The sequence below is a fragment of the Carettochelys insculpta genome, chromosome 15 (assembly GCF_033958435.1).
Source record: "Carettochelys insculpta isolate YL-2023 chromosome 15, ASM3395843v1, whole genome shotgun sequence".
Lineage (NCBI taxonomy): Eukaryota > Metazoa > Chordata > Testudines > Carettochelyidae > Carettochelys > Carettochelys insculpta.
Window position 1 is genome coordinate 32,649,393 of NC_134151.1, and position 55,698 is coordinate 32,705,090.

Sequence of the window (55,698 nt, forward strand, 5' to 3'; positions counted from 1 at the left end):
CTGACCTTCCCAGCCCATCACTCACTCCTGTCCTCTGTCCCCCTCTTCCTTTCCTCCTCCTGCCCCATTCCCCTCACACCTCCATCTCCCTCTCCCAATTACCAGGAGAGGAGCTGAATGCCGGCCCGGCTCCTTCCACCTCCCGCAGCTCTCAGTGCTGCAGCTCCATCAGCCCCCAGCTCTGAGCCGCCCACGGGAAGTTGGAGCGTGGCCGTCCCCAACCTGCCAGCGGGCAGCAGCCTCCGACATCATGCCTGCTGCTCAGCGCCATTGCAGGCTGCAGAAGGCAGGTGCTAACACGCTCCACACACATGGCACTGGGGGAGGAGAGCTCCTGTGCCCCACTGCAGCCCCCCCAGCTCCTCTGGCCCTGGTGACTCCCGCTACTGCAGCCCCATCCCCCTCCAGCCTTGGCGGCAGCTCTGGTGAGTCTCCGGCATTTACTGGGGGCCTGGGAGACAGTGTCCTTTATTTCTGAAGTCCGTTATATCAGGGTCCATTAAAATCAAGGGTGTATTGTAGTTTCATACAGTCTAAAAGAGGCTAGGATCAAAAAGCACTAGTCTAGCATGAAGGTGACCTAGCTCTCCTGGTCCTTCTCAGGCTTCCTGTTTGACCTGGGATAAGCCAATTGTGTTCGGTGGAAAAACCAGCCAGCAGCCATGTAGCACTTTAAGGACCAAGAAAATAATTTATCAGGTGATGATCTTTCATGGGACAAACCCACCCTGTCCCACGAAAGCTCACCATCTAAGAAATTATTTTGTTAGTCTTTAAAGTGCTACATGGCTGCTGGCTTGTTTTGTTAGAACACAGATTAACACGACTGTCTCTCTGTTACTATTGATCTTGATTGTCAGTGGGGATCAGGAGCTGAACTAGATTTGTGGGTGGGCCTTTGCCTCTCAGTGCCACAGTTCCCCAAGGAAACAGGGATACCCACACTGCCCTGCCTCCCAGAGGGGTACAGAACGTGACTTATTTACCTACTAGACTAATGGGGTATTTAAGTTACCTACATAAATAATCCCTTGCAGCAGCATTCCCTGTAAGCCGATTGCTTGGGCGGCCACCCAGGAATGATTCAGTTGCTGCCCAGCTGATCAGCAAAGTGCCTGAAGCTTGCAGCAGGTGTTTCTACTGGTGGTGCACCTCTGCCTATGCCTCAGTGCTCATAAAATTTTTTACACACATTAATGGACAAATCAGAGGCAATCCTGCCTTGGAAGTGTCCCTCTTCCAGGATGTGGCCTCCTTGTAGAGGCATTAGCACAGCACAAGCTCTGTTAACTGATCCAGCCCCCTCCAATGGTAAGTTTGTTCTCAGCTGTACATTATCCAGCATCTTAATTGCAAATGTTCCAAGGCATGACGCTGCCAGCACTTTCCCTGGGGAGTCTAGCTCGTAACAGCTCTCTGCAGGATGCCGATCACCATCACTTTTCCCTATTCCCACCCCAGCTCTAAATCATCCGTCCCCCTCCAGCTGTTTCTGCCTTCCCCACGTGTGCCGGCTGGCCTGTGCAAAAAAGAAAGCGCTCTTCTGCTTTGTTTCTGATTCTCTGCTTCAGTGCTAGGAGACGGGCCAGGAATAGATGGCTTTTTTTTTCCCCCTTGGCCTTTCACATGGCCCGGCCTAGTGGAAAATTCCGCTAGGCTTCAAGCGTAAAGCAGGCCTTCTCGCCACAATCAGTCACACTCTTGACCCCTTTGCCAAATGGTAGCAAAACAACTGTGTCCCAGAAGGCTGGGGAGCCCTACGTGTCTGCTCACAAGCCACCGTTCCTGTGACATGAGGTTCTGGCCTGTGTTTCATGTCACCTAGCAAAGCAGACAAGTCTGCACAGCATCAGCTCTTGTGGAAAAAGAAGGGAAGTTTCTCGAGCTGGAGGCTGCGGAAGAAGGCCTGGAAATAACTGGCCTGAGTGCCAGGGAAAAAGAACTCACCTGTAGCCCAAGTGTTTTAAAATGATGGGGTTTGGGCGGGCAGGGTGGGTGGCAGGCGGCAGTAGGGTTGACCACAGAGAGGCAGGAGGATGAATGAGTGTCCCCTACCGGTAAGTGTGTTCCTGTTTCCTCAGAGAACAGTGGGGTCCCCCCTCCCCTTCTGCAGAATTTCAGTCTGTTTTCCCTCCCCGGGCCCTCGCAGAAGTCTGCTTCGGGCCATCTCTCTCCCCAAGGATCCCACTTCCAAGCAGGTCCATTGGCATCCCCATAGTCCTGCCCAGGGGATGTGCTGTGGGCGCAATTGGTGGTTCCTTGCAGCACCCCCAGACTCACTGCTCTGAAGGCAGGAGAAGCCGGGGAGGTGGCAGACTGTTCCCCTCTGGTTGGGTCTCCGGCCTGGCAGCCAGCTCCCGGGCACAAGTATGGTCTTGTGTTTTCAGTTTCCAAAGGCCCAGCAAGGAAATGGCTTGGGAAGCACAGGGCTGCTGGAGGTGCGGGCACAGCCGACCGCGCAGCGGAGGGAGGAGGAGCAGCAGGGATGGAGCAGGTGTGCTGGAGCTCAGAGGGGTGATGGATCTTGCAGGAAGGACCAAAGGCCAGACCCAGGGCTTTGGTTCTCCTCCTGCCTCACTGCACAACTGCCCCCCGCCTGACACTGAGGGGAGCCTTGAAACCGCATACGTGGGAGGCTTTTTCCCTGTGTCTTCACAGCCCCCAGTGTGCCCACAAACCAAGGCTAGGGTCCTAGTGAGCCGGGTAAGGGCCTGTCCTGTTCCTTCCTCCTGTGGGGGGCAGAGCTGCAGCCAGCGGCTTCACCCAAGGGGCCGAGAAACTCAAACAAGCATGAATTTAATAGGGCACAAGCTTCTGTGGGCTTTACGCCCTGAGGGATGTGGGAGTCTTCAGGTGCCACCGGCCTCCTCCGTTTGCAGAACCAAACTAGCACAGTGCCGCTCTGAAACATGCAGGGGTCCCCTGCACGTACCCACACGTGCACACACAGACACACACTCACACATATCTGCCTTGGCCCAAAGACACACACAGACACATGCACATCTGTGCACGCACACGTGGACACCTCTGCACGCAACGCGACACACACAGACGCACACACATCTGCATGCATGGAGACACATGGACACGCCCAGAGAGACACACACACACAGACATGCACGCACAGAGCTCTGCACACTCACACCGGCACACGCACACACACACACACACCTGCACGCACGGAAACACACAGACACGCCCAGAGAGACGCACACACAGACGTGCACGCACAGAGCTCTGCACACTCACACCGGCGCACACAGACATACACACACATCTGCACGCATGGAGACACACAGACAGGCCCAGAGAGACACGCACACACAGACGTGCATGCACAGAGCTCTGCACGCAACACGACACACACAGACACGCACACACATCTGCATGCACAGAGACACACGGACATGCCCGGAGAGACACGCACACACAGACGTGCATGCACAGAGCTCTGCACACTCACACCGGCACACACAGACACACACATCTGCACGCACGGAGACACATGGACACGCCCAGAGGGACACGCACACACAGACGTGCACGCACAGAGCTCTGCACACTCACACCGGCACGCGCGCACACACACATCTGCACGCACGGAGACACACGGACACGACCAGAGAGACACGCACACACAGACGTGCACGCACAGAGCTCTGCACGCTCACACCCCTGCACACACGGAGACACACGGACACACCCAGAGAGACACATGCACGTGCAAGCACAGACCTCTGTACACGCGTGCGCGCGCCTGCACGCTCTCTCTCTCTCTCACACACACACAAGGGCACATCCGCGCGCCGGCACACGCCTTCCCCGGCCGCGGGGCGGAGCGAGAGCCGGATCTCCCTCTCGTGCGCAAGGGAGCCCGCGGCTGGGAAGTTGCCTGCGGGGCAGACTCTCCGCTCCCGGGGTGGCCCCGGCAGCCGGCTCGCGGCACTAGCAGGTAAGCGCCTGCTCCCCCGCGCCCGGCACCGCAGCGGCTCGCTCCAGCGCCGGCCTCGGGGCGCCCCGGGTGTCTGCCACGCTGCCCGGCCCTGCTGGGGGCTGGGCTCCAGGGCAGTCCTGCCGCTACGTGCCCGGGGACCTGCCGCCACGTGCCGGCCTGCTGCTACCGGGCTCCCTCTGCGGTCCCCGCCGGGCCGGTGACTCCCGTCTCCCCTGCAGAGACGCCCCCAGAAGTTGAGAATATCCCAGCTCGTGGTCAGGCAGCAGCTGGGAGCCGCCCGGGCTCGGCCCGCGCTCCCTCGTGCCCCTGGGGCGAGCCCCGAGGCCAGGCTCTTGTCTTCGGCTGGGGCTGGGGCTGGGCTGGGCTCCCGGAGCAGGCGCTGCCCCGGGACTGGCCGCTCTCCGCCGCCCGCACCTTGCTGGGCGGCCCCCGCACTTCGCTCTGCGGGACGGAGCTCGGAGGAGAAACCTGCGGCTGGAATTGCGCCACAGCCCGCAGTAAATCCGGCCCCGCACCCGTCCCGCAGGAAGGGCAGCGCCCGCAGTCTGCACCCCCGCCCCCCTGGGTGGGAGAATCAGACCCGCCGACGGTGTGTGTGTGTGTGTGTGTGTGTGTGTGTGTGGTTGGAGGATATGGTGTAGTTAGTGAGCTGGGGGGTTGCTGTGTGTGGGGGGGGATATGGTGTAGTTAGTGAGCTGGGGGGTTGCTGTGTGTGGGGGGGGATATGGTGTAGTTAGTGAGCTGGGGGGTTGCTGTGTGTGGGGGGGGATATGGTGTAGTTAGTGAGCTGGGGGGTTTCTGTGTGTGGGGGGGGATATGGTGTAGTTAGTGAGCTGGGGGGTTTCTGTGTGTGTGGGGGGATATGGTGTAGTTAGTGAGCTGGGGGGTTGCTCTGTTAGTGTGTGTGTGGTTGGAGGATATGGTGTAGTTAGTGAGTTGGGGGTTGCTCTGTGTGTGGGGGGGATATGGTGTAGTTGGGGGTTGCTCTGTTTGTGTGTGTGTGTGTGGTTGGAGGATATGGTGTAGTTAGTGAGCTGGGGGGTTGCTGTGTGTGGGGGGGGATATGGTGTAGTTAGTGAGCTGGGGGGTTGCTGTGTGTGGGGGGGGATATGGTGTAGTTAGTGAGCTGGGGGGTTTCTGTGTGTGTGGGGGGATATGGTGTAGTTAGTGAGCTGGGGGGTTGCTCTGTTAGTGTGTGTGTGGTTGGAGGATATGGTGTAGTTAGTGAGTTGGGGGTTGCTCTGTGTGTGGGGGGGATATGGTGTAGTTGGGGGTTGCTCTGTTTGTGTGTGTGTGTGTGGTTGGAGGATATGGTGTAGTTAGTGAGCTGGGGGGTTTCTGTGTGTGTGGGGGGATATGGTGTAGTTAGTGAGCTGGGGGGTTTCTGTGTGTGGGGGGGGATATGGTGTAGTTAGTGAGCTGGGGGGTTGCTCTGTGTGTGTGTAGTTGGGGGATATGGTGTAATTAGTAAGCTGGTGGGTGTGTGTGGTGGGCAGGATATGGTGTAGTTACTGAGCTAGGGGTTGCTGTGCAGCTCATCTGGGCTACCAGGCCACCTCCTGGGGGAGGAAGAGTGAAATATTGGGGAATGATTGGAAGGAGGCTGGGGGATAGACATGTGCCCACCTAGGGCTGAGTGGGGAGTGTGATGGTGCAAACAGTAGAACCGAGCAACGCAGAGTCGTGCTACAGAATGGGGAAAGCTGCCCTAAACCGTCTCCCTGCTCTGGCCCCAGACGAAGCAAGAGGAAAGGAGTTCCCACCTGCGGTGGCATCTGCCCCGGTAACGTTGAATGTCTTATAAACTGGGCTGAGGACTAATGCCCATGAGAGTGAAGGTCTGGCAGCGCCAGCTGGAATCCAGCGCTCTCTGCAGGTGCCCCATTCTGGCAATGGACTTTGAGTCTAACCTGCTCTGCCCTTTAGTTATTCCAAACCGTTTCCCTTTGTCGGCTCTGCTTGTGACACTCAGCCCTCAGCTGCAACACCCCTGCTAGTCCAGCGCAGAGCACACAGGGCGGATTGGCTGTGCCCAGTGTTCTTTCAAGTAGTGATGTTGATAAACCCAGTGGGGGGCTAGACTCAGGCTACTGCCAGTCATTGCTTTAACCCACTGCAGGCTAAGAGGACAGCACAGGGATTTATCCTCATTGTCAGAGTTAGGCCCAGCCAGAGGGGAGCCTAATTTGCATGCGCCCTCATCATGTGTGTGCAGAGGACCACAGTAAATTGCACCTACAAATGACTGTCCAGATGTCTGTCCGTCTGCATGCACTGTCCCATTGCTGCATGCATGGCTGCAGGAATGGCCACAGTGGGTGCTCAGCTGAGTCTGCATTTTTGCAACAAGTTCAGCTCTCCAAAGCTGGGGCCTGCTCTGCTAGGGGTTCCGTTAGGCAACCACAAAACTACAGCATAGGTAGATATGAGGCAGACTGGACACACATACAGTGCCGCTGAATCATGATCGCAAGCCCCAAGCAGTGCCAGTGGAGAGGACGAGGTAGCCTTGTGGGCCTCATCCAGCTTTAACCTCTCTGACCGTAAGCAAAGTGCTGTTGGGCTCATCTGTCTTCAGAGCACTGATGAGCATTTGTTTAGCGGAGGGTGAATGTGCTGAATCGCAGCAATTACCAGGCCTGGTGGTTAAATAAACAAGCCTGTGTTTCAAGAAATCCCTTCCAGGCTCTGCTGCAGGGTTCGCTCTTATTTTTTCCCATCCATGTCTGGAACACATTTTGTTATATGCACTGAGGCATGCATGGATGCGCACCACAAGGAGACACGCTGCTGCCAGCTTGGGCGCGGTGGGCGCTCTGCTCTGGATGGCATTTGATCTCTTCTGGGAGACTGCCCAATGCTCAGCTTGCAAGGAATGCTGCCCTGCAGTGGGTGCAGCCTGGCCATTGAATTTGCATGGGCCCTCAAGGCTTGACAGGCTGGTTCTTCCCACCCTGCCTTTGTTGGTAGTGTGCTGACAGGCTTCTGCTTGCAAAACCAGAGAGAGAGCCCCAGAGTGCCGTGCCCTGGAGGGCACCAGCTAGGTTCTGTTGTAGGATTTCTGCCAGCCGGTGCTCGTGCAATATTGGTAATGCTGGGAATGGACAAAACAGTCAGGATCCATTTAGAGCTCGGGTCAAAAATAATTCCATCCGGCTCATTCTCTGGGATTCCCGGAGGTGGACAACATTCCTTGGCACAGGCACCGGAGAGCGAGACTGGCTTGTGCCCTTCATCCAACACCTGAAACTGAACAAGATTTCAGTGCCAACCTAAGGTGACCTTACAGGGAGGAGAATCAGAGCCATGTCTCTGGGCCATCTGAGATCTGCAATAGAAGAAGTCCTTTTTTTTTCTCCATGGCTGATCCCCTGCTTAGAATGGCCACATTGTAACACGTAAGTGCCTCATTGGGTCTATGGACCCTGCAGCCGCTCACAGGAAGGAGGATTGCAGGACCCATTTGTGCCACCCTTGGGGTTACTAAAGCTATGCCAGGACCAAGGTAACTTCCTTCTGCTGCTCCCCGGTTCTTTCCAGAGGTCTGTTTTTGACTCGGCTCCCCTGCGTCTCTCGGTGAGCTGGAGCACAGAGCAGGCGTCTTTGTAGAGCACAGCTGGAAGAGTAGCTAAAGTTGAGACCTACGGGCGAATTCTTGCCCTGAAACACACCTGAACCTGCTGATGATGTAAGCAGACTCCTCCCCTGTCACACGGAAGCACACAGATCTGAATCCCTCTCGTGCCGATTTCTGCCGGTCCTCCCTTCCAACCACCTCCTTCCTAAACAGGTGTGTGACACAGGCTTGGGAAAGGCGCATCTTCCCGGTCCCTCGTTACCCCTGTTCCATGGGGACTCTGTCCCATGACAGAAGACCAGTCTAGCCGGCAGACTAGTCTTAAAACCACCAAACATCACCTCAATCCCTCAGCATTTAATTACTGGCAGCTCTGTTTCTTCCGTCACACCATGATTTTTCCTAAACAGATGGGTCACAGGAGCCAGGGACAGGTCTTTATTATGGTGGGCTCTGTTTAAACGAGGGCTCTCTGGGCCCTACTTTCAGTGTCCTTCCCGCTCCAAGAAAGGAAGAGCTTGTAAGTGCCTAGGCACCAGGAAGTCCACGTTCAATTCTTGGCTTTGCCACAGACTCTTTTTGTGGCCTTGGGTGAGTCATTTAGCTGCTTGTTTCCCATCAGTCCAGGGGAATTTTAGCTCTGCCCCACCTCACAGGGGTGTCTGTGGATCAATGCATTAAACTGTGAGGTGCCCAGGTGTGACATACACTGAGGGGCCAGATGAGGACCTGAGAGACAGAGTGCTTCACTGCACCGTTAATCTCTGGGAACAAGAGAACAGCTGGTTCTGCCTGAAAAAGCCACCCTGCAGAAGGGAGGAGGCAGCAGAGGGGAGTTTGCCCTGCAGGCTAGCGCACCGGAGATGACTGGGGAGGCGTGAAAGAGAAGCAGTGTGGGGTGGATGAAAGACCAGCAAGAGAGAGCACAGCCCCTGGGCCCTATCCGATGGTTTCATTTGATGCTTTTCTGGTAATTAAACTATTGGCTCTGTAACTCAGAAAGCCACAACTAGGGGAAGAGAGGTGCCTTGGGGCAGCAGAAACCGGTGGAAGGTGCCAGAGCATGAATCCCTTAGCCCGATGCTGGCTGAATTCAGCAGAGAAGCAATAAAACTAGATCTAAGAGAGCATTTGTGGGACAGTCCATCCACATTCCTGTAGAATTCCCTAGTGCAGATAGGCAGCCCAGGCCTTGAGTATGCATCTGTGATTTGCAAAAGCACGTAAAGGTGTTAGGTACCAACTTCCATTGAATGTACAGGGGATTTTTGGGCACCTAACTCCCCTATACTCATTTGAAACTCCTGGCCTTAAGACAGTATTTATAAGTTACCCTGATGGGGCAATTAGATGTGAATTTCTCCTTGGCTGGGTTTTGTAGCCTGTATATTGGAGAGACAAGATGGGTAAATGGACCAATTTCTGTTGATGAAAGAGATGAGCTTTTGAGCTACATCATCTTGTCGCTCATTTCAAAGGTCACTGTCTGAGCAGCTGGAAAGACTGGGTTGCTGCTTTCTTCTCCCAGATCAAATACTACTAATAAATAATTAACAGTGATTCTTTTTGCAGTGCCTTTTATCCAAGCATTGCCTGCCCTGGGCCTTCCACAGCAGCTTTGCCAGGGCCACTAAGCAGCTGGTAAACAGCGTACGTATATTAGAGCTCTAGAAAATACAGCCTATGAGAGAAGATGAAAAGGATTTGGTTTGTTTAGTTTGGAAAAGAGAAGGCTGAGAGCGGACATGCTAGCAGGTTTCAAGTGCCTAAAAGGGTATTACAAGGAGAAGGGAGAAAAATTATTCTCCTCGGCCTCTGAAATAGAACAAGAAGCAATGGGCTTAAATTGCAGCAAGGGAGGTTTAGGCTGGACATTAGGAAAAAATTCCTAACTGTCAGGGTGGTTAATTACTGGAATAAATGGCGTAGGGTGCTTGTAGAAATTCCATCACTGGAAACTGTTAAGCAGAGGTTGAGTAAATATCTAACAGAGATGAGCTTGACGGTGCTTGGTTCTGCCATGAGGGCAAGGGACTGGCCGTGATGACTTCAAGAGATTCCTTCCAGTTCTACTATCCTATGATTCTCTTATAAATGTGTATCTATATTGTAGCCAAGGGGCTTAATTGATGCCCCACAGCATGTCAAAGGAAGAGGTGGAAATAGGGCAGCTGGCACCCAATCTCCTCCTTTAAGCATCAAACCAAGCTTCTTTGTTTGAAATGTTAAGATCGTGAGCTCACATTCATGCCCTGGCTTCCTCGCTGCTGGACACCGCTGTCTGCCAAGGAATACAAGATGCCGAGGAGGTGCCTTGGTGCACTAAAGTTTTTAGCAGTTTAAAACTTAAGGAGGGTTTCCAAAAAGATTAGAGCAGTGATTTTCAACCAGTGTGCCCCGCTTCGTCACTTTCCACTTCGCAGAGCCATTGTGAGGAGAAATGCCGACTCCGCAGGGTCCCCTTCATGCTGGGAGGCAGCTGAAATTCTGCTTCCTGCCTGAATGAGCCGGCGGGGAGTCCATCCCCCTCCCCCCGCACCTGCTGTGGCAGTGGGATGGAGGGAGGGAAAGCAGGAGCCCATTGGAGCTGGGATGCAGTTTAAATGCTGCACCTGGGTCCCATCAGGCTGGCAGGGACAGGAGCCTGTTTTCAAGGGTTGCTCTTTTACTCAACATCCCTAGCCTGGCGTTGAGCAGGTTTAAAAGTGCGTCTGTGCTCAGCGTTGATGACGGCAGGTTCTGTGATCAATTTGAAACATTACTGCGTTTGATCCTTGTTTAGCTTGGTGCACGCGTGGCTGTGTTGCAGATCCCTCCAGTAAGACCATAACCGTAGTAAATGCGAGTGTGATGTTCACGAGCAATCGATTCAGCTGAAAAAAGTGGGCGTGCCATGGAATTGTTTTGTCTCATTGAAGTGTGGCGTGTTCTGCGACAGGTTGGGAACCGCGGCATTAAACAGCCGTGCTCCGGGCAGGCCGGGGTAGGCTTGGAAAAGCTGCCCTGGAAGGCTATTCTGCCCGCTTGTGGCCCTGCTCTGCCGCGGTTGCTAATAATGAGAGTGAAGGAGCCAGCTGAGGGCTTAGCGGGAGGGAGCTTGTATTTTTAGCCTCAGTTGGGCAAGGCTGGGCATGAGATGGAAGGGCACAGTGATTCTCTAGTGCAAAGAACTTGGGCTAAAGTCTCTAGCCCTGGCTGTGGGGAGAGGGAATGGGACAGCTACCTGAGCAGAGGGAGGGAGTTAGAGGGGATGGAGGGGAAGTGTGGAGAAGGGGGACAGGGAAGGCATGAGGTGGACGGAGAGGAGGAGCTGGGGGGGCAGGATGGGATTTGTAAGCGTATGGAGTCCCAGGGCGTCCTTGCAGCTCAGCGCCCTGCTTCACCATGACTTCTTTTTGTGGCAGAGAGGAGGAAATGGCCGAGATGGGAATCCTGAGTAGCCCCAGTCCCTCTGCGTCAGCCGTCCCCAAGCACGTCCTGGACATCTGGGTCATCGTGCTGGTCATCCTAGCCACCGTCCTCGTCATGACATCTCTGGTGTTGTGCCCGGCCACGGCGATCATCATCTACAGGGTGCGGACTCACCCCATCCGCAACGGGGTCGTGTGAGAACAGAGCCCTGGGCTGGGGGCCTCACTCAGAGTATGCTGGAGAAAAGACAACGGGCAAAGCGGGCAGCTGACAGCAGTATGAGGCAGCGCTGTGGAGAGGCGGGGACCAGCCTGCTGGCCAGGACATGGCAGGGAGCACTGGGACAGAACTCCCTCTGTGTCCCTCAGTGCCCCCAAGGGAGCTGGCTTAGCCCCTGACTCAGACTGCTCACAAAGCTTCTACTGGAGCATGGAGGAGTTAGACCCCCTCCAGGGGTGCAGCAGCCCAGAATATCCGCATCTGGGCTTCTCCTCCTGCGCGCCAATGAAAATGGCCCCCTCTGCCGTGAAGGAAATGTGCAGCTTCTAAGAGCGAAGCTGTCAAATGGGTTTACAGATGGTGTCGCTTTGAGCCATGAGCTCCTCATGTCCTGCCTCTTGCCCTTGCTGCGGGGGCTGGCTGGTGTCTGCCTCGGAGCCTGGGTCTCCTCTCTGCCTGTCCCACCCTGAATGGAGCTGACACTGGAGAAGACCAGGGAAGTGGGGTTCAGTGAAAATAATCTGTTTGGCCCGAGTGGGAGGGGATTGGATTGGCCTCTGGATTTGCAAGGCCTTGGGACTGTATCGGCATCCTTAGGCAGGGAAAGGACCCCTCGCAGTGCTACTGCACAAAGGAGCCAGGGTCAGTCTTGTGCTGTTGTCGGGCTGCAGAAGATTGTAACAGAAATGCACAAGCGGTTGTTTCAGATGGTGGCCCTTCAGGTAACAGCTCTTGGGAGTGAAACAGCAGCATCCCCGTGCCGCCAGAGGCACCCCCTTCCTGGGCTTGTAACATTGTTTGGCTCACAGCTTGCCTAATGAAAGGCTTAGGCTGGCACCCACCAGAGAGGTCCTGCCTGGTTCAGTCTCAGACTGCAGGGAGCCTCCGCCCTGCTTGAGAGCTGCCCCGATTCCAGAGCTGAGAGGCCTGTTCAATCAGCTCAGCCCTTGGCCTCTCTCCCGAGATTGCCAACATGGAGGCTGTGGCAATAGGCTCATGCGATAGGGCCTGGGGGACTGGGCTGATGGTGCATGGAAACCCACCAGCCGCCAGAGGGCATGAGCCTTCAGTCATGGCAAATCCATATTGGATGTGAACCAACAGTCCCTGTGCACTTAACAGGCCCCAGCTGTGTAGTTCTCCTGCAGCCCCGCTGCTCTGCCTCACCCAGTGATGGGGGGAGGAAATGGTTGACGAAATAGGAGGCAGCCCCACGCTAGCATGCAGACAGAGCTACGGGCGGGGGGAAGGACAAGCGAGCCCCTCACCAACCTGTCTGGATGAGTTACACCCAGCATTGCCTGTAAGCTGAGTGCGTAAGAGGTTACCCATGCGAGATGCAAATGCCACCCAGCTGATTAGCAGAGCGCCCACAGCCAGCAGCTTGTGTTTCTATTGGTAGTGCATGTCTGCACATGCCTTGGTGCACGTAACAAAATTTATTCCTCACCAGGATGGAAAAAATGAGAGGGAACACTGGCTACTCACTCTGGATATCAGCTATAGGCTCAAAGCTAGAAAGCAGCCTAGGGTTTTTACCTTCCCCTGCAAGGGGCAGCTGAGCCTGCGTGGTTGGAATATACTGGAGTGTGAAGGGGACACAGTGATTCAAATGCCGCCTAGCTGGTTAGCAGGGCATCCACAGCCTCCCCCAGCCAGCAGCATGTGTATCTGTTGGTGGTACACGCCTGCACATGTCTTCATGCACATCACAAAATTTATTCTGCCCATGGGTGTTAAAAATGAGAGGGAAAAATTGGTCACAATGCATTTAAAGCACTACTGCAGAGAGTTTGCCGGCATCAGCCTTGTTCTCGAGGGTATTTCTGTGTTGCGGGAAAGCTTTGTGTACTATGGTACAGTTAGCAACCAGTACTCAGGAAAAGGGGGCCAAGTGATTGGGATAGCTCAGTACAGTTCTGTCAAGTGCTCCTATTTGTTGGACCCAGGAATGGGACAGCAGGGGACACTCAGCGGGGTTCGTGGGCTGTCCCCCAGGTGTGTAGTAGCAAGGGAGGCAGAAGGGGATGGGCGCTGTGGGATGGGTCTCGGAAAGCTGGCCAGACGGGTATTGCTCACCAGCCACTGATTTCAGAGACACTAAACCTGAGAACTTAAGCTACCAAGTTTCCACCTTTTGAGGTTCAAGAAAATGTTATGAGGGAGAAAAGTTTGCAATTTACAAAGGAAACGTGTGAAGTAAATGTGCAGATAGGATGCATGTGAACAAAATCACTATGGTGTAAGCTGTGATATTGCACCAATCCATGGAATAAAAGGAATTGATTTCATCTGTGTGGCTGTTGCAATTTTCAGATCCCTAAATCCGTCCTACTGGCAGTGTTGCCTCTTCCCCCTGCTGGTCCTGAGCCAGGGTCCTGGTTCTGTTCCTGTGTAAAATGAGGAGTTCCTTCATCTCCTCGTCCATGCTCTGGCACATATTGTGTCTGCCCACAGCTCACTGTGTTCATAGGCTCCTAGGGCTGGAAGGGACCTCAGGAGGTCATCTAGTCCAATCCCCTGCCCAAAGCAGGATCAACCCCAACTAAGTCATCCCAGCCAGGACTGTGTCAAGCTGGGACTTAAAAACCTCTAGGGATGGAGAATCCACCACCTCTAGGTGTTAGCTAGGTTTGCATGTACAAGAATGATGGATGGGCTTAATGACGTTAATAACGCAGATGGAAAACCAATGGTCAGGATAAATTGCCACTGAATGCTTGACAAAACCCAGACTGCCGCACAGCGTGCCGAGTGCTTGCAGGGGAGCTGCAGCATAAAGTTTTACTATCTTGTGTTCAGGCCAAGCTGTGTAACTCAGTGTTTCTTAAACTGTGTTCTGCCGAGCACTGGTGTTCAATGAACAACTCGCAGGGGCACCACGAGCATTTGGGTGGTATTTTTTGTTAGTAAAACCAGATACAGTGTTACTACTTCTTTGCTATGATACCTGATTAAATTAGCTCATTTTGGTTTTGCTGTAGATGTTGCTGTTTGGAGTTTTTTTTTGGTTTGGTTTGACAATTTTTTTTAAAGAAAAATTTCTGGGCATTCTACAAAACAAAACAAAGCAAACAAACAGAAAAACTCTTCTTTAGAGTTCCATGGTCTCAACTAAGAAGCCCTGAGGCAACTCACTGCAGGCTCCTCTCCCCACACCCCTGGTGAACTCCACAACCCCGCAGTGTGCCGCATTGCATGACTTGTGGGGCAGGGCTTTTGTTTACACCAGTTTTACGTGAGCAGACACCAACCAGGGCTAAGTCATGAGACGTGTCGGGTGGTGGTGTGGGAAGGGTAGAAGCCCAGTGTCTGCGGCTACAGAAAGGCTGTGGGAAGCTGTCACCATCGCCTGCATCCTGTTTCTGTGCTCAGAAGTTCACAGGAAAATAGAAAAACGCTGATAGAAATAGAAAAATGCTGATAATATGGTGATGCAATGGAGAAAGAGATTGCCAATGACATTTCCTGTACACCAGAACAGGACAAAATATGGCCCATGGGCCAAATGTCCACCAACCCAGCAGATCCAGCTTGCAGACACAGCCTGCCCCCCACCCACAGGCCACTCAGAACAGCAGCTTCAGGGCCCTGTTCGCCTTTCAGCAGTTGCAAGCCTGGAAGAAGTGGAGGAGGCTTCATGTGCTGCTGCAGCCCCTAGCACAATCCCATTGGCTGGCTTCTGGCCAATAGGAGCATCCTGTTTGAATTATTTCCTCCTCCCCTCTCTTCCTCCCTGACTCATGGCTACTCACAGCAGGGGTTGGCCTTGATGACCTCCTGAGGTCTCTTCCAACCTGATGAGTCTATGACTGGGCAACTCCTGGCCAGCAGCCCAGCTGCTTTCCCAGGCAGACGCCTTGCCTGCTCTGCAACAGAGCATCAGGGTCTCAGTCACTGATGGAGGCAGGAATCAAACCCAAGTGGCCGGATTCCTCTTTGCTCTGCTCTGTGCACTGAAACTTCTCCTTTCCCATAACTGTGTCAAAGCATATTTGTTTACAAAGTAAAGCGTTAGGCCCAGCCTGCCTAGGGACACTTGCCATGATGCTGGTGTTATCCCAGCGGTGTGTTAGCTGCCGCTTGGACCTGACCAAGAATGAGGAGAGAGGACTTTGGTTTAACCTCTTTGTTTCCCACTACTACTTAATCCCATGGGTCCCTTGATCGGAAATGTCTGAGCTTTCTGCTCCTGGGCGTGACGTGTCTGCTCTCCGTGCGACAAAGGGAGCCAGCTGCACACTGCCATGAGAGTTGTTGGGAAGTGAGAGCTTGGGGCACTGGGCCAGTAGGCAGTGAGCTGTGCTGCAGAAGAGCGGCAGCTGCTTAAAGAAGAGCTCTAACCTCCTGCTTCCCATGCAGGAAACAGATGCTGTCAGAAAAACAAAACCACCTGTGGCACCTCACAGCTTTTAGATGCATCTTCTTTCTGACGAAAGTGGATCTGTGCCCACAAAAGCTTATGCGCCAAAAAAAATCTGTTACGCCTTCAGGTGCCACAAGACTTCTCGTTGTTTTTGTGGCTACAGACTAACCCAGACTGATGCAGAGATGCTGTTGTGACGCTGGGTGTTTACTGAGTAACCCTAGCAATGGTGTGGCATCTCCACTGGAAACAATGTGAAATCCAAACTAATCCCTTGAGGATTTAGATGCAGTAACAGCTTTCTGCTGTGTGCATGGCTTCAGGGTTGGGGTGGGCTGGGGCAGAGAGACAGCAGGACCTATCCTGGCAGAGCTGTAATGAAAAGAAATAAACCTCTTTCCCTGATCCCCAGAGTGCTGATGTTGAGCACAGCCCACAGATCCAGCTGTACTGCCAGTTCAGTGAGCCCCTGGCATGGTCACAAGACACTCGCCCCTGGCACTGCTAGGCACAACAGCCATTGCTCACAGCTCCTGCATCCCCTCACTGCTGAACGCACTCAGCTCTTCCTCCTGCATTCCTGAGTCAGGAATCCACCTCCTGGACAACCTGATGGTTCAACCGGTTCAGCCTGGCTTGGGTTTACATTGGCGATGATGGCAGGTGGAAAGTTCAGCAGTCAAAGGGTTAACAAAATGCAATTGTCTATTCGCCTTTTTCAAGGCTCACCTTGATGCAAACAAAGCTGGGATCTGCAGTGCGTGTGTGTGTGTGTGTGTGTACACCCACATACAGCCTGTCTTTTTGCACTTGCCCATTGGACAGCTCCACAGACATTCAAACAAGAATGTGGCATTAGTGTTCTGTAACAATGACTTTGTCAGGTCAGCAAAATGGGAGCGAAACGTTGACCCTGCAGCAGTTTAATTTCATGCCATTGAAGGACGGAGCCTGCTGTGGTTAATGGCCAAGTTTCCAAAGAAGAGCTGTTGGGCATGGGAGCGTGACAGGTCCGGCTGCAGGGACGGCCCGTATTTTCATGTATTCCTATCTAGGGGGAAGCCACGTGCTGCTCAGGCTCCAAATTATGACTCTGCAAATGGAGCAAAGTTCAAACTTAGAGCTCCAGTTCTCATCAAGGGAGGTATTTGGACAACTGGGCATGATTAGTCCTAAATTCATAGGAAACAATTATTCCCAAGAAAACGGCAGCGGATTCAATTATCGAAAGAACTAATAGAGTTTCTTTGTAAATGACCAATGGGTGCTGTGCAGGGGCGTAGGCGCTCTGCATGTGCAGATGGAGATGGTTTGGATTAGAGCTCCCCGGAGAAACAAGCAGGTGCAGCTCAGGAAATGCGCCTGTCCCTGGAGAGTAGGTGCCTCATACTGCCAGAGTACACAGTGCCCAGGAAATAAGTGTTGACTCCCAGCAAACGTGCAGCTCAGGAAATGCTTCCAGCCCCAGACCGCATGCAGCCCAGGTTGTTAGAGGATGTCCTGCTCTGGAGATGCCTGGCTTCTCTCTAGGGAGCATGATGTCCCTGGCCTTAGAGGACGTGGCTCAGGAGATTACAAGCGTGTTCCACAAAGCCCATAGTGACACCTGGCCTCTGCTGGGGGCTTCCAAACCCGCTCTGAAAAGGCTCCATCTCAAGGCCTTGGTGGGAATGGGCAGCTGTGGGGAGCCCTTCCCAGCACCCCCTGAGGACACCAGTTCTGAGAGGAGGAGGAATGTTTTCCTTCCTTCTGCAGTTAGCACTACATCTCATTCCTTGATCCTGCTGCAGCTGGGACCTCCTCCATCCCTCCCACCCCTCTTCTCCAGGTCACAGGAAGGGGCTCGCTGTCCTTCTTGACTTGCTCCACCATCTCCAAGTCCTTTTGTGGCCTCTGTCCAGGTGTTCCCAGCAGCCCCGGCCAGGGGTAATTACGGGGCATCATTCCAACTCGTGCAGTGGGAGACTAAATGCAGAGCCCCCCTCCCACTGCTGCTTGTACTGCGTGCATCTGCCACCCCGCAGGGAGTGGGGGCTCACTTGGAACTGGGTACTGGGCTAGCAAAACGAGCCTTTGGAGCCCGGGCCTATACTTCATTTGTGGGTGGGCTGCCTCTTCCCAGCTTTCTCTGAACTGGTTTTTACAGACAGCAGGCAGGATTACCTGCAGGGTGTTAGGAGAGTGGTGCATGGGTCTGAAGAGCAGACTCAGTGCGAGGGGGTAGGAAGAGCTGGGGACAGAGCTCCGGGGTTTGGGTGTGTGGGAAGTAGGGGTGGAACAGTGAGCGTTCCTGGGGTATGTCTCGGAGGTGAGCCTGGTCTCGGTTTGGCTCTGGCTAGTGGGGCTCTTTTCTGGGCTGTGTTCTCAGCGTAAACCACATCCACGTCCAGCTGCTGCAGGCCTAGGAAAAGCACTGGAATGTGTTCTCCCAGGGTGAAAGGAAGAAATCCATCTCCTCTACTGGGCCAATCACTCATTTCCAGAAGCTCTCCTGCCACCCCTTGCCCTGGCCCTCCGCCAACTTAATCTCTTTTCATTATGGCTCTGCCTCATTCTCGGCACATCTGGAGTCAGTTACGACTATCCTCTGGCTATGCGCTAGGCCCAAAGCTTCCTTTCCCATACATTGTTCGCTTTGCCCCACCCCATCCCTCCTCGGCTTCGCTCGCCATCTTCTTACTCCACTAGCTAAACTTTACTGGCCCAAGGAAGCCTAGGGAAAGCCTCCCATTGACTTCAGTAGGCGCTGGACCAGCTCCTAAAGCAGCACGGCCCCAGCTGAGCCAACTCGCACGAGAGTGTAGACTCACGATCAAGCTGTAGGTCACAATCCCAGAAAGATGAGCAAAGTACAAGGACCTAACTCCTTTTGTGACCACTTCCCCCACAAGTGTGGGCCTCCCGGCAGCACTTCTCTCACGGACCTGGAAGCGTCGGGCAGTGGCTCTGCTGCCATGCCTGGCATGCTCACTATGCAAAGGGTTAGTGGCTGTAATTAAGGCAAACCTCTGCTCCACATGGCGTCCCAGGAGCTCAGCAGTTCACTGGGAATGGAACACGCAGCTGTGTTCGTTAAGGAGGGGCTCAGCGGCAGGAATGAAGCCATGAAAACGCAGACGAACATCTGGTTTTCCTTCTTGGGCTGCATTTAAAAGAAGTGATTTTTGAAGGCGCATTCCCACTCTGCAGCAGCTGGGGATGGCCCGACCCTCTGAGAGCAAGGCCTGTAGCAAAGAATTGCGCATATTTCTCAGTACAAATCTCAGGGACTGTTATTTAATGTAAAAAAACAACTTCTCTTACCACCAAAATGCAAATGCTGCATTTCAGTAAGAAATTGGCTTTGTTCCAGAGCAACTGATGGGGGTTTTATCCCTTGGGTTTTGCCAGAAACCATAGCAGAAGCTCCTGGTATTTCTCTGCAACCTTAGCAGCTCTGCAGATAATGCCCCAACACAGACACCCGCTGCGAGGACTGAGCTGGATGGGAAAGTTATACATTAGGATTTGTTTCTTGCAAGGCTTGAACTGTAGCACAGACAGGGCCTCTGATGTGGTCCCAAGGTACAGTTCTGCTTATTGCTCCATATCAACTACTCTACCAAATCCAGGGGCATGCCTGGATCTCTGAGACGGAGACGGGTGTGTCAGTGGGGTGAGGGAGCCCTTGGCTCGGACAGACTAGTGCTATATTCAGTCAGGTCAGTGAGGCTGACAGCCACACTTGACAGGCAAGCCGCACTGACAGCCACACTCGATAGGTGAGCTGCGCCGACAGCCAAACCTGACAGGCGAGCCAGGATGACAGCCACACTCGACAGGCGAGCTGCACCGACAGCCACACTTGACAGGTGAGCCGTGCTGACAGCCACGCCCGACAGGTGAGCCAGGATGACAGCCACACCCACCGTCGAGCCGTGCCGACAGCCAGACAGCAGTCCACAGAGACTCCAGGAAAACGAGCCCTGGAGACACCAATGAGGCAGCCACGACTGAAATATTCCTGTGATGTGTTGCTGTTGAAGGGAGCCGGGCTAAGCATCTCCTCAGGGATCAAACCTCCCATCAAAGGCCTCACAGGCCTGTTGGTCATCTCCTAGCCACAGAGGGTGGGACGTGGCTTCCTCTGGGGCCCATGACCAGTGGCCAGCCAGGGCTGCTCAAGAATGATAAGTGGTTGCTCTCCAGCCCCATGGGGTGTGTCTTCACTGCAGTTAGCCCAGGGTTACCAGAGTTTGCTCCCCATGCCACAGTCCCTCCCGTCAGCTCCAGGGGATCCTGGCTGCCAGCTCTGTTGCCTCTGGGGGTCCCAGCTGCCAGCCCCACAGGCTCTGCTGTTGCCCCTGGTGTCCCACCCACCCTGGTCTCTGCTGTCACTCAGGGGTTTGGCAGCTGGGGACTGTGCTGCTATTCAGGGTCCCAGCTGGTCTGCTGCAGGCTCTTGGGCCTGTTACTGAGCCCCACAGACACCCCTAGCTGTGGCTCCAGTCTGGGGCTATGAGGGGCAGGGAGTGGGTAAAAGTGGGGGGTTTGCAGCTTATGACCCCCACCCCATAAATTGCCTCAGCTCCACTGTAAGGATAAGGCCTTTTCCTGTAGCCATATTGTAAGGCCCAAAAGCTTTCATCTGCAGCCACAGGGAAGGAGCCGCAGCCGTAAGCTGAAAAGCATCAGGTCACCTACTCAGATGCCATCTAAATTGCTTTAAAATAGTGCACTGGCAGCCTGCTGAGAAGGAGCCCCTGTCCTAGTGGCACCTCCTTCCCTATTGTTGGCATGAGCCTTGTCTGGTTTTTAATTGTTTCTGGCTACTGTATACTTAATTTTGCGAGGTGTAAATCAATTAAGGCGGTGGGGTAGGATTAATTAGGTAATTTTGTTACGGTCTGTTAGGAGCGGAGAGTAAAATGTTAGTAAAGTCACGGGTTCGGGTATAGCTAAGCAGGAGTCAAGTTTTATTGTTTAAACTGCCCTCCCAGAAGGAGGAAAAGAAGGAAGAGAAAGAATCAGAAGGCAAGACCTGGAAAACGAGCTTGTCTTCAAGAGTCCCACGAAACAAGCAAGCAGCCCTGAAGCACTTTAAAGACTAACAATTTTATTTATTAGGTGAGCTTTCATGGGACAGAACCACTGGTTCCGATCTGGAAAATCCTGAGCTCCAAGACACAGCCTAAGACCAGAGCTGCCAAGAATCCTCTGCATGACCATGAGATGCAGCAACTAGAATCCAGATGAGGCTGACCTTGCCTGGCCAAGAGGGAAAGGTTGCCTGCCTGGATCAGGATGGGTGAGCCTGGCAATATGTGCTTAGCACATGTATTCTGCTTGCTTTGAAATTGTTACTAAAGAGAGGCTAAGGATGTGCCTGTGTCAGGTTCTTTCACTGGTCAAAGTTCCTGCAGACCTGCAGGAAGTTATGCCTGAGTTCTAGGAACTGGGTAAAGGTGTGTTTAAATTAACAGGGATACACCTTAAGCCCTAGGAACTAGATAAAGGTATGCACCTCTCAAGTGGGGGAGTGACAGACAATTTTGTGCTGGTAATACCACGGTCATCTGCTCTGTGGTGAGCATGCCGGCTGACCTAACCCAGTGCTCCAGGCTTCTCCTGCAGTTTCCCCAGGCTGTACATTCTCCTCTAACCCTTCACTGCATTTTAACTCCATTTGCAGCGTGGCGGCTGTGCTGCTGCCAGGCTGTAGCAAGATGCGGCGAGTGAGATAATATCTATTATCGAGCCAACGAGCATAGGCGGGAGAGCCATGCGTCTGAGCCACGCAGGCCTGAGGAAGTGCTCTGTGTAGCTCCAAAGCATGTCTCTTCCACACACAGGAATGCCCAGTAAAAGAGCTTACCTCTCTCCACTGGTGTCTCCAATTTCCTGCTACACTCCCAGGGTGCTGGAGCAGAGATGCTATGCCGGAAAGTCCTCTGCTTCACTGCCCACCAGCCAGCAGCTGACCCCAGCCTGCTGGTAAAGCTGTGGGGTCAGATCAGTAAGGCCGGGTCCACACCGAGACAAAAACATCAACCTAAGTGATGCAATTCCAGCTGGAATTGACATATCGATTTTTCTGGCTGTCCACACAGTGGGAGGCTGATGGGAGAAACTCTCCTGTAGACCTCTCTTACTGCTCGTGACACTGAGTCTACTGCTGAGCCCCAATGGTTTGATTTAGCATGTCCCCACCGGGCCCCCGAAATTGAGTCCTGGGAGATCGACACTGAATGAGACGATCTGAGGGGGGACTTGATAACAGCCTTCAACTTACTGAAGGGAGGCTGCAAAGAGGCTGGACAGAGGCTGTTCACAGTGGTCACGGATGGCAGAACACAGAGCAATGGTCTCAAGTTGCAGTTGGGAAGGTCCAGGTTGAACATTAGGAAAGACTTTTTCACTAGGAGGGTGGTGAAACATTGGAATGGTCTACCCAGGGGAGTAGCGGAGTCTCCATCCCTGGAGGTGTTTAAGTCTCAGCTTGACAAAGCCCTGGTGGGGCTGATCTGATGGATTTGGTCCTGCTTAGAGCAGGGGGCTGGACTCGATGGCTTTTTTAGGTCTCTTCCAGCTCTGTTGTTCTATGATTCTATGATCTTCTGGTGAGCGCAGACCTAACCTCAGACCCATCTGAGCACTTCCGCCCAGGAGCCCAGACAGGTTCTCCCGCAAGGCACAGCAAATCGGTTTGCAGCATGGCCCAGTTTAATGCACCGCTAGGGACTCTGGGATATCCCACTAGAACTCCAGCCCAGCCCTTGGGCTAATATAACAACATTGTGGATGCAGCCAAACGGGTCTGATCTTGGCAGCACATTGCAGCGGAGACGCTCCACCAAGGCCAGGCTCAGCTCTGGATAACAGCAGTAAAGATGCATCCACCGATGCTGAGCATGCTGGTCACCCCATCCTTCCAGCCCTCCAAAACCCAGAGGGCAGGGGCAGAGTTTTGGACCTACACAGCAGCGTTCCTTGTAAGCTGAGCGCTTGGGCAGCCATGCATGAGAGATTCAGGGGCCAACCCCAGCTGGTTAGCAGAGCGCCTGCAGCTAGCAGCTTGTGTTTCTATGGGTGGTGCACATAGCACATACCTCAGTGCATGTAACAAAATTTATTCTAGCCTGTGATGGAAAAAATTAGAGGGAATGCTGCTACAGAGCTTGGACCACCTGCTCAACACTGTTGACCTCCCTTCCCATGTTTTGATAAAGACCCATGTGCTGGTGCAGTGTGATTCTGGGCCGAGCAGACCAAAGAGCTGACCAAGCTATTTCCAACCTAACCTCAGCATTTGCTCTGTTGATTGTCCCAAAAGTGCCACTTTAGCAACACCAGTGCTGGGTTTGACTTATGGGCACACAAACAAGTCTGCGTGGGCTGCTCTTGTCGGCGCTGGACTTGCCATGTGGTCCCAAAGGAAGAAGAAAGATTTGCGTCCCCTGACTGGGACATTTCAGCCCTGGAGCAAATATTTCCAGCTGAGTAACTGCAACCCCCTGAAAACAGGTGATCGTTCCAGGAAAAACACAGCTCAGACGGCCAACATGGTGGAGGACATGGACGGGGTGGTACATTTTTAAAGCATGACATAAAGGGGATTGAATTCAGACTGATATGTAGCAAAGAGCTGAGAAACCCTCCTCAGAGCTCTCCAGGATTCCACAAAATAAGCAAATACTCCCTTGGCCTTTTTCTGACCTAGTGCAGAAGTCAAAGCCCTGTTGTCTCTGCTCAAGGCATTTCTCAGAGCAACAAAAGAGGCATTTTGCATTCAACTGGGACAAACCCACCTCAGCAATGAACCTGAAACTAACAAGCACCTGGCCAAGGCCGAATGATGCCTTGCAGTCACTGAACTTGCTTGCCTTAGCTTTGTGACCTCCATAAACCAAGGGAAAGAGGTGATATCTGTGCTGCTGCAGCAGCCTTTGTACTTTCAGTTAATGATCGCTGGTACCTGAATATGGGCAGGGCCGTTCCCCACAAAGCACGGCAGTTCTAAAGACAGTCAAGAGCGGGCCGGGTTGGGAGGGTTTTTTAAACTAAGCTTTATTAGGTGGAAAATGCCAATTCATCTAAACCAAAACTTTCCACGAGAAAGAAGGGGCTGACCAATTAGTGGTTTGGGGGAGGAAAAAAAGTCTGGAAATTGTCCAAATGGGGCTTTCTAACCTTTTCAAAACACATGCCCCCTCTTCTTGTCTCAAAATGAGGTTTTGTTTTGCAGTGTAATCATAACAGAATGTTAACCAAGGCCAAACTCAACGCATCGTGTTTTGATGTTGAAATGAAATGTTTTGACTGACCCAAATTTATTCTTTTTTTCAGATTTTTGCTTTGCAAAAGTTGGAGATTTTTAACGTTTCGTTCACATTCAGGACAGGAAACAGTTTCAAAATCTTAATTATTGTCACAGAATGAGAAAGCCATTCCCTGCCCAGCCTGCATGCCCTGCATGCGAATACTAGCACTGGTAATGTTCTACAGGCTTGTAAAGATACTGAAGGGGGACGTTATTCACTATTGCTCCTTGTCTCCTACTACAAGCAATTGCGAATTAGCAGCCTGATGCTGCAGCCACTCCCCATGCAAAATGTAGGCTTTCTACCACACAAGGGCAGAGGACAGGCATCGGTCTGTGAATTTAAGGCCAATCCAAACCCTGTGACGGTCAATGCACAAGAGCAGGAAGGAGGGTTTTATTGTCATTAGGATATCACTGTAGTGCCGAGGTTCTAACAAGATCAAGGCAGGTACAAGCAAGGGGTAGGAGAGAGCTATTGCCCCAAGGTGCTCACAGTCTAACCAAGACAAGGAGTGTGTGAGGAGCCAGAGAAGGGCTGTACCTTGCCCAGCGTCACATTGCGGGTCAGTAAAAGAGCAATGGCTGGAGTCCAAGCCCCCATCCACTGCACTGCTCCCAAAGGTCTCCTCTAAAGGTCTGTGGGCTCAGCCACACGAAGACTTGGCAAGCTGGTGTGTCTGTCTGCCCCACACACCTACCGGGTGCTGAAAGCGGCCATGTGGCCCTCTGCTCTCAGTTCTCCAGTTGCATTGCCCTTCTCCACTTTGAAATGGGAGGAGATGGGAGCACGCCAGGCAGCTTCACATGCACGGTGGCAGGGTCCATGTGCCGGCTCAGTGTGCAACAGGCTAGTGCCACATAGGCTCACTGTGCACGGCGGCTCATTTAGACTCACCGTAAGAAAGCTGAGAGCCGGGGCCAGTGGCTGAGTGCACGAGCAGCAGCAGGCTTTGCTTTGCTTTTCTTTTCTGCTCTTGTGACATGGCTGATGTGCATCTAGGTGGGCTCTTGCAGAGCAACAGCCCTTTCCTTTGCTTTCGTCTGGTGCATCCTTTTCCTGCACCAGTGAGAGCCACAGGATTGCGGGTGAGGCAGAGGTAGCATCCCTACAGCAAGCTCTTAAAAGGGAAAGCAACCGCTAGGGGCAGAGTGCCTGCCCCAGAACATTAGGCTGCACATTGGTGCCCAGATGAGCTCTGCAGCAAGTAGGGGCATAGAACATACAATCCTGGAACTGGAAGGGACCTTGTGAGGTCATCGAGCCCAGTCCCTGGCTGTCATGAACAGACCAAGCACCAGCAAAATCGTCCTGACAAGTGTTTGTCTAACCTGTTCTTAAACACCTCCAGTGACAGAGATTCCACAATCTCCTTGGGCTGTTTATTCCAGTGACAGTTAGGAAGTTAATCCTAATGTCCAACCTAAACTTCCACTGCTGCAGTCAGAGCTCATTGTTTCTTTGCCTATCCTCAGAGGTTAAAGAGAATAATTCTTCTTCCCGGGATTATAATGCCCTTGTAGAAAGCTGTTATGGCTCCTCTCTGCTTTCTCTTTCCCAGACTAAACAAGCCCAGTTCTTTCAATTGTCCTTCACAGGTCATGTTTTCTAGACCTTTAATCATTTTTGTGCATTTTCTCCAATTTGTCCACATCTCTCCCGAAATGTGGCGTCCAGAACTGGACACAATACTCCAACTGTGGCCTAATCAGTGCACAGTAGAGAAGAAGAATTGTTTCTCATGTCTTGCTCACAGCACTCCTGTTTATACGTCCCAGAAGGATGTTTGCTTTTTTGTTGTTTGTTTTTGCAGCAGTGTTGCACTGTTGACTCCTCTTGAGCCTGTGGTCCACAGTGATCGCTAGATCCCTTTCTTCAGGACTCCCTCCGAGACCATCATTTCCTGTTTTGTCTGAATGCAGCTGATTGTTCCAGCCTAAGTGGCCTCTTTGGCATTTTTCCTAACTGACTTTCATCTTGTTTACCTCAGACCATTTCTCCAGTGTGTCCAGATCATTTTGAATGCTGACCCTGTCCTCCGAAGCACTTGTGACCCCTCCCAGCTTGGTATCATCCACAAACTTTATAAGCATATGCTCTATGTCAGTATCTATGTCGTTGGTGAAGATAATGAACAGAACCAGTTCCAAAACTTGGGGCTAGCATGGAGAAAGCCAGCTGAGTGTGACAATGACACCAGAGGATACCCAGGTAAAATGGCAGCTGGGAGAGGCCTAACTCTGTCCCAGTCCTATAGAATCATAGAATCCTGGGGCTGGAACGGACCTCAGGAGGTCGTCTAGTCCAGCCCCCTGCTTCAAGCAGGATCAACCCCAACTAAGTCATCCCAGCCAGGACCTTGTCAAGCCGGGACTTCAAAACCTCCAGGGATGGAGAATTCACCACACCTCCAGGCAACGCATTCCAGTGCTTCACCACCTCCTGGTGAAGTAGTTTTTCTTAATATCCAACCTGCACCTCTCCGTGTGTAACTTCAGGCCATTGCTCCTTGTTCTGCCATCTGACACCATGGAGAACAGCTATTCTCCATCCTCCTTTGAGCTCCCCTTCAGGAAGCTGAAGGCTGTTATTAAATCACCCCTCAGTCTTCTCTTCTGCAAACTAAACAAACCCAAATCCCTCAGCCTGTCCTCATAGGTCTTGTGCTCCAGCCCCTTCATCATTTTTGTTGCCCTCTGCTGAACCTGCTCCAGCAAATCCACATCCTTTTTATACTGGTAAAAGTGCTACATCAATCCAATCCACACCTCTTCACAGAGGCCAGCTTGGGGTTGGGTGCCCTTTATGATTTCAGTGGCAGAGGAAGTGGCTGAGGGCCTGCATGTATGACAGAGTAAGGACTAGTCAGGACTAGAAGGGAAGAACTGCTCTGGGAGGCTGGTCAGGATCCAGGTTTGCTACCTTTGCCACCCCTGGCCCTCCAGGAAAAGAACGATGAGGGCTCTGTGCTGCAGGAGAGTTCGTGGGCATGGTGACAATGATAAAGTATGGCGCATTCTCAGCAGGACATGGGAAGGTGTGCTGACTCCCCAGTGAGACAGAGCAAGAGAGAGAGAGAGACCATGAAGGGTGGGTGGATGTGGTTTACTCAACACTGTAGCACTGCCTGTGTCTGACTCTCAATGCAAAGTTGTGGTCTGTTATTTAGGTTGTATCTCACTTGGGAGGTGCGGGCTAGCAAGGAGATTGGGTCTGTGCCGGAGCTCTTACCTCCAATAAAGCTTCTGAGTTCCACAGGCGAGTGTTATACAGTCGTGTGTCCTCTCTCAAGCCTGTCAGCACCAAGGAAAAACCCCACACATCAAACGCTCCGGAAACACAGCTCGCCTTTCTCAGAGAACACACACATCTCTGGACTCAGAGCAATGCTGCAAACAAACCACGCGACCATCTACCGTCCGCTTCCAGTTCAGTGTGCGCCCAAACCAGAAAAACCTAGAACATCCGATTCTTAATTGCATAGACGATTCTGGGCAGCGTTCACTGTAAGCTGAACACCTGGGAGGCTGCCCACGAGAGATTCAAATGCAGCCCAGTTGATTAGCAGAGCAGCAACAGTGGGGATTTCTTTCTACTGGTGGTGCACATTCATGCAAGCCTCATTGCACATAAAAACTATTGCACACATTCATGGAAAATATCTGCACATGGGTGTAAATGATTAGAGGGAACACTGGTTTTTGGTAATGGGCAGCGCACGCCCACAAGTTTTTACATATTCCTGATTGGCCACCTGGCATTCTTACTCGTAATGAAGGACCCAGTCTAGACAGGTGCTGAAGGAGTTTCTTTTTGTAGGGCTCCATCATTCAGGAGCCTCCGTGCAACTCTTCACCTTTTAAAGAAAACTTCTTTCTTGCCCTAGCTCAGTTTTGATGCAAGAAGGAATTATTTTGTGACTTTTAGAGGTGGTGAGGGACAAGTCTGGTGCCATATCCGACTCATTGGCACTACACAAGAGATTAAAATGGGCAAAAGAAACTCAGTGGTTGGCTTTGCTCTGGAGCAAGAGGCCCCATTCCCCACTAGTCAGTTTAAACCTGGCTAAGGAAATCAGAGACGCAGTGAGTTGTAAAACCATGGTGTCATGGTTCTGACAATCCCCTTTTGCTTTCTCTGTCACACTTAACGCTGCCAGCTAACAAGGGAGACTGACTCAGCGGACATTCCTGCAATTGCGTAAGAAGGCTGTGACACATCGGCCTCAAGCCGATGGATTCCTGTGGGCTGTCCTGCTTACTCACTGGGTGCTCATCCCAGGCATGGCAGCCAGGTGCATGTCTCTGCATATGCAGGGTGGGTGTGCGAAAGCGAAGCGATGTGCAGGGAGGCCGGGGGGGCGTAGAGAGACACATTCATTCATTCACTAGAGATTTGGGGTTTTAAGAGAGACTGGAGGTTTCGTGCAGCAGAGACCAAGACTCACTCAAGCACAGCATCCGGGAGAGCTGCCAGCACATGCAGACACTCAGGGGACCAGATACAGTTCAGGCATCAAAAGACAAGTTGGAACACACAATCCCTTTTTTTGTCTCATGATTTCAGGGCAAATATCGTGATTTGGGGGAGGGGTCTGGCCAACGTCCCCTGTATTTTTTCCCCACCTGTGTGCAAAATAAATTTTATGTGCACCGAGGCACCTGTGGATATGCACCACCAGTAGAAACTAACACTGCCGGCTGCGGGCACCCTGCTAATCCGCTGAGCTGCATTTGAATCCCTCCTGGGTGGCTGCCCATGCATGCAGCTTGCAGAGAGTACTGAGCCTGATTCCCGACTCTGACTTTTGGTACCAAGAGAGCACCAGGGCAGGTGTGAGCCCTTGAGAGCTCTGTGCCTTTGGCAATGACTGCCAGCAGAGCCAGGCGAGGGCAGAAGGCTGCTGGCAGGGCAGGGAAGGAGGGTGCTACAGCAGCAGGTGGGGGAAGCACTGGCAGCAAGCTCCTGCCCACACCCTGAGCTGCCACGCTATGCTAGGGGATTCTTGTCATGCCACCAGGCAAAGCAGCAGATCAAGAGGCTTAGACAAGACCAGCTTTCCTGGATGTTAAGTGCCAGGCTGGGAACGACTCCCCGGGTGAGCTTGTGTCCTTCAGGGCTGGCAGGAAGATGAATTCCATCCTCAAGAGCTGCGGAGAGGCCCAGCAAAGTGGGCGGGGGGGAGAGGGTTCTTTCTGTTTCTGTCACCTGCAAAACTTTTCAGCCACCAGCATTCTCCCACAAGGCTCCTGTTCTTAACCCAAGCACCAGCCTAGTGTACGGGTGTCCTAAATCAGCTGGAGAATAAGGCTTATGAACCAGGCCTGGGCCCGCCCTTCCCCAGCTGTGCACTTACCCAAGCTCCCCAGCCAACCAGTGATGTCAGTTCAAGTATTCCTAGCAACTTCACTGGGAAATGTGCTGGCCCCCCCGCAGCACCGTGCAGGCTCTCTATGCCACTGAAGTCAATGGGAGGTTTGCTGTGGGCAGGATATTACCCAGATACTGGCCCACCTAAGGTATTTATCCCCCCGCTGCCAGCTGACAGCTGTGTCAGCGCACTTTCTCATCTTTGGTGTTTATTCTGGAACCCTCACAATGGGCCTGGGAGGCTGGGAGACAGGACAATATGAGGAAGCAGTGCGCCTTTGTAGCTAAGAGGCTAACAGCATATTGGGGTGCATTAAGAGGAGCATTTTGAGCAGATCTAGAGAAGTGGTGGTTCCCCTCCATTCTGCACTGGTGAGGCCACATCTGGAGTATTGTGTCCAGTTCTGGGCCACCAGTATAAAAAGGATGTAGATGTGCTGGAGCAGGTTCAGCAGAGGGCAACAAAAATAATTAAGGGGCTGGAGCACATGACCTACGAGGAGAGGCTGAGGGATTTGGGCTTATTTAGTTTACAGAAGAGAAGACTGAGGGGTGATTTAATAGCAGCCTTCAACTTCCTGAAGGGGAGCTCTAAAGAGGACGGAGAGAAACTGTTCTCAGTGGTGACAGCCGGCAGAACAAGGAGCAACGGTCTGAAGTCACAGAAGGAGAGGAGTAGGTTGGATATTAGGAAAAACTACTTCTCCAGGAAGGTGGTGAAGCACTGGAATGTGTTGCCTAGAGAGGTGGTGGAATCTCCATCCCTGGAGGTTTTTAAGTCCTGGCTTGACAAGGTCCTGGCTGAGATGATTTAGTTGGGGTTGATCCTGCTTGAAGCAGGGGGCTGGACTAGATGACCTCCTGAGGTCCCTTCCAGTCCCAGGATTCTATGATTGTCTATGATTGTCTGTGATTGTCTGTCTATGATTGTCTGTGCTTTCCCTTTCACTAGTGTATGAGCCCTCTAGTGGTGCCTCCCATGTTCTGTGTGGTAGCAGCCACCCGACACCAGCTGTGCCTCTGGAGGAGAGTTCCCTCTACTTTTACCCACCCATGAGCAGAATAAATGTTTGGGGCACTGAGCCATGTGGATGTGAACCGCCTAGAGAAACACAGGCTGCCCTCTGTGGGTGGCTGTGGGCGCTTTGCTAACCAGCTGGATGGCACCTGAATCTCTCCTGGGTAGCTGCCCAAGCACTCAGCTTACAGGGACGTACAGCTAAAGCCCCTGGGGTTAGGCCTGGCCTGTTTGTCTATCTTTAGCAAACACAGTTACTTAGGACCCCCGTGTGCTGGTGTCGTTTCTTCCCAGTGCTTTACTGCATAAAAAGCAAAAGACAACTCTAACCCATGCTGCTCAGTGGGAACAGAGACTGAGAAGTGAAACGACACGCCCCTGGACCCACAGGAAAATCTGATCTCTGAAGCCCCAGACAAGCTGTTTAAATACTGGGCAAGCTTCTTCCCTCCGTCTTAACAATTGTGGGCAGAGCTTCCCGCCTAGTCAATCCACCCTGAAAAAGCGCACGGCTGTTCTGGCAGCCCTAGGTGAAAGAGGGCTGTGGCCAAGCCAGAAGAGCTGAGTGGTTGAGGCAGCCAGTGGGATGTTGGGATTGGCTCCTCCATCTGCCGCTGAATAGTTATGGAGAAGACAAGACAAGGAAGTGTCCACCAGGGTTCCCTCTAATTTATTCCATCCAAGGGCAGAACAGATTTTGTTGCGTGCACTGAGGCATGTGTGGATGTGCACCATAGAACAGAAAACAGGTTGCTCATTGTGTGTGGCTGTGGGCACTCAGCTCATTGGGGCTACGTCTACACGTGCAGCCAACATCGAAATAGTCTATTTCGATGAATAACGTCTACACGTCCTCCAGGGCCAGCAACATCGATGTTCAACTTCGACGTTGCTCAGCCCAACATCGAAATAGGCGCAGCGAGGGAACGTCTACACGTCAAAGTAGCACACATCGAAATAGGGATGCCAGGCACAGCTGCAGACAGGGTCACAGGGTGGACTCAACAGCAAGCCGCTCCCTTAAAGGGCCCCTCCCAGACACAGTTGCACTAAACAACACAAGATACACAGAGCTGACAACTGGTTGCAGACCCTGTGCCTGCAGCATAGATCCCCAGCTGCCGCAGAAGCAGCCAGAAGCCCTGGGCTAAGGGCTGCTGCCCACGGTGACCATAGAGTCCCGCAGGGGCTGGAGAGAGAGCATCTCTCAACCCCCCAGCTGATGGCCGCCATGGAGGACCCAGCAATTTCGACGTTGCGGGACGCGGATCGTCTACACGGTCCCTACTTCGACGTTGAACGTTGAAGTAGGGCGCTATTCCTATCTCCTCATGAGGTTAGCGACTTCGACGTCTCGCCACCTAACGTCGAAGTTGGTGCCGCTACTTCGAAGTAGCGTGCACGTGTAGATGTAGCTTAGGTGGGCAGCACCTGAATTTCTCCTGCTCAGCCAGCCAAGTTATCAACTGCTCTCTACTTTACAATCACACTGGCACTGCCCCTTTCTCTCCATTCAAACACCAGCAGTGTTCTTTCCTCCTTGTGATGCTGCTAACGAATGTCCATGCCTAGCATGGAAAACTCTGACTTCCATCTAGTGCTCCTCAACTTCCCAGGACCGCTGGATTCCTTGCTGTGATTCTGCAAGGACAGAAGATTCATGCAGCTAGGAGAGGACACTGCTGGTGGCAGATCGCTGGGTAAATAGTCTAATGTCCTTAGAACAACAAGACGCAAGGAAAAGGTAGCTGGTGTCTCTCACCCATCGTCAGCTCTTATTGCCTTCTATGGTGCAACTGGAACAAAAGTTCCGAGGCTCAGTGGACCTCTGATAAATTGAATGTTGCCCGTTGTACAAATTGTTCTTTGAAAGAAATTACACCTAACGATACAAATTAGCACTGTTCCCTCACTCGTGATCTTGGTGGAAGCTTGTACATACAACCATGTTCTCCAGACACATAGACGTTTGGGGAAAACCAGCTTTCCAGCTCCCATGCCCCCAGCAGCAAAACTACACACCTGCTCCGCCTCTGGCCTGGCTTCTGGGCTCAGGAAAGTGTGGTGAGAGTTGTCAGAGCTCTGTCCACTTGACATTACACTTCCCACAGGGCAGCAGGAGTGGAAGACAAGCTACTGGCCTGATGTTCACTCCATTCCTGCAGCCTTGGATAGTAATAAGAGGGGCTGACTTTGGCGGCCTGGCACGAGGCCTAAGGCTTGAATGATAGTCAATACTTCGCTAACCTAAAGCAAAGCTAAGCTGTGAGCAAAAGGCAGGTCCTGCTCACAGCAATGTGGCAAGGACAGGGGTGCTGATGTTGCAGAAATACACATGCCACAGACCATGCATGTTAACATGCCAGGAGGATGGTAACAGAACATCTCACTGCAGAAATAGCTTGGTACCAGTACCCCCCACTCCCATAGATAGATAACAGGGACATACCGACCCCGGTTCAGCACAGGGTTGGAATGACAGCATGATGGATAGTGATGTTTTGATCAAACCACCATGTACCAGGTAATGGGTGGTATCTAGGTACGTTGGGGGGGCGGGGGAGGGTGTCATCTTGATACGTAACTTGTTTGTGTCAGTGCATAAAAGTATCTCAGAGGGGCTGTCTTGTTCCAACCAAGGGGATAGCAGAAACTCTTCGCCACTAAATGAGCCGAGTTCGCTGCCAGGGCGTATTTATGTACTAGTGTAAATTGTTGACATCTGGTCTAGATGCCCTGCATGCTAGAGACCATATGCATTTGACAATAAACCTGGTTCCAGTGCCTTCGCCCCTTACCTGATCTGTGGTTACTGGGGGCTCTCAGGATCTGAGGTGAGGGCTACCTGCGGAGAACCTGCACAGCATTTGGAGAGAGAGCACACACACACACACACACCGCTGAATGGTTAGCAACACTGCAGGGAGAAGAACAGATGCCAGAACACCACACTGGAAGTGGCATCTGACTACACCTCGGGCTCCGTGTCATTCCCGTGGGATGGAGCCAGTGGAAGTGAAAGGCTGCAGAGTGGAAGATGCCAAAGGTGGCTGGGGGTTAGAAAGAAGAAAATGAATTCAGACTTGCGGCCTGCACAGAAGGGAGATGCAGTGTCCATGAGTTGGTGGGGGGGCGCCCCAAGGGTGGCTCTGTGGGTACAAATGTATGCAGTTTCCTCTGCATGTTCATGGGCGTATGTGAGGTACGTGTTTTCAGGTGCATGATGCTGGTGATTACTCCTCATCTTCCATGGGAGCTGTGGATCCTCAGGTGGCTGCTAAGGCCTGTCCTTGAGCCACGCGCTCAAAATTCAAGTGTTGTTTCCCCCAGACTGGACGATGGCTGTGCGGGACTTCTTTTAAAGTGGGGAGACTGTTGCACAACAAGCCCTGCACCATCCTCGCCTGATAGAAAACCTGAACCCAACAGCATGGACACCGCAACACCTGGAGATCTTCTATCAGCTGCAGCCCTCATCTGCCCTCACAACATTACACAGCAGCTTCACCTCCATCGTGCAGTTATCCTCCATCCACCTCACCACTGAGGACTTCTTGGATTGCACTTTGTCCGGACCCTCAGCCTTGACTGTACTGCCATGGGTGACCCTAAGGGAGTACGTGACCCCAGGCAGCATCACTCTCAGTGTCATTGAAACATGCAAGCGTCAGTTTGAACAAGTGCATTGACGTGCGCAGAAGGGGCGGGGGGTGTACGTGTCACCCAAGGGTTGAAAGTAGGGATCCCTTTGCAGTCTCCCTGCCCCAAATATGTATTTCTTACACCTACTTAAGATCAATAGAGCTCCGGAAACCCACAGATATCTGCTTTATACCCGCAGGTATCCACATCCACAGATGCTGATGCAGACACTTGGGGCTCATTTATGCGGATCTGGCTGTGGCTGAAGATACAAATTACCCTGCAGATTTGCAGACATCCGCGGATCATGCTTGCAGATGCAGCTGCGCATGCACACACCAATTTTCTTTCTGCATGAGGCTCTTAAGATAAATACACCTCACAGCCTAAAGATGGTGCCAGTGAGTTTTAGGACAGCCCATGCAAACAGCTGCACAGCCTGGTCACTCCAAGGCAGGGCAGTTTTTCAGACCACCCTGAAAAGGACTTTTCAAGCAATCTGATGTGAAAATGCCAGCTCTGCAAAGCTTTGTTAGAGGGGAGGGAAAGTATTCATGTGTGCATGGTGGGGGTGGTCCCAGCACTGCCAACCCCACATATTCAAAAACTGTGACACAGTCCCCACACACTGACAAAACTGGCTAAATAATCCAGAGGGTTTTTAACAGCGCATTATACAGAGGGTAGTTCTGATTTGCCTGCTAGTTTCTGAGCCTGCAGGGCGCATGCGGGGTTATGTTTTCAGGGTGTTCTCCATAACCAGAGGGCTGGAAGTGTAGTTTTGTTCAGAAATGAAAGCTGAGATTCTTTCTTCCCACGCCTCCAGGAACTGTGGCATTCAGAAAACAAGCCGATATCATGAATCCCGTCATAAAAATTGTGAGAGCTGCCAACTCTGGGGCACTAATATTCCAGACTGGCTCCGTTTTGACTCCTTGGGTTGGCCTGAGCGAGTTCCTTCCGGCCCTAGCAGCTGCCACAAACTAAGGGAGACCCAGAGCAGCTGTTTATAAACAAGCCTGTTTATTTCCAGTGAGATGCCTCCTGCCAAACATCTGTAGCAACAAACCCAGTGCTTGGCAGTGGAGCGGAGCCTGTTGACTTTTGATTAAGAGACAAACAAGGGCAAAGGTTACATTGTCTAACCACAGAACCAGAACTGGGGCTGGCTTATGAACCACTGCTCTAGACAAATGCGCTGGGGGCTTTAGAACGACGCCAGCCTCTCCCCCTCCTTTCAGTCCCGCAGTGCTGGTAAAAAGGCTTGAATGAAAAGCCTCCAGGCCCCCATTTATCCAGCACCTGGCTGGGACAGACTCCCCCCACAGGCCCCCGCCGAATTCTGCTATGGATTGGTCACTTCAGTGGGGCAGAGGGGAGGCCGGGTCTTCTGGCCCATCCTTGTTCTTTTTGCTGAGGAGGCCAATGAAGATCACAAAATGGAAGACTCCGGGAGAGGGCACCCAGGGTGTGTCTCCTCCTCTCTAACATGCTGCCCCAAATCTGCCTCCTCAGACAGCAGCTGCCATCAGCAGCCTGCAGGTGCCTCAAAATGGAAAGAGCAATGCAAAGGAAATGAACCTACCATACAACCTACCACACAAGAGGTCATTTTTCTGCTGCATCCATATCTCCAGTCAAGGAGTGGGCTGAAGGAATCCATGCCACCGAGCAGCCAGCTGGGGAGAAGAGACCCTTGGGAGGTTTGTGGGCTCTGGTCAGCCAAGCATGCACAAAGGGGTGTTTTCTTTTCCTGGGTCATTCCCTTCAACCAAATTGCACTGGCACCCAGTGACGAGTAGGTTGCAAATACCTGAAGACAAGTTTTAAGCCTCACCCATGTATTAGGATAGGGCAGGTTGATTGATACCATCAACTCTTGGAGAGTTCCTTGCAGGTTTGGGAAGCATCCAATGAGAGAGCTGTAACAATAACAGGTGACCAATCAGAGAGCTCAGATAGTGACTTCTGAAAGCCATAGCCTGGGTGAATAGTTGCAAGGAACCTGTAGACAGATCTATGTGGCAGAGGCACATTGGTTGTTGGGTGCACGGTTGCCTTGGGTAGGTGAGCCTCAGCCCTGCCTCTTCCAGGATCACAGGAGCCCAGCCCCATTGTGGCCACTTATGCCTCCAGACCCCCTCTTATGGCTACTGGCCCCTGTCTAAACCTAGCAACTCCTCTCTCCCAGTGCCAACCAGGTAGCAAACTGTCCCCAGTTCCTCCACCTGCTGGCCCAGGAGCACTGGGCAGCCCTATGACCCCAGCGCAGCTCTGCCCCACGGGCAGCCCTGCAGCCACACTGTGGCCCCAGCCTCCCTGGCTGGCCAGGCAGCCACACAGCCACATCCTGGCCAGCTTTCCCTGTCAGCCAGGCAGCTGCATGACCCAGACCTCCCAGATAGCAGGAGCTCTGGCAGGGGAACCCCCCTTGATCTTTTCGGGAAGGCCATGACTTCCCTTGCTGTGATTACCTACTGCCCACAAAAGGCATCATCAGATGCCTTCCAAGTGGTTCAGGAATATTTCATGGAAAGGAAAGGAGGCCAACTCCTGTGGGTGGTTTGTTTGCTGGGAACCCTGTGTCCTGCTCCAGGAAACCCAGCAGAATTTGCCTTGGGTGCTCTGGGGGTGTGTGAAGAGGTTAAACCTGAATGTTAAGACACTTCAGACTTAGGCTGTGAGCACTCTGAGGCAGGGAACATCTTTGTTTTCCATGTTTGTGCAGCACCAGCACCCTGGCATCCCAGTCTCCGCTGTACAGCCACAGTACAGACGCCTCCTTTTGCACTCCGCCCCAGGACCCACCCATGCAGCACACAGCTCGAGAGGGAGTTTACAGGAGGTCCAGTCCAGAGCTTTCCAGCAATGCCCCGTGATGCCTTGTGAAATCTCTGCAGGCTCTTCCCTCTCGCCTGGGCTCCACTCCAAGCACCAGGGTCACACACAACACAACCCAGTCTCCTTTTATCTCCCCTGCCCCTGTGGGCTCTTGTAAACAACCCCAGGCTCCACTTCAGGAATAGGGGCAGCTGGTCTTTGATCTCTGCTTTCCTGGGGCTGACAAACAAACCAACCAGGCCAGGGTGGGCTGCTCTGTATAAAGCCTTGCTGACGTAAGCAGGTGCCACCAAGCCCTGGGCACTTTCTGCCACTCACCGGGGGACAGTCAGGGCCCAGGGGTTGTAACAGCCCTGGCTGAGGCGTCTGATGTTCCACAGGGTGTCTGCTGGGAGCTGAAGACAGTCTTAGGGCAGTCCCAGAGCAGCTTTCCACTATACTCACTTGGCCACTGCAACTCAGGCTGGGCAGCTCCTGTCACCCACAGTGCTTGCTGCTCTTCCACCTCGCCTAGAACCACCGTGCACATTCCCAGTGCTCACTCTCCCGCCACCGTTTACCCCCATGGCCTGTCTATTCCAGGCCCTTGGGCGGGTTTCCTGCACAAGTGCAGCGTTGCTCCTCGGCTGGTCTCCTGCACACCTTTGCCATCTGCTTGTGCGATGGCTGTGTCACCAGCCCCTGGCTCTTTGGTGGGTCAGGTGTGCTCCATGGCTTGCTCATAGCCCTGGCTAAGGACTTGGTTGAGGCATTTTGTGCTATGTCTCACAGGCTCTCTGCTCCCTGGGAGAGCTGGGCCCAGAGCTACAAATTAAAGACTTGATCAACCTCTGGGGAGAAAAAACACGTGCGTAGGAAAATGCAATGGAAGTGGGGCGCCTGTTAGCCGATGGTCGGGTGAGATACCACCTATGCCCTTATTTTCAGCCGAATCTTTAACTGCTAGGACAGACAGTCCCTTCGCAGTGGGCAACCCGGGCAGGCTGATGGATGCCCCCAAGGTCCTAACACCCGAGTCTTTAACTGCTAGGACAGGAAAAGTCCCTTCGCAGCAGGCAGCCAGGACAGGCTGACGGATGCCCCTGTGGTTGCACTGAGAGCTTCCCACACCCGAGTCTTTAACTGCTAGGACGAGAAAGTCCCTTTGCAGCGGGCAGCCAGGGTGGCTGACGGGTGCCCCAGAGAGTCTGCTCCGTGGAGGCAGCACGACTCAGCGCTCAGCACACTCTCACCAATGACCAGGTTAATGCAGCTAAAAAGCAGCTGGGTTCTTTGTTTTGTGTTGGGCTTGCACAGTAACAGGGAAAGTCGGGTTACAACTTAAACAGTTACTTATTTATTGACCAAAGAGACTTAACTCTTATGGTTACAAGATATATATATATATATATATATATATATATATATACACACACACACACACACTTTGTTGCAAACTTACATGATTTATACTTTGTTACAAAGATTACAAGGTTTACACTTTGTTCCTTAGTTGCCAATATCTAGCATATAACAATTCATAGATCTATTATTGAATGTGCACAAGGAAAACAAAAGGAAAGCAATACACTTAACAGGTCTTATTCTCACCCCTGCATTACCAACGTGGCGTGGCCAGCGTTTTCACTCAATCCCTTGGGAAGAAGCAATAATAACGAGGAACGGGCGTCCCCTAGGACCTCAGGAGCCAAAGACCCTCCTGACCGGCAGGTAGAGGTAATTGGAGCTCAGTTAGAGGGGCTGCCGGACCCTTACTTTATACCCATTGGGTCACGTACGCTCTTCCTTATCTCAAAAGATGCCAACTGAATTAACTCATCTCGAGACACTAGTTCTCACAAGGCTGGTTCACACCTGTGGGGTGGAGATAATTTTAGGGCATTCTTTCTTTATGGGCCGGAGATTTTTCCTCCGTCTGGGACGTTTGTGTAGGTGAATCAACTGATGGTACTTAGCCAAGAGTGGTCCAAGGCCCGGCTGTCTGTTAGCCCATTGTCTCTTGTTGCAGTTTTGCTCTGAAGCATATAAAAGACTGTGCCTGAGAGAAGCACATCTGCGCTTCCAGGGCTGAGCTGTCTCTGTAGCCCTTTGGTGCTCTGAAGCACCCAGGAGAGACAAGATGGAGTAGAGAAAAGTGGGGGGCGGGTTCTGTCTGGCTACAGTGCCCCACATATACCTGTTGTGGACCTAGAACACTAGAACTGGATGGGACCTTGAGAGGTCATTGAGTCCAGTCCCCTGTCCTCAATAGCAGGACCAAGCACCATCTAGGTATTTATCCAACCTGTTCTTAAGTCTCTCCAATGATGGAGATTCTACGACCACCCTAGGCAATTTAGTCCATTACTTAACCACCCAGACAGGTTAGGAGAAAATTCCTAATCTTCAACCTAAACATCCTTAACAAAAGCTTCACAAGCCAGACACGAGAAGTCATTCTTCTGCCCTGCTCTGAGCTGGTTAGGCCTCAACTGGCGTACTGGGTCCAGTTCTGGGCACCACATTTCAAGAAAGATGTGGAGAAATTGGAGAGGATCCATAGAAGAGCAACGGGACCCATGAGGGATGACTGAAAGAATTATCTTTGTTTAGTCTGGAAAAGAAAAGACAGAGAAGACATGAGAGCAGCTTTCAAGCACCTAGAAAGTTGTCACAGGAAGGAGGGAGAAAAATTATTCCCTTGGTTTCTGGTGACAGGACAAGGAGCAATGGGCTTGAGCTGCATCAAGGGAGGTTTAGGTTGGACATTAGGAAAAACTTCCTACTGTCAGGATGGTGAAGCACTGGAATAAATTGCCTAGGGAGGTTGTGTAATCTCCACCACTGGAGATATTTAAGAGCAATAGATAACTATCTCTCAGGTATGATCTAGACGGTGCATGGTCCTGCCTGGAGGGCAGGGGGCTGGATGTGACGACCTCCTGAGATCCCTTCCAATTCCAGCATTCTAGGATTCTTTGCACAACAACAACCTCTTCCTGCAGCCCCCGCTGGAATGTGAGCAGAAGCTGTCTCGAGCCGGGGTGGGGAGCTTCCAGCACGCTGGCTGCACACCGGTTCCTCAGGGTTAGCCGCTGACAGGCCACTGGAGGATTGTTTACCCAAGTGTCCTCAGGTACAACTGTTCACATCTCCTGCTGGCCACCAGTCACCATTCCTGGCCAGTGGGAGCTGTGGGAAGCGGCGCAGGCTGGCCCGCTGCTATCTGCAGCTCCCGTTGGCCAGGGACAGCGAACCGCGGCCCCTGGAATCTGCGAGCAGTGGTGCCTGCAGACACTTAGGTAACCAAACTGTCTTGCGGCACCCCCAGCAATGACCCCGCTGAACCATGTGCAGCCTGTAGGCTGCAGGTTCCCCACCCCAGCCTAGAAGCTGCACAGCTTGGGAGGATGCATAAGTGATTTCCCAGTGCTGGCTTATGTATTTACACTGGGCCAACCAGCTAGCATCTTCCACACAGCTCGTCCCAGCCCAGGAGCTACACTGGGGGAAGCAAACACACAATGACCGTCTTGGTCCCTGGCCTGGCGATGAGGCTGGGAATGGTGGGCAAGGAGAAATCCAGGCCTGGCTTAACCAACAACGTGGGTCTTTTGCACGAAAGCGCATAAATCAATGTCAGGAAGTCCCATGGCACCGTCAGCGCCCTGGCCCCGACGCAGCCTGCTGCCCAGCTCTGCTCTGGAGAAGAGGAGCCCAATGGGTGGATGAGGAATACAAGTGCCCAGCAGGTCTTCACCAGAGCAGAGCTGGGCAGCAGGCCACGTTGGGGCCAGGGAGCTGACGGTGCCATGGGATGTCTTGACATTTACTTATGTGCTTTCATGCAAAAGACCTGAGTCCTGCTATGAGTGCTGGGGTTTGCTCAGGGTGTGGCCCTCTGAACATGGCTCTGAGGTCACAGGAAAGCTCTTGGTTCAATGAACCTCAGCCCTCTAGGTGCCTGCTGCTCTCCCAGTTACAGCTGAGCAGTGGCCATCGCTGTGGTTGTATAGTTACGCTAAGTGGTCCAGGTGCCACTCCATGGGACGATAGACCTCCCGCTGGGCCCTTGTGCTTCCATGTCCTTGGATTTCTTATGCCCTGGTCAGAAGCCAGGCAGAGCCACAGGGCTGAGTTCGCAGGTTGGGCATCCTCCCTAGAACAATGAGGAGCTGCCCACAATGGAGAAGGGACGAGGGGGAAAGCATGGACTTGAATCAAGGGTGGAGTGAGTGATCTGCCTTCTGCACCAGCCGCCCTGTGCTGATGGAGGCCATCTGTCACCACTTGGCTTTTACCTCCACAGCAGAGCAGACCTGCAAGAGGACACTGAGTTGCTACCGGCTGGCACCAGGCCACAGACCCACGTCGCCTTTGGAAGCTCAGGCTCTCTGGGCTGACAGGTTTGCCTTTGTGCTTGTGACCCTCCTCCAGGCCCAAAGAGGCAGATTCTGCAGTATCGACACGCTCCTTATGCCAAAGCCTGCGGGGAGGGATAGCTCGGTGGTTTGAGCATCGGCTGGCTAAACCCAGGGTTGTAAGGTTAGCCCTCGTAGGGGGCACTTAGGGATCTGGGGCAAATAGGACCCACTGTGAAGGCAGGGGCTGGACTTGATGACCTCTGAAGGTCCCTTCCAGCTCTATGAGAGAGGAACAGCTCCATATTATCCCCAGCAGACGCTTACATCAGGAGAAGCACTGGGGGGTGCTACTCAAGGTGCAGTGCGCTTCCTCCTCCAATAACCCATCCGTGGGGGTCCCTGGCTAAGGCACATTGCTCTCGACGCATTGGCCCCCACTGCACAACATCTGTGCAGCTGAAATGAACAGCCCGGAGCGCTGTGGCGAGGGGACTAGGCAGCCCTCAGCTGTGGCCTTGCTGCACTCTTTGATGGTGCCAAAATGACCATCCCAGCGCAGAGAGGCCAAGAACGGAGCAGGGCAGGGAGGCTGCCCCCGCCTCTCTTCCTTGGGCTGTTCCCCTGGGCAAGGCAGGGGCAGTGGGGAGCTGGCAGAGCTGTGGGAGGGGTTTTCCCAGCATCCACGCTGCTCGGAGAGGAGGAAACCTGCACTAGGACTGGCCTCTCCGCGTGCCCTGAAGGCTGCTTGGCAGCTACAGGAAGCTGTTGCTGATTATCAGAGCTTTGCATCCAGGAAGGGCCACGCTGCAGGCGGAGCGGGGGCTTGTCCTGCTGGCGGGGACGAGAGATCCCGGTGGGAGGCAACAGAGTCTCATGATGGGGCTTGAGCCTTCTGTGCACACCCAGCCAGGACTGTGCCCCACGCGGCCTGGCCCCGACTGCCGGTTATGTGCGGTGGGATCAGGGTGTCCGGCTCACCGCACGGCCCTGGCCTGACCAGGTTCCGTAAGGAGAACGGAATGGCTCATGAGCAGCCTGTTGGCAGGACTGGTGGGGAGCTGGGCTGCTGATGGGGGAGCAAAGGGGAGGCAGCTGCACAGGGCCCTGGTGTTTCAAAGGTGCTCCAGGCCCCTTTGAACGGCCATGGCCACACGGCTCTGCATAGCTCGGGAAGGAGGGGGCAACAGCACAGCGTGAGGGGAGCTAAGGGCTGACTTCCCTATGCCCTGCCCCTTTTGCTTGGGCCCCACCCCCTAAGTCCCCCACTGCACCCTTGGCCCCACCCCTTTGGAGCGTATGAAGCCAGGCTCCCTTGTGCCTGCAGTGGCTGTCAGCCCTGCTGGTGGGGAACTCCAGCCCTAACAGCGCCAATGGCTGCTGACTCCCCCGCCGTAGCTGGCTTCCCTCAGAAGCCTTCACACTGCCAGCCTGACCCCCCTTCCCTTGTCACCTTGGGCAGGGGAGGGCCTTGAGCCAATGTTAGTAGCAGGCCTGCTGCTGGCCTTGGCAGCTGCCCAGTCCTGGCAGCCCTTCAGTCACTCACGCACCTGTGCCGGGAACCTGCTTGGCTTTCACGACACACTGCTGCAGCCTGAGGGGCTGGGCTAGCAGTGCTCCGTTGGCCATGGAGGTCACTGGCCCCGGGCAATGTGGGGGGGTGCTCTGGGCACCCAGAAGAGGCGGGGCTTCAGGCAGAGGGGTGTGGCCAGGACTGCCAGCCCTCTGCACCACTCAGAGACCTTGCCAGGCTTCCCCCAGCTAGCCCTTAACAACCACCGGCCTGTGCCATGCAGGGCTCTGGCAGCAATTCAAAGGGCCTGGGGTTTCAGCCGCAGTAGCAGCAGTGGCCAGGATCTCTGGGCTATTTTAAGTCACTGGGCCTTGGGGCAACCACCCCCTTTGCTCCCCCGCCCCTCGGTAGCCCTGGCGCACACACACCAGGGCCAGACGCAGCAGGAATATAACCTCCTCCTCCTAGTTGCTATTTCCCTATGTGAACAACCAAGGCTCAAATGAGCTCGTTTAGCTGCAGTGTCAACTGGCCGCTCATGGGAGGTGGAAAAAGCATCCACAAAACTACGTGAGTGAACAGGCACCTGCTTTCACTTTGGGTACTTGAGTGCAACAAAGAGCGCGCGCGTGTGTGTGTGTGTGTGTGTGTGTGTGTGTGTACTTTTATACAAGTAGTTTTCCAGAGGGACACTGGTGACTTGTACTTAAGTACTTCCCTCCCCCAGCCCTCAAGCACCGGTGCTTTTACTCAAGTAACTTTTGGGGTATTTTCCCCACCTCTGTAATGTCTGCCATGACGCTAAGTCTCTTTTCAGACACACCATTTCTCATGATAGCGTCCCTGCTCCTTCCCACTGTGCGCCTTAAAGTCTGATTTTACTTTTGGCCTTATTGAAACAGGTAGGGTTTGCTTGCGCCCCACTGAACAGGAAACCTGGTTGTTCTTCATCAATCACTCCTCCGACTTGTGTGTCTTCCACCAACTTTATCGGTGGTGATTTTATGTTTTCCTCTAGCTTCTTGGTAAAAATGTTCAATGGCATTGGCCAAGAAGTTGGTGCCTGCAAGTCCTTACTAGACACACCCACTCACTTGGGAGTCCCCATGTGCTGTTCACTACTGAGATCTATTAACTAGCCAGCTTTGAAGCCATTTCACCTGTGCTGGGTTGATTTTGTGTGCCTTGAGATTCTTAATCACAGGCTGTGTCTACAGTACCAAAAACTTCAAAATGGCCATGCTAATAGCCAAAATCGAAGAATACTAATGAAGTTCTGAAATGCATATTCAGCACCTCATTAGCATGCCACTGGCTGCGGCTCTTTAGAAGTGCTGCATTTCACTTGCACACGTCTCATCTACACAGGGGGTCCTTTTTGAAAGGACCTGGAAACATGGAAATCCCCTTATTCCTACCAGCACGGTATTAGTATTCTGCGATTTGGCCATTAGCATGGCCATTTTGAAGTTTTTCATAAGTGTAGACATAGCCGAAATGTTGAGCTGTATGTACCAAGTCAACATCTAAGAATATGATGGCCATTACTGGGTCAGACCAAAGGTCCATCTAGCCCAATATCCCAATGGCCAACAGTGGCCAGTGCCAGATACCCCAAAGGGCATGGACCGAAGATGATGGTCAAGTGACTTGTCTCCTGCCATCCATCTCCAGCCTCTGACAAACAGAGGCCAGGGACACACCATTCCTACCCCCCGGCTAACAGCCTTATATTTATCTAACTCTTCTTTGAACTCTCTTATACTCCTGGCCTTCACGGCCTCCTCTGGCAAAGAGTTCCACAGGTTGACTGTGCGCTGGGTGAAAAAGACCTTCCTTTTGTTAGTTTTAAACCTGCTACCTGTTAATTTCATTTGGTGTCCTCCAGTTCTTATACGATGGGAACAAGTAAATAACTTTTCTTTATTCACCCTCTCCACACTGCTCCTGATTGTATACACCTCTATCATATCAGCCCTCAGTCTCCTCTTTTCCAAACTGAAACGTCCCAGCCTCTTTAACTTCTCCTCATATGGGACCCATCCCAACCCCCTAATCATTTTAGTTGCCTTTTTGCCTGACAGATGTCTAAGCCTGTTACATCCACGCTGCCTTCATCAACCAAACTTGTCATCTCATGAGAACTGACCGCAAATTAGGTAGACAGGATCCCTGTGGTGTAGATCCATCTGGCTCCGCGTTAATTACATTCCCCTCCTTCTGTTCTTTATTAATCAAGTGCCATATCAGCCGCTCCATTTTTTTTAACCTGGGATCAGCATTAGCTTGGCCTGCTTCTAACTCTGTGTTTGCTCTGCTTACCCCTTCTAAACGTTGGCCCATGTGGCAGCCATTGCCAAAGGAGCCTCTCCAGGTACCTGGGCTGCTCCTTGTTCATCTCCAGCTACATAAGCCTCCTAACTGTGGGGCATTTTGGCTGAAATCGGAGCAGGACTCAGTGGTCTCTCCAGCCACAATCCCTCCCATCCCACCTCGTCACCTGCGCGCACCAGGCTCTTGTGTCTTCTGATAAAGAGGATCCAGCTTAGTGAGCTCAGCATTTTTGGAAGGGCAGCAAACTCCAAGACAGGTTCACAAATGCTCCCATCTCTTCCTGACACTGTCCGTGGCAGCTGATCATGGTTTCTGTAAAGGGAAGTCGTGTCTTACTAATCTATTAGAGTTCTTTGAAGGGGTTAACAAGCATGCGGATGGGGGGATCCAGTAGACATAGTATACTTAGGTTTCCAGAAAGCCTTTGACACGGTCCCTCACCAAAGGCTCTTATGTAAATTAGGTGGTCATGGGATAGGAGGAAAGATCCTTTCATGGATTGGGAACTGGTTAAAAGACAGGAAACAAAGGGTAGAAATAAATGGTAAATTTTCACAGTGGAAGGGGGTAACTAGTGGCATTCCCCAAGGGTCAGTCCTGGGACCAATCTTGTTCAACTTATTTGTCAATGAAAGGGGTAAGCAGTGAGGTGGCAAAGTTTGCAGATGACACCAAACTGTTAAAGATAGTCAAAACCAAAGCAGACTGTGAAGAACTTCAAAAAGATCTCAGCAAACTGAGTGATTGGGCAGCAAAATGGCAAATAAAATTTAATGTGGGTAAGTGTAAGGTAGTGCACATTGGGAAAAATAACCCTAATTATACATATAATATGATGGGGGCAAATTTACCTACAACAGATCAGAAAAGGGATCTTGGAATTATAGTGGATAGTTCTCTGAAAACATCCACACAGTGTGCAGCGGCAGTCAGTAAAGCAAATAGGACGTTAGTGTAACCCTTCTATTAATGCCAGATGCCTGCCAGAAGGGCCGGGTTCAGCTCTTGTGAGGTTTTCCTATCAAGGATACAACCAACCAGCTCGAGCCCCCACCCAGTGGCCTGGGACAATTTCACCCCCGTGCTGGGTGCCTGGAAGGCGGTTCTCCCCCGCCGCTCGCAAGCACAGAGTCTGGGATAGAAATGGCTTGTTTAATGACCGTAACCTACCCCAAGGTTACAGCGACAGATGTGGTATATCTCAGCACAGAAGAGACAAAACCCCTTTTACCCAGATACCATCCCCATATGCAGTAGAACCCAGTCTCTTGCTGGGGCTCTTGGCCCTTTTCCACACACACACACAGTTACAGGGTGTACCCTCTGCGGTGCAGTCCCAAACTCAAAGCCCACAGATACATCACCAGGGCAATACTAGCTGTCCACTTGTCTGTAGCCTCCCCTTGCTGTCATCCACCACCACTCCTGCCGGCCGCCCGCCCACCGTCATCTACCGCTGCTCCTCCTACCGGCCACCCGCCGATCACCATCGCTCCTACCAGCCACCCACCAGTCCTGCTGTTGTCTACCAGTCCTAACCCCACTGCTTGGGACTGCCCTAAGGCAGAACTCAGTGATTCCAGCTCTGTGTGGCCTCAGCTGCCACTCTGTGATTTCAGCTCTTGGTATCTCTAGTGTGGGGTTTCACAAACACCCTAGTATCCAGCTCTATCTTTCAACAGGTGGGGAGGGTTAGTCGAACCAGGTTTACAGGTATACAGCCAAGCATAGGCAGGCCCAAGGCACCCAGCAAGCTGGCTCAACCAGTACCCCTCCCTCTTCTCTCTCACAATGCTTTAAACCAGGGAGCCCTGTGTAATCAATGTCTTACACAGCTAAGGCGACTGCCCTGTCCCCCACAACAACCCAGAGCACTGGTGAGATCTCACAACTCCCACATTAAGTGTCAGCTTAAATTGTGATTTTACAACTACACGTTTACAATAGACCAAATCTCACGGCTGACTTGCTACCCATTAGGCTTTGCCTGAAAAGGTATCACACATGCACACCTTTGCATTCTCATGCAGATGACCTCTGGGAGACTCATTCCTCCCAGCCTTCAGCAACACTGCGCTCTCCTGCTCCCCATTCCCCACACTGCCAAAGACAGGGGAACTGCTGCTGCCCCCCACTTGAGCAGCCCACCTCCTCATCCAGCAGCTGCTGCATCCTCACCCCCCAGGAAAGGTAAAGGGCTTCTGAAAGCGGCGGTTGGGCCCCCTCCACAGGCCTCTTCCTGTGGAGTGGCCTGGGAGGGGTGAGTTTGGGCAGAGCCCTTCCTTTCCACCGGGGCTCCAGAGGGGTGGCTGCATAGCCAGGGGTGGGGTGTTAGGGTGTGCCCCTGCCCCACCCCTGCAGCCACCCCCCCTTACTGCCCCCCCACCCACACCCAGCCGCCGCTGGGGGCCCCTCCTCCACCTGGGCCCCCTTCTAACCAGCTGCCCCTTCCTTCTCCCCCTGGTTTCTTAAAGGCTCTGCAGCAGCTGCTGTGGGCCCCCCCACCCACCCCCCCATTTCCACCAGGTTGGCTGTGCCCACGCCCCCTCCCACCCCCCTTTATTTTTCACTTCACCCAAGCGCCTGAGCCCCCCCACCCCACCACACATGCACAAACTTTAATTCCCCACATCCCAGTGCAGAAAAGGAGCCATTTTACCATCTTGTGCTGGGAGCAGCGGCCATCTTAGGTCTCACCTTCCCCTGACCTCACTGCCCTTGCTCTGCCCTTCCCCCACCTGACTGGGTCCTCAGCCTGGCCGGTGGGGGAGGGGCAGCCACGCCTCCACCCTTCCTTCCCCTCCACTCTCCTCCCCTCCCCCGCTCTCTCTTAAAGGCCCCCACGCCCAACAAACCTCCCCCATCTTACAAACCCACCACCATGACCCCCACACCCGCCGGAGGGTCATCCGGTGACCCCCTCCTCCCCTTGTCTTCCACTGTCACCCCACCCACCCCCGAAACGGCGGCCCACTCATCCATGGCCACCCAAGACTCTGCTGCCATGTTGGCTGAGGGCGCGGGCGCAGGCTCCGGGGCTCCCACCACCTCCGCCGCGGCGTCCTCCAGCAACCTGGCCCCGCACCCACCCCCCCAAAAGGGCAGGAAGGGCCAGGGGAAAAGGAAGGGCAAGATCCCCGCCCGGAAGGCTAAACCCCCCACGGCGGGGACTCTCCCCCCCGCTGCCCAAGCATTCACCGCAGCCTCCCCTTCTCCCCCTCCCCCTGCTCCCTCCACCACCCCTGGGGGCCCCGACATCTCGGCCCCCAGGTCGTATGCCCAGGCGGCGGCCGCCGCCCCGCACCCTGCTCCTTCCGCCTCCGCCAGGACTACCATCCCCGATGGTAGCGGCCCCTTCCCCGCGCTCACCAGGAGGCACGGGGTCCGCTGCCTCCTGGTGGCTGCCTCGCCCCACGTGGAAACCTACGTGCGGGCGTTGGCACGGGTGGTGGGGCCCGCGGCCGTGGTGGCGGCCTCCCGGATGTTCGGGAAGATCGTCTTCTTCCTGGCTTCAGAGGCCGCCGCCCAGGAGGCGGTGGAGAGGGGCCTGGCGGTTGGGGGCGTGCACGTGCCCCTGGAGCCGCTGGAAGACCTGGGCGTGCGGGTGGTGTTCTTGTCCGTCCCGCCCTTCCTTCCCAACGCCACCCTTCTGCCTTTCCTCACCGCCGTGGGCCGGCCTTTGACGGTCCTGTGTCCCCTCCCCCTAGGCTGCAAAGACCCCGCCCTCCGGCACGTGCTCTCATTCCGCCGGCAGGCCCGAGTCCAACTGCCGCCGGCGGCAGCACAGGGCGGGGTGGCCCAGGAGGGGACTATACTGGTGCCCTATCAAGGGGCCCAGTACCGGGTCTTCTACACCCTGGGGGAGGCCCGGTGCTTCGGGTGCCGGGCGGCGAGGCATGTCCGGAGGGATTGCCCCCTGGCCCGGCACGAAGGAGAGGAGCCCGGGACCTCCTCCGACCCGGGGGGTGTCAGCCACGAGACGGGCGGCGCCCCGACCGCGACAGACCCTGGGACCGCCCCTCCTCTTTTAGGCTCGGACGGATCCATCGCCGCTCGGGCATCGGAGGGCGCCCGGCAGCATGGTGCCGGGAGAGAAGAAGCGGGCGCCGGCGCCCGAGCGGGCACAAAAGCCAGGCCCGTGGAGGAGAGGGAGGCAGGGCCGGCGGCAGGACCAAAAGAGGGCCCACCCCAGGGCGGGTCGCCCCTCTCCCTCGCCGCCCCACCCCCCTCCTCCCTCCCTCCCTCCTTGTCGGACCTGTCCCCTGGCCCTTCCTCCTCTCCTGCCCAGCCCGCTCCTCGGAGGACTGGGTATTGGTGGGGGGGAAAAGGAAAAAAGGGGGGGCGCGCGTCCGGCACCCCACCCCGCCGGAGGACGGGGTGGAGGTGCCGCGCAAGGCACCCAAGAGATCCGCCAGCCCCGCTCCACCCGCCGAACCCCCGGCTACCAACCATCTGCTGGGGGCGACGGAGGTTGCCGCTGCGGCAGCCGAGGAGATTAACACCCCCTCGGCCCCGGAGCCAGAGCCAAAAGAGGCCGAGACAGCCCTCCCTGTGCCCGCGCCCTCCTCCGACACCCCTCCGGCCGCTACCCAGGCGGCTGTAATGGAGCGCCCGGAGGAGGTGGCTCCCGGCCTCGCCCTCCTCTCGCAGGAGGTCGAGGCCCTGGGCCTCACCCCGGTGGCCCTGGACATGGAAGGCCTGCTATTAGAGGCCTGTGGGCCGCCTTTGGACTCTCCCCCACCCCTCCCACTTTCCCCCACCCCTCCCACCAGCGATCCCTCACTTGCCACCTCCTTCTGCCCTGAGCTGTCCCAAGGGGCAACCCCTCCCCCAACTAGGGACGCCCCCCCCGGCGGAGGTCGGCCAGCCCCCGGACGCCCTAGGGGAATTAGGGCTCCCCTTGCACCCCCCCTTCGTCCCTGCAACTGAAAACCCCGATACCCTCTCCCCCGACCTGCTGGCGCCTCCCGCTGAGTGTGCTGGCACTTCAACTTCTACCCTGCCATTGCCTCAGGAAGCCCCCCTCCTGGAGACCTCCTTGGCCCGTATTTCCGCCCTTGCTCCCACCTTGGCCTCACTGCTTGCCACCCCCTCCATACCCCTTCCCGGCCAATGCCCCGTTCCAGAACCCGCAATCCCCCCCACTCTAAACCCTCCCCTTCCTCCTCCCCCCCCACTTCTTCCTTTCCCTCCCCCCCATGACCCCTCTCTTCCCCCACTGATCTCTACCTCCCCTGCCCCCATACCTCCCCCTCCCTTTTACCCCTGCCCACTCATACCTGGCCCCGAGGACATAACCCCTCAGGAGGCCCCTCTTGCACTGCCCTCTCCCAGCACTTCCGGGGCTGCTCTCCCTCCGCCGCCCTCATCCCTCCCAAACTTAGGCCCCAGTCCCTCCCCCAACCTCTTCTCTGGCCAGGGGGCCCAAGAGAACGCGAGGCCGACGGGTTCTCAAGACCCCGAGACCTCGGCACCCCACGCGCTGGCGGGTGAGATGCGCCAGTTCTTGGAGGACATTCGCGGCTCCAAGAACAAGGTTACTCTTGCCCTCCAGCGCTGGGGAGATTTTCATTCTGTCCTGGAGTCCGCGAGGGCCCTTCTGAGGGAGGGTAAGGGGACCGGGAAGAGGGACGCTGCGGTCTACCAACGGGCCCGTGGCTTCCGTGACGCCCTCGTCACATTTGGCGTGGCTCACGGCTTGCTGCGTGGCCCCACGAGAACCGCCGGCGCTCCCTCTGGCGAGGATCCTCCCCAGCCCTCCAAATGGCGCCGTTCATCTTTGCCACACTAAACGTCAGGGGCTGCGGGTTGGGTCTCCGCAGGTGCCGAGTGCTCTCCTTCCTCCGAGAGGGCGGGTACTCGGTCACCTTTCTACAGGAGACTCACACTACTCCGGCCGCCGAAGCCAAGTGGCGGCTGGAGTGGGGAGACGGGGTCCACTTTAGTCATCTCTCGGCCCAGCGGGCCGGGGTAGCGACCCTGTTCTCCCCAGACCTGCAGCCCGAGGTGCTGGGGAGCGTCGAGGTCGTGCCGGGCCGCCTGCTGTATCTCCGGGTGCGGGTGGAGGGGCTGCCTCTTCACCTTGTCAACATCTATGCCCCGACACTCGGCCCAGAGAGAACCCCTTTCTTCCGGCAGGCGGCGGCCTTCCTCGACACCATCGATCCTCGCGAGTGCCTGGTCCTCGGCGGGGATTTCAACTGCACCCTCGAGGAGCGGGACCGCACGGGGACCGAGAAGTGCCAGGCCGCTGCGGACGTCCTCAGGGAGCTCATTAACCGTCGCTCCCTGGTGGACGTCTGGCACAGCCACCACCCGGACGAGGATGCCGGTTTCACCTACGTCCGGGTGGTGGGCCATAAATCTGTACACTCCCGGTTGGACCACATTTACATCTCGCGGCACCATCTCTCCCAGGCCCACGCCTCCAGCGTACGGCCGGCCCCCTTCTCGGACCACCATCTGGTGGGCGTGAAGGCTTCCCTCTCGCCGGGGAGGCGGGGGTCGGCCTACTGGCATTTTAACAACAGCCTGCTGGAGGACGTGGGCTTCTTGGCGTCCTTCCGGGAGTTCTGGCTGGCCTGGCGCGAGCAGCGGCATGCCTTTCCCTCGGCACGGCGGTGGTGGGACCTGGGAAAGGTGCGCGCGCGGCTCTTCTGCCGCGACTATACTCGGGGGGCCAGCCGGCGGCGGGATGCGTTGATAGGGCAGCTGGAACGGGAGGTCCTTGAGCTGGAGAGGCGTCTAGCCGCCAGCCCCGGAGATCCATCCCTCTGCGGCACGTACCAGGAGAAGCGGGACGAACTCAGGACCCTCGACGCCCATCGGGCACAGGGGGCCTTGGTGAGGTCGCGAATCCAACTCCTGCGGGAGATGGACCGCGGCTCCCGCTTCTTCTACGCCCTGGAGAAAAAGAGGGGCGCCCAAAAACATATCCCCTGCCTTCTGGCGGAGGATGGCACCCCTCTTATGGATCTGGCGGAGATGCGCGAGAGGGCTCGCGCCTTCTACGCCGCCCTTTTCTCCCCGGATCCGACTGACGCCGACGCCCGCAGGGCGCTCTGGGACCAACTCCCGTCGGTCAGCACGGGCGACCGGGACCGGCTGGAGCTTCCTCTCACTCTGGCCGAGCTCTCGGAAGCCCTCCGTCTCATGCCCACCAATAAATCCCCGGGCATGGACGGGCTGACTGTGGAGTTTTACCGCGTGTTTTGGGACGTCCTCGGCCCACACCTGCTCGGCGTCTGGGCCGAGGCCCTGCAAAGCGGGGTGCTCCCCCTCTCGTGCAGGCGGGCAGTCCTCAGCCTTCTGCCCAAGAAGGGGGACCCCCGCGACCTCAAGAACTGGCGTCCCATCTCGCTCCTCAGCACGGACTACAAGATCATTGCCAAAGCCATCTCCCGTCGCTTGTGGTCCGTGCTGCAGGACGTGGTCCACCCCGACCAGACCTACACCGTCCCGGGCCGCACCATCCTGCATAGTTTGTCCCTGGTCCGGGATCTCTTAGAGCTTGGGTGTAGGGACAGGCTGTCGTTCGCCCTCCTGTCCCTGGACCAGGAGAAGGCGTTCGACAGGGTGGACCATGGGTATCTCCTGGGCACCCTGCAGGCCTTCGGCTTCGGACCCCGCTTCGTCGGGTTTCTCCGGGTGCTGTACGCTGCCTCGGAGTGCATGGTCAAGCTCAACAGGACCCTGACCGCTCCGGTCAGCTTCGGACGGGGTGTACGACAAGGCTGCCCGCTCTCAGGACAGCTGTACACTCTGGCCATCGAGCCCTTCCTCTGCCTCCTTCGGCGAAGGTTGACGGGGTTGGCGCTTCCAGAGGCAGGACTACGAGCCCACTCCCCCGGCATCCAATAGGTACATTAGGAATAATTAAAAAAGGGATAGAAAATAAGATGAAGAATATCTTACTTCCCCTATATAAAACTATGGCACGCGCACATCTTGAGTACTGTGTGCAGATGTGGTCTCCTCACCCCAAAAAAGATATATTGGCGTTAGGAAAAGTTCAGAAAAGGGCAACTAAAATGTTTAAGGGTTTGGAACGGGTCCCATATGAGGGGAGGCTAGAGAAACTGGGACTTTTCAGTCTAGAAAAGAGGAGACTGAGGGGCGATATGATAGAGGTATATAAAATCATGAAGGGTGTGGAGAAAGTGAATATAGAAAAGTTATTTACTTGTTCCCATAATATAAGAACTAGAGGACACCAAATGAAATTAATGGGTAGCAGGTTCAAAACTAATAAAAGAAAGTGTTTCTTCACACAGTGCACAGTCAACCTGTGGAACTCCTTACCAGAGGACGGTGTGAAGGTCAGGACTCTAACAGAGTTTAAAAAAGAGCTCGATAAATATTTGGAGGTTAGGTCCATAGATGGCTATTAGCAAGGGGTAAGGTATGGTGACTAGCCTTGGTCATTGTCTTCGGTTCACCTCCTCTGAGGCACCTGGAATTGGCTACTGTCGGCAGACAGGATACTGGGTTAGATGGACCTTTGGTCTGACCCAGTATGGCCGTTCTTATGTTCTTATGACAGGCCTGCGGGGCTGCGCTTAGCCCAAGAGGGCTGTCATCTGGAGCTGAACATTTGAGATGGCATTTTCCAAAGCACTCCTCATGCAGTGCCAAGCACAGTGGGATCCTGGCTCACTACCACGGCTCTTCCATGCTATGGAAATACACAATCATTTGTCTAACCCTGCTCTCAGGGGAGCATTCCCATTGACAGCCCCAGAGCTGAGATAAGCATTCCATTATAGCTTGGGAAACGCCCAACTCTGATAAACCGAGACCCCTCCCTCCAGCAGCTTCAGCCCCGCTCCTGAACTACAGGGGGTCCCACGAGGGAGCATTCGTCAGTAGCTCAGACTGCTTAGCGGGGGGCCACCCTGGAGCTACCCAGGATTATTTACACCCTGCAGTGTTTGCTGTCCCCTCTCTCGCTGCCTCCCAGGGACCTTTGTCCCACCACACTGGCCAGTGCTACATGACCTGGGAAGAAGCCCCCTGGGTTCCTCCCTGTGTGTCCTCTCGGTCAGCTCACTGCCCTCCACCAATCCCTTGCCGGAGTTCAATTCAGCACCAGTGACACTGAACTTTGACCCAAGGCAAGGTAAATATTTTTGGTTTTTCCAGTTCACACATGGGGGCTCTCGCTGGGTCCTTGGCTGCTTGGGGTTGTCCAGGGAGCGGCAGAGGCCAGAGGCTGCTTTCTTGGTTCTGTGTGTAGCCCTTCTGGTCGCTAGGCCCCCAGGGGGCTGGTCGACACAGAGGAAGCCTTGTGACTTTTTTGCACAGCTTTGGTATACTCGGCCTGGGGCTGCTTTGTGTGCCCTATGCTGTGCGTCCATGAGGGAGCAGCTCAGCCCAGACCCACTAAGATGAACCACCGGGAACTGGCTTTATTCGGTAACGAACATAGAACAGGATCACAGGCCAGCAGCCTCCCCTCTGCTTGCAGCCTGTGTGTGCCCAGCCCAGCCCAGCCAGTGCAGGTGCTGGTACTTGCCAGTCCTGAGTATGGGCACCTCAGCAGCAGGAGCATCTGCGAGGGCTGGAGCCGGCTGAGAACAAAGGCAGGAGTGGCTGAGACTCTGCTGGGCGGCAGTGGGTGTGTCTTGGCAGGAGACAGGGAGGGCTCCCAACATGCTACAGAGTTTGTAGCCTGCAGCTCCCAAAGCTGCCCCTGGAGCACACTGGACCTTGGGCGATACGTGCTTGGCCAGAGGTCACAATGCCCTTGTCTCTTGGTTGCAATAGGGCCAAGTGCTCTGAGCTCCTGAAAGGGACATGTCCTTTTCCTCCATGTTTCCCATTCGGATGCATTTCTGGGGGGCAACACACAACCTGGATCTGTTTCTTGTGTTTAAACAACGAGAAGCCCTGTGGCACCTTATAGACTAACCCATCTTTTTGGAGCATTGGCTTTGGTAGGCAAACACCAACTTCATCAGATGCATGTGGCTGGGTCTTTGCCCAGGAAAGCTTATGCTCCAAAAAAAAGTCTTCTAGTCTGTAAGGTTTTTGTGGATACAGACTAACACGGTTACCCCTCTGATACTTTTCTCGAGTTTTCTGTGCCCTACTCCTGTGGCTGTTCTAACCTGAGGAATGAGGGAGACTGGGTTGGCCCCCATCTGGCCCTGGGGTTGAGGAATGCAAAACGATGGCTCAGAGCCCATTATCCAGTCTGAGAGGTGCCCGTGTCACAGAAAACCACCGCTGCCCCCGTTGGCCAAAGATGGCCCAGGCTGGTTGGCTGTGGAGACTAAACTCTTGTGGTGGCAGGGCAGCCTGGAGGCACTGGCAGTAGGGGATGCCTGTGCTGCCAGGCTGCACCCTGGGCTGTGAGGCTGACACATCTCACAGGCATTAGAACGTGACAAGGAAACGCAGATCCTGTTTCCATGCTCAGGGGCCCAGTCACAGAGCGCCAGGGAAGGGGAAAGGTAGGAAGAACAGCCAAGAAAGTGTCAAAGGTGAGATCGAAATGCCCAAGGAAATCGAGCCCAGCCTAGAGCCTTGCTCCTGACATGGTGTGTTTACGCCCGTGCATTTGCATGTATATAACACTGGCGTGTGGGGGGGGGTCATCTGCATGTGCAAACCCAGGGCTTTATGTGCACTTGTATGGGGGCAAACTTTGAGATGATAGTTGACCTCTGACCTAAACCCAGCATGTTTTCCAGGTGTCTACAAAATACCAGCTGGTCTCTAACCCCTCCCAGGGTGTGGCTGACTGTCCCACGTTGTGGCTTTAAGACAGGGTGACTATATTTCCCGATACTGAATATGGGGATAATA

At 54.2% G+C, this 55,698-nt stretch overlaps 1 protein-coding gene across 1 annotated transcript; it reads left to right on the top strand.

Annotated features, from left to right (window-relative positions):
* Window positions 1–3,790: 3,790 nt before the first annotated feature.
* SMIM3 (small integral membrane protein 3) lies at window positions 3,791–14,132 on the top strand. The gene is made up of 2 exons (XM_075009553.1): window positions 3,791–3,955; window positions 10,940–14,132. Exon 2 carries the CDS (start codon window positions 10,950–10,952, stop codon window positions 11,142–11,144), a length of 195 nt encoding a protein of 64 aa, XP_074865654.1. The 5' UTR covers window positions 3,791–3,955; window positions 10,940–10,949; the 3' UTR covers window positions 11,145–14,132.
* The last annotated feature ends 41,566 nt before the right edge of the window (window positions 14,133–55,698 follow it).

Excerpts from the sequence above, each read along its gene's own strand:
- SMIM3 (XM_075009553.1), top strand. The coding sequence starts at position 10,950 with ATGGCCGAGATGGGAATCCTGAGTAGCCCCAGTCCCTCTGCGTCAGCC.